The sequence below is a fragment of the Lathyrus oleraceus genome, chromosome 7 (genome assembly GCF_024323335.1).
Source record: "Lathyrus oleraceus cultivar Zhongwan6 chromosome 7, CAAS_Psat_ZW6_1.0, whole genome shotgun sequence".
In the NCBI taxonomy this organism is placed as follows: domain Eukaryota; kingdom Viridiplantae; phylum Streptophyta; class Magnoliopsida; order Fabales; family Fabaceae; genus Lathyrus; species Lathyrus oleraceus.
In genome coordinates, this window is record NC_066585.1 from 143,556,809 (window position 1) to 143,628,897 (window position 72,089).

The following is a 72,089-nucleotide window of genomic DNA, read 5'->3' on the forward strand; positions in this document are numbered from 1 at the left end:
TTCTCCAGGGTGCTGATGAAGGTTTGGTATATGACTCCTTTACATGATATTTTTACTTTGATTATTTATTTATTTCAACTTTGCCATGCTGGTCCTTTCATCTTTCATTTTGTTCCCAAGCATTGGTATTTTGAGGACTTTGTTTGAGCATCTGCCTATTGGCTGAAATTATCTGCAATCACTATCTTGATTCTCTAGAAAATGGAAATCAGCCACATGGCAATGGCTAACATGATTCTCCAGAAAGTGGAAGTCAGCTGCTTTAAGGTGATGTTTGGTAACACTGCAGCAGCACGATTAAAGTTATTTTCAATGTGATTTTGAGAAGCTATTATGTGTAGCTTCTGTCACACCGTAATTTTTTACCATGATTTTCAAGTTTTCCAAATATGTTGACTAACTTCATTCTTGTCACATTTTGCAAATATGAGACAAAAGGTGGGATCTGGTATGTTCACTTCCTTTTAGAATGACCATTGGATGAAACCCATCCCTATATGAGTTTCTTTTGATAGGTTATTCTCGATCTCTGATCAGAAAATAGGTAAGGTGGGTGATATCGATGTCTATGTAGATGTAGTCATGGTTTGAAATTTTCTCTGGATAAGACCTCTATTTGACTACGAGCAAGATTCAATGGATGACCTTAGTAACATCATTCAGAGTGTTATTCTCTCGCTAGAAAGCAATCTTTGTTGTTGGTCGTCGGGAGATAATAGTATTTAAATTGTTGCCTCTGCCTATTGCAATATGTCTGAGTCTCATGCTTTCTCTTCTTCCTTATCACTTATCATAGGTTGTTCTTTAACTTTTATTTGAGGTAGTTGAGCTCCCTCAAAAGTGGTGGTCTTTTCTTGATAAAATCTTTAGATTAAAATCCCGACTAGGGAGAATTTTCATATAAGGCGGACTATTTTTTATAGAATTTGTAATTGCATTATTCATTTAAGTTATAATTTTTTCATTTATTGAATTTTTGTTAGTTACATGGAGTGAGCAATTGGTTGCATTTATAGAGACAACCAATTTACTTGTTATAGTAGGTTAGATACATCCCAAGTTGACAACCCTAAGTTTGTGCATTAGTTAGAGAAATTTAGCGGATGCTAGGGGCTTAGTATGCACATCTGCCAGTTTACTAGTGTCGGGAATGTGCATAACTTGGAGTTGCTTTACCATGACCTTCTCTATGACAAAGAACAAATCAATCTCCACGTGTTTTGTTCTTGAGTGCATAATAGGGTTGTGAGCAAACATTACAATTGACTTATTGTCACAGAGGATGATAGACAACTTAGTGACAATGTCAACTCTTCACGGAAAGTTTGAACCCAAAGTAAATTAGCAATCGCCTAAGCCAAACTCTTGTACTCTGTTTCAGTATTAGACATGGCTACAACAACCTACTTTTTGGACAACCATGAGATGAGTTTGGTGCCAAAATAAATGGTTGTCCCATATATACTTCTGTCATCTAGACCAGAAGCCCAATTTGCATCACTAAAGACTTGCAATGATGGAGAGGAAGTAGGTGAAAAAGGGGAGAGATGCAAGTCGTGCCCAATGGTACCTTTGAGGTACCGTAGAATTCTCTTCACTGCAACCCAATGAGTTTCAAGAGGATATGAGATGACTTGGCACGCCTTGTTGACTGCACATGCAGTGTTAGGTCTAGTAATAGTTGTGTATTGTAAGGCACTTACAACTGACGTGTAAAGAAAAGGATTAGGTAAAGCAATAGAGTGTGTTTTAGTTAACTTGCAAGTGGATTGCATAGGAGTGTTAACAAGACAAGATTTTGTCATGTTAATTTTTCGAATAAAGTCCCTGATATATTTGGGTTTACTAAGGAGAGAGAAATGAGAAGCTTGTTTGACCTCAATACTTAAAAAATAGTCAAGATCACCAAGATATTTGAGTGAGAAAGCAAGATTCAGCTTAGTCATATTATCTTTGAGCAGGGCCTTGGAACTACCATTGAGGATTATGCCATTCACATAAACTATGAGATATATGGTGTGACCATTGGAGAAGTATGTGAAGAGAGATGAATCTCACTTGATTTCCTTGAACTGAAGATTGAGTAAGGAAATTTGATGTCTCTCAAACCATTTCCTAGGGGCTTGTTTGAGGCCATAATGAGGCTTGTGCAATTTGTACACAGGTGAAGGATTGGAACTTACAAACCTTTGAGGTTGTTCCATATAAACTTTTTCATCAAGGATCCCATTTAAGAAAGAATTATTAACATCAAGGTTGTTAGATTGGCCATTGATGAGTAATAGCAACAATGAGAATGACACTAATAGTGATAGATTTAACAACTAGAAAAAAGGTCTCTGTAAATTCAAAATAATGTCTCTAGTGAAAACCTTTTACAATCAATATGGCCTTAAATTTGTTAATTGTACCATCAGGGTTTTCCTTGACCCTAAAAATCCATTTACAGTTAATAACTTGCCTAGTATGGGGTAAGGGAACCAAGTACCATGTTTTGTTATGGATCAAGGCATCATATTCATCTTGTAAAGCTGACTTCCAATACAAGTCAGTAAAGGCTTACTTAGCAGACTTTCGCTCAGAGTGTGTTAGTAGTGACCTTGTTTCAAGCCTTGGTTGAGCAAATCCAGACTTGGCTCGGGTTTGCATATTGTGAAGGTTTATAGGTATGAAAGGTACATGAATGACCAAGGGATGTATAGAAACATTATCAGGTGACGAAGAGGAACTGGTGAGACTGGATTGAGTAGAGGGACTTGATTAATTTGAATGACTAGATTGAGAAATTACATTAGGGAGAGATGAGAGAGATGCGATTCCTGGTGTGAGATTACAGGGGATGGGAGAGAGCACAGACACTAAAGTGTACTCGTTGGTGTAGACATCAAAGTGGACTAACTAATGGGAGCTTCTTCAGAATTTGTGGAGACATTGGTAGGATTAGGAAGCTCAAGTGACTGAGGTAGTTTAGGCTTGGAGGAATAGGGCTCTAAAGGAGAAGAGTAAGTAAGACTTGAGGATGAAGAAGTAGGGTTAAAACCTAAAAGGGTTAGAGTGACAACTTTGTTGGATGAGAGATTAGTGTTGGGCTTAGGAAAGAGATCAAGGTGGTATGGAAAGTGTGTCACCGACTTTGGCTCAAAATAATTCTATAACAATGATACAATTTGATAATTAGCGGATTTCCGATCATCTTTTCTGGCTGTATCAATTTCTAAAACTTTCTTAGTAAGATGGTATGATAGACGTTGCCACAAAAATCATAACTTAACTGAAGCATACCAATTCAAATAATTCTTATTACCATTTAGTTTTTCGGTTGTAATAACAGGTATTCCTTGAAAAGCAAACAAAATTAGACTCTTTTTAGGAGGGATTGTCCTTAAAAAAACCTCCCTTGACTGAGAATTTTCAGTCATGATGCTTCAGCGGGATAACAAATTGTCAATAACACAAAATAACAATGAATAAATATGACGAAGGAAAATAAAGGGCCAGGACATGTAACACCCTTCTACCCAATCGACATATTTAAATAAGTTATCAGAGTACAACATGTAGAAGAGTTTACATTTCTTACAACATACACTTATCGCATCACAACATATAACACATTATTTATTATATTTCAAACTTCGCAGCGGACAACAACATAATTATTATTTTTCATCATATAATAATTCATAAAAATGTTTCAACATTATCTCAACAAAACATCTCAACATTTTAATCCTCATGAACAACGTAAATAAAATATAATTATCTATCGAATCCCATAACCCCGGTGTCACATGACCAGAGCATTTGACTCGACTCCGTAGAATAACTCTACACTTATTCTTCAAACCTCAACGAAAGCTACTCCTCTTTATCTGCACATTGCTCATCATAGATGAACATAAACACATGCAGAAGGGGTGAGAATTACATTATTAAATAATAATATAACGACAGAATTATAGACATAATATATTTCACACATGCCAACGCAGCTCATCATAATCATCATAATCAACATACTTATGAACACCAACAAAACAATATATCAAATGCAATGCACACACCCATGCATGACTCAACACGACTCGGTATACCCATTTTGTGACCACTACAGGATCACCACTCCCAGATTCATCACCATAGAATCCGGGTTCCCCATAAGGAACCAAGCCTCTCAACAAGCCCGGAGTCAACAACATCATTGGAACTCAGTCCGTTCATCACTAGGCATCGGCCTTTCATGAATGCATGCACACCAAACATGCATCATAATCAACATCGCAACAACAACATCATATGATCATGTTATCTTTATCATTAATAGCATGACATACAACTCAACGAAACAACAACAACATTACATCTTAACACATGGATTCATCACAATCAACCACAATAGGCCAAATCACAATTTCAACATAAAAATTAGTCATTTTTCAATACTGGAACAGTGTTAACCGGTTAACGCCACAGGTTAACCGGTTAACGCAGGCAAAACTCACTTCTTGGCAAAACGCAACAGTGTTAACCGGTTAACGCTATAGGTTAACCGGTTAACGCAGGCAAAACTCAACATTTTTACAAAATATAACAGTGTTAACCGGTTAACGCCCTGGGTTAACCGGTTAACGCAGACAAAACAGCAGTCCCTGCGCTAACACAAGGCAGAATGCAGAGTTCCCCGCATTTTCCGCCGTTGGAGGACTTCCGGGCCTCCGATTCAACTTCCGTAAAAGGCTACGCGTTCGGGAAAACGCGACTCACACAACTACGGATTCAATTTCAGCTTAATTCGACTTATTCATCATAGTACTAAACGACGGTAAACCCCAACTTCCCCAATCTTCCTAAATCCCCAAAATCCATCAACAATCCTACATAAATCATGAAAATGCTCGCATATTATCATTTAATAAGGTTCAGACCCCTTACCTGAGATAATTCGGCAACTCAACGCTTCCGCTTTTCCGCTCTTCAGCCTTTGCTCTACAGCTTCTCAACTTCCACGTAGAACCCTTCTGTTCCAAAATGAGACACTTTTTCTCTTATCCCAACTTATATATTTTCCAATTATTATTATTCCAAATAATAATAATAATAATAATAATACTAATAATAATCCAATTTATTTAATTAAATTAATAAAATAATATTATCAACTTAATTAAATAATTCTTTTACTTTATTTGGGGTGTTACAACTCTCCCCCACTTTAGAAGTTTTCGTCCTCGAAAACATACCTCAAGTAAATAGAGCCAGATACGACTCCTTCATCTGATCTTCACGCTCCCAAGTCAAGCTCTCACCAGCTGGACCTCCCCAAACAACTTTCACCAGAGCAATCTTCTTACCTCTCAGGGTCTTCTCTTCTCGGCCATCTATCCGAATTGGCAACACCTCAACGGTCAAATTATCCCTCACCTGGATATCATCTAACTGAGCAACATGCGAAGGATCCGCAATATATTTTCTCAACTGAGATGCATGAAACACATCATGCAGATTAGAAAGCGACGGCGGTAAAGCTATCCGATACGCCACTTCCCCAACCCTCTTCAAAATCTGATACGGACCCACAAACCTCGGAGTAAGCTTTTTAGATTTTAAAGCTCTACCTACACCTGTCGTCGGAGTAACTCTCAAGAACACATGATCTCCCTCTTGGAACTCAAGTGCCTTTCTCCTGTTATCATGATAACTCTTCTGACGACTCTGAGAAATCTTCATTTTCTCCTGAATCATCTTAACCTTTTCAGTCGTCTGCTGCACAATCTCAGGTCCGAGTACCACACTCTCACCTGACTCATACCAACACAATGGAGTTCTACACCTCCTACCATACAATGCTTCATATGGAGCCATACCGATACTAGCATGAAAACTATTATTATAAGTAAACTCCACTAACGGCAAATGACTATCCCAAGAACCACTCTGCTCCAACACACAAGCTCTCAACAAATCCTCCAAGGATTGGATAGTTCTTTCAGTCTGACCATCAGTCTGAGGATGATAAGCTGAACTCAACCTCAACTTAGTCCCCAACGCTTTCTGCAAACTTTCCCAAAATCTAGAAGTAAATCTGGGATCTCTATCAGACACAATACTGGATGGAATACCATGCAGCCTCACTATCTCCTCAATATACAACTCTGCCAACTTCTCTAAAGAGTGATTAATCTTCATCGGCAAGAAATGCGCCGACTTAGTCAATCGATCCACAATCACCCAAATAGAATCATTACCTTTCACCGTCTTCGGCAATCCCGTCACAAAATCCATGGAAATGCTATCCCACTTCCATTCAGGAATCTTCAAAGGTTGCATCATACCTGCCGGTTTCTGATGTTCAATCTTTGACTTCTGACAAGTCAAACAGGCATACACAAACTTAGCAACATCTCTTTTCATACCAGCCCACCAAAACAACTTCTTCAAATCTTGATACATTTTAGTTGCACCTGGATGGATACTCAATCCACTCCTATGGCCCTCTTCAAGAATACTCTTTCTCAATTCAGACACCTCAGGAACACAAACTCTACCTTTAAATCGCAGGATGCCATTCTCATCAATCTCAAAATTACCACCATTACCCTGGTTAACCATAGTAATATGATCAACTAGAGCGACATCAACTTGCTGACCATTCCGAATATCTTCCAGAATTCCACTAGTCAACTTCAGCATACCCAACTTTACACTATCAGCGGAAACTTCACAACCCAAACTCATATCACGGAACTGTTCAATTAACTCAAGCTCCCGAACCATCATCATAGACATATGTAGAGACTTTCTACTCAGCGCATCTGCAACTACATTAGCCTTACCGGGATGATAACTCAATTCAAAGTCAAAATCCTTCAGTAATTCTAACCACCTTCTCTGCCTCATATTTAACTCTTTCTGATCAAACAGATACTTCAGACTCTTGTGATCACTGAACACTTCGAATCTGGAACCATACAGATAATGCCTCCACATTTTCAACACAAATACAACAGCTGCAAGTTCTAGATCATGCGTAGGATAATTTCTCTCATGAACTCTCAACTGTCTAGAAGCATAAGCTACAACTTTACCATTCTGCATCAAAACACCACCAAGACCCATCAAAGAAGCATCACAATAAACAACGAAGGACTCACCAGGATTAGGCAAGATCAACACTGGAGCACTGGTCAACCGCCTCTTCAACTCAACAAAACTCGCTTCACAAGCTGCATCCCACACATACACTTGACCCTTCTTAGTCAACTGCGTCAACGGCAATGCCAACTTAGAGAAGCCTTCAATAAATCTGCGATAATAACCAGCTAACCCCAGAAAACTGCGTATCTCAGTAGCAGACTTCGGAGTCTCCCACTGTAATACAGCATCAACTTTAGCAGGATCAACAGAAATTCCACCACTCGAAATCACATGGCCAAGGAAACTCACTTCCTTCAACCAGAACTCACATTTAGATAACTTTGCATATAATTTCTTTTCTCTTAACACCTGCAAAACAATTCTCAGATGTCCTGCATGCTCTTCTTCCGTCTTAGAATATATCAATATATCATCTATGAACACCACAACAAAATTATCAAGGTACGGATGAAATATACGATTCATATATTCCATAAACACACCTGGAGCATTAGACACACCGAACGGCATCACAGTGTATTCATAATGACCATACCTCGTACGGAAAGCAGTCTTCGCAATATCATCTGACTTCACTCGGATCTGATGATAACCCGATCGCAAATCAATCTTACTGAAAACATGAGCTCCAATCAACTGGTCCATCAAATCATCAATCCTCGGCAATGGATACCGATTCTTGATAGTCACCTTATTCAACTGCCGATAATCGACACACAACCTCATCGTACCTTCTTTCTTCTTCACTAACAATACTGGTGCACCCCAAGGAGAAACACTTGGACGCACAAACTTCTTCTCAAGCAATTCTTCAAGTTGCTTCTTCAATTCAACTAATTCAGTTGCCGACATTCTATAAGGAGACATCGACACTGGACTCGTACCTGGTACTAAGTCAATGGCAAATTCGACTTCACGTTCTGGAGGTAAATCACTTACATCCTCCGGAAACACATCCTGAAATTCACAAACGACAGGCAAATCTACACTCACCACTTTCTTATCCGCTTGCAGAGACGCAAATAAAGCGAATATCTGAGCTTCATCTTTCACAAAATCCCCCACCTGCCTAGCAGATAGAAATCTTGCCTCATCATTCTCACCAACTTCAGAAAACCGTACCGTCTTCCTATAGCAGTTGATAAACACGCCATAGAATTCTAGCCAATTCATTCCCAGAATAATATCAATTTGGTGCAAGGGTAAGCACACCAAATCCACCACGAACTCTTTCTCGAAGATCGTCAATTGACAACCTCGACAGACAACAGAAGTTTTCACAGAACCATTAGCAGGGGTATCTATCACCATACTTCCGCCTAGGGACGACATAATCATACCAATCCTGGTCGCACACTCATACGAAATAAACGAATGAGTAGCACCAGTGTCAACAATAGCAAGCAATTCAACATTATTAATCAAGCAAGTACCTTTAATCAGATTATCTTCCTTAGGAGCTTCAGCCCCACTCAGAGCAAACACCCTACCAGTAGTATGAGCTGCAGTAGCCGCCTTCTTCGGTTTCGAGCACTGCGAACTGATATGGCCTTTCTCGCCACAATTAAAACATGTCGGACCAGCATCCTTACATTCAGTAACTCTATGACCAGCCTGACCGCATCGGAAACATCTCAGCACTTTCTTGGTACAGCTATCAGCACGGTGGCCTGGCTCGCCACACTTGAAACATTTACCAGCTATGGAAGATCCTCCCCCACTTGGCTTCTTCTCATCTACCATTTTCTGCTTACCTTTACCATTCGGAGATACATAAGGACTACCACGATCCTTATTCTTCTTCTCACTAAGACTCTTGTAATGAGCAGTCCTAGCCTTGCTATCTTCATCAAATATCCTGCACTTGTTAACCAATGTAGGAAACCTACGAATCTCCTGGTAACCAATGCCTTGTTTGATCTCGGGACGCAACCCGTTCTCAAACTTGACACACTTGGATCCCTCAGCATCAGCATTATTATAGTGAGGACAATACTGCACCAGCTCTTCAAACTTCGAAGCGTAATCAGCAACAGACATGTTACCCTGCTTCAGTTCTAGAAATTCCATCTCCTTCTTACATCGCACATCAGCAGGAAAATATTTTTCCAGAAAGGCCGTCTTGAACCTTTCCCAAGTCATCTCAGCACCTGGTACTTCAATTCTCTGGCGAGTGTTATCCCACCAGTTTTCAGCCTCTTCAGATAACATATGCGTACCAAACTGCACCTTCTGTGCTTCAGTACACGTCATCACCCGGAAAATCTTCTCAATCTCCTTCAGCCAAATCTGAGCACCATCTGGATCATAGCGCCCTTTGAATGTAGGAGGGTTATTCTTCAGGAACCTTCCCAAATTCTTAAACTCGTCGACCGGCGGATTCTGCTGCGCCTGCATAGCCTGCGCCATAGCAGCCAAAGCCTCAGCAATCGCACGGTCATTTTCTCCAGCCATACTCTGCACAACACAACTACAACCGTTAAATATCGACAGTGTCATTTACACTAATGACTAACAGGGAAAACATCACATTATGACTCGACTGGACTGACCATGCTCTGATACCACTAATGTAACACCCTTCTACCCAATCGACATATTTAAATAAGTTATCAGAGTACAACATGTAGAAGAGTTTACATTTCTTACAACATACACTTATCGCATCACAACATATAACACATTATTTATTATATTTCAAACTTCGCAGCGGACAACAACATAATTATTATTTTTCATCATATAATAATTCATAAAAATGTTTCAACATTATCTCAACAAAACATCTCAACATTTTAATCCTCATGAACAACGTAAATAAAATATAATTATCTATCGAATCCCATAACCCCGGTGTCACATGACCAGAGCATTTGACTCGACTCCGTAGAATAACTCTACACTTATTCTTCAAACCTCAACGAAAGCTACTCCTCTTTATCTGCACATTGCTCATCATAGATGAACATAAACACATGCAGAAGGGGTGAGAATTACATTATTAAATAATAATATAACGACAGAATTATAGACATAATATATTTCACACATGCCAACGCAGCTCATCATAATCATCATAATCAACATACTTATGAACACCAACAAAACAATATATCAAATGCAATGCACACACCCATGCATGACTCAACACGACTCGGTATACCCATTTTGTGACCACTACAGGATCACCACTCCCAGATTCATCACCATAGAATCCGGGTTCCCCATAAGGAACCAAGCCTCTCAACAAGCCCGGAGTCAACAACATCATTGGAACTCAGTCCGTTCATCACTAGGCATCGGCCTTTCATGAATGCATGCACACCAAACATGCATCATAATCAACATCGCAACAACAACATCATATGATCATGTTATCTTTATCATTAATAGCATGACATACAACTCAACGAAACAACAACAACATTACATCTTAACACATGGATTCATCACAATCAACCACAATAGGCCAAATCACAATTTCAACATAAAAATTAGTCATTTTTCAATACTGGAACAGTGTTAACCGGTTAACGCCACAGGTTAACCGGTTAACGCAGGCAAAACTCACTTCTTGGCAAAACGCAACAGTGTTAACCGGTTAACGCTATAGGTTAACCGGTTAACGCAGGCAAAACTCAACATTTTTACAAAATATAACAGTGTTAACCGGTTAACGCCCTGGGTTAACCGGTTAACGCAGACAAAACAGCAGTCCCTGCGCTAACACAAGGCAGAATGCAGAGTTCCCCGCATTTTCCGCCGTTGGAGGACTTCCGGGCCTCCGATTCAACTTCCGTAAAAGGCTACGCGTTCGGGAAAACGCGACTCACACAACTACGGATTCAATTTCAGCTTAATTCGACTTATTCATCATAGTACTAAACGACGGTAAACCCCAACTTCCCCAATCTTCCTAAATCCCCAAAATCCATCAACAATCCTACATAAATCATGAAAATGCTCGCATATTATCATTTAATAAGGTTCAGACCCCTTACCTGAGATAATTCGGCAACTCAACGCTTCCGCTTTTCCGCTCTTCAGCCTTTGCTCTACAGCTTCTCAACTTCCACGTAGAACCCTTCTGTTCCAAAATGAGACACTTTTTCTCTTATCCCAACTTATATATTTTCCAATTATTATTATTCCAAATAATAATAATAATAATAATAATAATAATACTAATAATAATCCAATTTATTTAATTAAATTAATAAAATAATATTATCAACTTAATTAAATAATTCTTTTACTTTATTTGGGGTGTTATATCAGAGCCAAACCTCTCCCAGTACGATGTGGTTCGGGGACGAACCAAGCGGAAGTTGGTGGGCATGTAACACCCGATGTCGGAGAGACCGAAGAGTTGTTACATGTAACATCCGAGGGCGGTGGAGTGGTTGTCGATGCATGATGCATGACAATGAGACACTCCTAGCAGCTTCGAGGGAAAACCGAATTCACATCGGAATGAGAGGGATCGTGAGGCTATGCAGGTATGGAACTGCATGGTTGAATGAAGGCTTATAAGGATTAATTGGTACTACCTATACCAACAAGATGCATCTTCTTTTCGGTAGCCTAACCAATAAGAACTCCATAGTTAAGCGTGCTTGACTTGGAGTAGTATTGGGATGGGTGACCTTCTGGGAAGTTTCTCGGAAAGTGTGTGAGTGAGGTCAAAACATGCTGAAAAGACTCGTGTTGGTTTGTGGGGTCAGTCGGTAATCCTAAAAGCAGTTTGGGGTGTTACAGGACATGCCTTCAACGTGAAACCAGCATGCTAAAAGTGGTCCCAATGGAATCAGATTGAAAAGTCAATCTTGTAGCAACAATCGTCATCGAAAATGGATGGCTAGAAGGCGACATGTGGCCTTCACGCGTCAGTGTGTGGGCGAGAATGAGGGTGTGTGGGAGATACTAATGGCAACGCGTGATGGGTCAGTTAGCGGTGCGGCTTTGTTAGGTGGTAGATTGGTGACTTCTGACCAATGTAGAAGATTGCACGATACTGTTACAAGTGACGACATATTTGAATAAAATAAACTCGAACTACCAAGAGAGAAAAAACATAAAAATTAGGATTTTAAACTAAGAAAAAACATAGAAAAAATTAGGATTTAAAATCATGCTCTGATACCAACTTGAATGTGAATTTCTTATTATATTATGTAGAGAGAAAAAAAGTGTGTGCGCGCATATATATATATATATATATATATATATATATATATATATATATATATTAGATTTCATAGACTTTTAATTTATTTAATCAAGTAGACTTTTAAAAAAGTATAAATTTAGTCTATTTATTAAATAATTTTACTTTGATTTCACTTTAAATAAATTAGACTATAAACCTTGTAGACGAGTCTCACCTATTCTCGTATCTAAACATCTTAATTAGTTCCACTAATTTAATTTCACTTACTAGAGAAAAAATGTATAAGTCTCTTTACCAGTCCTATTAATTAAGAAAAAGATAATACTAAGAATAAAAATAATAAAACAATAAATATTAATAATAAAAACAATAAAATAATAAATACTAATAATAAAACAATATCATATATCTCAACATTTTTAACACTATATTTTTGGTTTGAGGCATGCCTTATACCTTTGTGTAATTAATTATTAAATTTCTTTTGCTTATAAAAAAAACAAAAATATGGAGTATCTCATAATTCAAGTATCAATACAATTAATAATGAATTATTTTGGCTTGAGGCATGCTTTATGCCTGTGTTTAATTAATTAATTAAATTCCTTTTGTTTGTTAAAATAAACAAAAATATGGAATATCTCATGATTCAAGTATCAATATACAAAGCATGACACTTACCGATGCAAACAGAGAAAGTTTTAAAAGGGAATTTTTCAACTATGCCTAAATTATGAAATCCAGACAATCTAGTACAAGAACTTTTATTATTGTTTGGATTATAAAATCCAGACAAATCCCGACTGGATTTCAAAATCGCAATGACAGTGAAATTGAATTTAAAAAAAAGGAGTTTTAGGAACTTTTGAGAATGTAAGGGAGGAAGAAGAATTGCAAGTCTGATTTTTCCGTGCTTCAATATTCTATTTTGGGAGTTTTTTTCTTGTCTTCAAAAGGTAAAACTTGGAAACAAAATATACTTCAATCATCAAACTTATGAACCCATCCCTCGTCGAATTTCTCATGAACATTGATAATCTAACCCATCAAACCTTGCTTCTTATTTTCAGAAATATATTGATGCCACACCTACACCGTATATAATATATTTTTAATTTTTTATCATTAAATTATCACTCTTGTTTTAAAATCAAAGTCAAATTTATTTGAATAAATATATATATTATAATAATATTTACTTTATATTTAAATGAATATATATTAATAGTTAGAGCTACATAAATTTATTTGATATATTATACTAATAAATATTCATTATTTAAAAATATAAAAATTATTATTATTATTATTATTATTATCATTTTTAAACTAAGAGTATCAATATTAAAATTGTGAACTTTATTTGTTAATATTTATATTTTATTAACCAATATTTACTGTTAAAAAATATTTTTAATATATATGAATATTTATTAATCAACTTTATCAATTTATTAACTAATTTTATTTTATTATTAAAAAATAATTTTAATATTTATTAACCAACTTATTATTTTATTAATCAATTTTTTATATTTTATTAACAAGCTTTATTCATGAATATATTTTATTAACTAAGGTCTGTTTTTATTAAATAAGTACATTTTTTTATTAAAAAATTGAGTTAGAAATAGAGATGGCAATTTTACTCATCCCCAATGGAACCCGCAAATTTATCCACAACGGGTAGGATAAAAACCCGCAAAAATGGATACGGACATGGACTCGGGTAATTAACCATAAAAAAAGCGGGTATGGGTGCGGGTATGGGCACTTTGGTACCCAACCCGCCTCATACCCGCACATTATATATTTATGTAATTTTATTTTTATTTATATATTTTAATTTATATTATTATATAAAAGTATATGTTTATCAATTATAAAACGTATATCAATGTTAAACCATTACATATTTAATATAAGTGTTTATTTATTTCAACAATAAATTGTTTAAATTTTTTTTAATATTTTAAAAAACTTAAAATTATATGATACTTTATAATTGATCTCTTTATTTTTAAAAGGAATATGAGTCACGAGTACGAGGATGAGTATTTACATACCCATAGGACACGGATACGGGTGTTAACTTTGACACCCAAACGAAAATAGACTCGGACACGGGAATGTGTTAACTTTGACACCCAAACGAAAATAGGCTCGGACACAGGAATTTTTTTAAATCACGGGTATGGAGATGGATATTATAGCACCTGTTCATTGCCATCCCTCGGTAGAAATTGGTTGAAAGAATAACAATGCTCTTTTATTTTACTTCTAAAATCCTTTATAGTAAATCATTAAAAATGTGAAGTGAGTAATAACAATAATTAGCAAATTAAAAGTATATGTTATAGGTAAATCATACTCCCTGGTTCTTTTTAAATTATCATATTTGTATGAAAAATATTGATTTGTCAATAATATTTTTAATTATTTATCTAAAAAGATAAATAAACATGACAAAATAATAAACTACTATTAGAGCAATAAAAAAAAGTTTCCAAAAATCGGTCAAATCAGAAATTGGTGAGTTTGTCTTTTTATGACCTTAAATAAAAGAGAAATTTCTATTAAAAAAATATAGTTTTTTTGGTCTATAAAATTTCTAATGTTGAGATTAGAGACTTCTCCTTTTTCTCGACAACAACATCAAGACTCCTCTTAAACAAGTTTGTCACAAAACAAACAAATATAATGGATGAAGCTACTGCACCAGACACTAATACCACTGTGAGTGGATTATAGAAATAGTAACTATATAAATTCTATTATTATAAGATGCATATTAGCCAATCCTATACACGGAGTTTCATGTCATAAAAAATGTTCTAGAAAAGCTATACAAGATAAAAAGATATAGATGAGGAAAACTGAACCATCTAGGTGTGAGAGACATCAACAAAAAGATATCCACTACACTTCTTGATTCACACCATAAAAAACTGGGGACCTTCATTCAGACCTGGGTTAATGTTGTTGAGCCAGAAGATTCTATCTTGAAAACTTCCAAGTTAGCAGTAGCAGCAGCAGATAAGTTATAAATCTCTAGAGATCGATACTCTTCGCAGTTTGTGGAGCCATTTTTGCTGAAAAATGCAACAAGGGTATTCATCATCCTACTCACAGTTGACTGAAATTCTTTTTGGTTCTTGGCAGAAGCATTAATACTACGAGTATTATGTAAAACTGATCCAACTGGTCCCCCCTCAGCATATGACCTACATGCTTTCAGTATGTCCACGCCCCTTTGACGGAAATGCCCCGCAACGAAGTCCTCAAAGTGCTGCTTATGAAGGAAATGTTTAGATATTTATAAATACATATAACATATAAAGTTAAGACATTTCTTTGCGATCAGAAAACATGAAACCTAGGTTCACAAACCAAAGTCAAGAGAGTAAACGATTAACTGTATTTGAGAGAATTAATGGAATGAATTTCACATTAATTTGATCACTTTGATAAAAATGTGAGCGTACTGGTACAATGGTACCTTAATAATTTTTTATAGTTGTAAAATAGTCCATAGTGTCATTTTAATTAATAATAATTGAAGCAATTCTGGCAACAGTACAAACTTCACAGTAAGATCATATAGGGTCACAGTAGACAGATGTTACACAAGTCCAAACAAGAGAAAGGGACAAAATGGCAAAGCCATCTGTCATCTAACCAAACTATGAAATTCAGTCAGGGACTATGATTTATACTGCCGCTGTCCCTTTTATAATCTGATAGGACCCATTCAGAGAAAGGCCCAAATGGAGAGGCGAGTGCTGGCTGACCGGTTAGTTAGAGAGTGAGAGAAATGTGAGAGAGGGAGTATACGAGGTGTGTCAGAGGGAAAAAGGGAGTCAGTTAATCTTTGATATAGTTTTCGGCTTTGAGCTTGGGCAGAGAGTATCCTAAATTCCTGAGGAGCATTACTTTGGGGTTGCGGGAGATATCTCTTGTAATACTTTTCATTATCATTCAATCAATAATACAGTATTTCCTTGCTTTGAGTTTGGGTTCCTATCAATTGGTCCAACCTGTTGAGTTCGAGAGGAGAAATCAGTGTTACCGGAGATGGAGGAGATGCAGGCTAAGGTAGAGGTAGCAGATTTTACTGAGACAGATCCTGGTGTATTGTCCTTTAAGGAGAGTGAAATTCACCTATGTCATAATCTGCAGTGGGCTTTCATAAGCATGGAGGGTCAAGAAGCAATGGTTTAGTTTCATTCATGGAGCGAAGAAGAACTTGATGCAGTCTAGCACTCATTCATGTTGGTTTTGGTAGGATCGTACGATCTTTGTTATGATCCTATGTTTTACGATCTTGTTACCCCCTCCCGTCTTTTGTTATGATCTTATGTTTTACGATATTGTTACACCCCCTCCCAATGTTATGCAAAATTTTGATCATGAAAACCTTTCCATATGTGGTGGTTATGGAGTCACCAGGGGTATCACGAAGAACAACCACATCGTTCTTGCAAAGCTTACTTGCGGGCATGGAAGAAAGGCACAGTGGAAATTTGAAGAGGTTGGTGCACATTTAAACCTGATGGGCCAGACCCATGTTGATGTTGGTTTGTTCTGAGATATTTACCATTCGGGTTTGGATTAGAACAAATAGACTGGGCCCAAGTCACCAATAACATCTGGGTTGAGGACAAAGGTAACTCAAATTTACTAATTCAAGGACTCACTATAGAACCTGAATCAAGAGACAACTGGGGTCGAATCAGACCAGAGTCTGTGTATGACGGGTTCTTCGTTGCAGCCGTGAACTACAAACACATCGCTCCCGCTGCCACAGTCTTCCTTTCGTGCACCGTCATTACTGCAAACTCCTCCAGTCCATTCACTGATCTCACCACGAGCCCCTGTGGTGTTTGTCCTCCGCAAGCTCTTTTGCTGTGAGTCACCTGCTACGAGCCCATCCAGTGTACGCATCGTTTGCTCTGCAAACGTTGTTTGATGATCTCACCACGAGCCCCTGTGGTGTTTGTCCTCCGCAAGCTCTTTGGATGTGTGAGTCGCCTGCTGTGAGCCCATCCAGTGTACGCATCATTTGTTCTGCAAACCCTGTTTGATGATCTCGACCCTGTGGTGTTTGTCCTCCATAAGCTCTTTTGTTGTGTGAGTCGCCTGCTGCGAGCCCATCCAGTGTACGCGAAGTTTGTTCTGTAAACTGTTTGATGATCTCGAGGATAGAGAAGAGTCTATCAACAACTTCCTTCCCATTCATTGCCACTCCCTTTGTGTATTCAGATCCTCGAGTAATAACACTTGCGAACGTTATTGGGGATATCGGGAGTGAATCTCAGCTAGGTGAAGTAAATCATTGGGCTCAATCCAACACAAGGAAAAAAGTGTTTGAATCTCAAGGGTGGAGTCACATGATTTGCTGCTTACACAATGATTTAATAATTCCAAAGAAAGCAATGATTTGTTATGAGTTGTTTCAAGGTTAATTGGGGTGGATTAGAAGTTTCTAAAATATACTCTGAGCATCCAAGTGCAATTCATCACATTGTCCTTCTAAAGGGTTCTGTAGGAGATCCTAATGGGATTGAAAGAAAACTCCGATGAAGATTTTTTACATAACTCGAGAAAATATTTCCGGTGTTGGCTATGTAAATAAATAGAGAAGTTGTATTTGTGTTGTTGGAGTTTGTTTGGAGTCCCACATTGCATAGGTGTCCGGGCTGTTGAATGCATAAATGTACAAGGGCAACTTCACCCATTGAACTACCTTTTGAGATGAGATACAAGCACATTTAACAATAGAAACTTGGCCTTCATATCATTACTGCTAGCGTATCTTGAGACGTATGCTCATGACCAGGGATTGGTAAAAAGTATAAAATCGGTTACATGTTCTTATTCTGGTAAGACACACGCTATGGAGGGAATTGGCTATGACAGGGTCTTCATCGCTTCTTGTTTTGAGGGGCTGTTTGATTTAACCAATGTGAAAAGGATGTCATTGTATTCATCATACAATGGGACCCAAGGAAATCCAATATTTCTATAGTAGTTTACTGATTATGAATACAGCTGGAGATTTCCCAACACTACAGCTTGCTTAATTTTGTATATGACAGGACCATTGTAAGTCAGCAAGTTAAGTTTATTTTGCAATCGGCAAATTGCAAATGGAGTTTGGTTCCTAAGCATATGGACATGACTGATGTTCATTGTCAGTTCCCTAGACATGTACAATCCTATTTCGTTCTCTAACAAACTAATGTTTCTCCTAGCTACAAGAACGCCAATAGAAACCACTCCCAACCTTGAGGACAAGGTCGTTTATAAGAGGGTGACATTGATAGGGCCAATTAAAAGAAAGGCCTGAATGGAGATAGGGGTGCTGAGCTGGCAAGTTAGTTAGAAAGAATGAGAGAAGACACGCGTGAGAGTGTATGAGGTATGTTTGAGAAAAAGGGCAGAGAGAATTTGTTATGGGATTGGAGAAGATAACCTCGTGTAATACTTTTAATTATCTTTCAATCAATAATACAGTATTTCCTTTCTTCTAATTTGGATTTCTATTCTAAGCACACTTTGGGGGGCAAAAAACTGTCCCTGAATATAAAGCCCTCTTTCGAATTATTAGATGCATCTATTACCTTTTCCCCTAAATATCTCCCTAAATAATACTACTAATATGTCTCAGAAGATAAAAAGTCAACAATTAATACATCTATACACAAACCGCAATTTAGTAATACTCATGAAAAAAATGGACATATTAATCAAACCACCATTTATCATGAACTTATAAAAAAGGATGGAGAGTAATTTTGAAGAAATGATAGTAAAACTATTAAAAGAAAACTCTCCGCAGATATAGATATTGTTTTAAGGGACAAACCTTTGGCGGTTTACGCAGGGTATACATCATTGTCTTCAAAGATAAAATAAATGTATTATCATTGTAATCCTTAGATCTCCTTTGCCCCTCCTCACTAGGATATGCATCAGAATATCCAGGCTCATTAAAAAAAGGTTTCTCATTCAGAATAAGAGCTTGTATAGAAACCAAGACTTGTAGCATGGTTGATTTATCTGGAATCCAGTTTTCGCTATTCTTACCATGCCAAGTACCCAAGAGACTAAGGCACACTTTTCCACATTGATACAGATTTGGATTTAGCCTTAGGCCACCTGAGTGATAGTGAACTTGCTGCAGAAAATAAGTTGAGTTTATATTATACACAGCACAATACACATCTGAAAACACATGGAATATTAATGATACATACCGGTGGACCTGCGGGGTATGAAGAAGGAAATAAACAATCGAAAAAGAATAGGCCATCATGGTATGGAGTGCCTTGAGGTCCAATGATGACAGCCCTAAGAAGCTCCATTTTAGATTCACAAACTCTCACAAAGATTGTTTCTGTAAAACAAAAAGTAAATCATGAGATACATATTCCAGTGAAGATAATAGAAAAATGAAACTAAATTACCATAAGGTTGAATAACATGTTTCACTACAGACAATGGTAAACGCTTGGATCATAAAAAAAAACATGTTGGATGATGATTTAATTTAACTTCTCCCAAAAAGATTTCAAAGAAATATAAGGCAGAGGAGAAGACACTTCCAAAGTATATCTAGAAAAAACCATGGCAGTTACACTTCTAGATTAGTTATAATCATGAATATCTCTTGGGGGAGGGAGAGAGAAGATATACTTTACCTGGCAAATTTTCCTCCAAAATTTTCCATTCCTCCTGAATTTTTTTGGCCCAATTCTTTGGTCGCTGCAAGTAACATATAATAGGATCAAGATTCTGCTAAATCAAAGGCTTGAAAATATGTGTTGCAGATGCAACTCAGAAAAACTCTTTCAACATATATGTATATCACCTGCGCCTCTAAGACTGAAGCACCTTCCTTATCATAGTGATGATCAGGAAAAGAATCAACAGTATCAAATGGCTTAAATTGACGAAACTTTTGCATGACGGCATCCGTGGCCTCATCTACTTTTTCTTTCGAACTGGACTCAGACTGGGCATGAACAACAGCCGGCTTGCATTCGCTAGAAGCAATATCCTTCAACCACGGTAGTGATGCTTCTACCCCAGTAGGTAAATCCACATTGTCAAATTGATCCTGCATAAGTGAATAGTCATCTTCATAGACGTCATCATCGTCATAAAAATCAGATGCATAATCAGGATCTTCAAGTGCGTCATCATCATCATCAATCACATCCTCATCATCGTCATGACATGAAATATCAGAATCGGAACCATTTGAATTCTTTGAACTCAATGATATAGAGGTCAAACTCTTGCAGGGGTCACCACTACCAGATGATTCTCCAACACTCATGGAATTTCCATGATCACTGACCAAAGCATCCTGGCAAAAGAAGAAAACAGATAAAAGTCAAGACCCTCGTAAAGCTTTTAAGATCATGTTAAGCATGTGAAATTCATCCTGCATAGAAAAATCATAATAATTTAATAGTTTTACTTCTAAACTCCGACCTTATATAAACTTATTCATTGAATGTCACCCTTTTTTCCCCAATATATTATTCTCTATATCCAACCTAAATTATGCCAAAATCCAGCATCTAATAGAATAAAATGCAGGATTAACACAGGAAATGACTTTGGCAGCAATGTGATAATTAGTTAATTCTGTTCCCATGAGATTTACCACTTTCAAACTAAGCTCCCAATTTAGAAAATAATAGTTACTCATAACCTATAGGCTATAGCCTATAGGCATGTTGTCACACAAACCCAATGAACATAGTAAGCCATATAGTGACACTTTTGATTGTCTACTTAGTGTGTATTTGGAACTGTGTCAGCACGACCAAGCAAAGCTACTATTTGTAGCTACTTCAATTGTCTACTTAGACAGGCATGCGAAAGGCGAATCCAAACAATGGCTTACTAAATTTGATGTTTTGTGACATTGGAAATTATACTATCACAAATAACATTCAGTAACAGGCATGGATTGATAAATTAAAAAACAGACATCGTTTGATAAGTTAAAGAAAATTAAAGCGCAGCGGCGGCGGCGAAGTGACGAACCCTATTGCTTGAACTAACTGTAAGCTGAATTAATGTACAGTACCAATTTCCACTATTTTGATAACAAAAATTATGTTTCTAATTTTTATCAAAAAATGGCAAGATAAAACATGAATGACATTATAAGAATTGTTCAAACCCTAATTTCAATAACCTAACCTAACCCTAAAACACGAAAACAAAATCATTAGAATCAAACCAATAAAACAAGCGAATTCTTCATCATGGAAGAAGAAAACACACAAGTTAACAAAATTCAAACGATCAAAAATGAAGATCAAGATATCAAAACACAAAGAGATGAAAATCAAACAAACAAAGCATCAAAGCAGGGAAGTTGACCGATTGCAAAACCCTGAAAAATCGTGATTAAGAGAAAAGCAGTTACGAAATCAGAAAAATAAAAACGAAAGGAAAGGAAGGGTTACCTGTTCGTCTTGTTTTCGTTTCTTTATCCCGGAATTGGGAGAGTCGGCATGAAGATCCATAGGAAGGAAGCGAAGAAAGAACCCCAACACACACACAGACTCTTCCACTCCCAATTCAGAGCTTAATAAATCACTTGTTATAACTTATTACTATTTATATATAACACCTTTAAATACAACTTTTTTTAACCTCAAATAATTCAATTGTGATTAATTAATTATATAAATTGAGTATAAAAAAGAGTCTAGATAAAGTATTTTTTAAATAAAAATAAGTGTAATTAAATGTACATATAGACATATATAAAATTAATTTAACAAATATTTTCGATATTTAGTGAATATACATTTGTAAATTTTTAAGATCCAACAATATTTGAATGAGATGATAAATGATTTTTTTTTATCATTATCCTATGCAGAGAGTATATTCAGTTTCTATAAAAACTACATATCTTTAAAATATCTAATGTCTCTTTTTTGGTTAAAATAAAAAATATTTCTATTATAACAGCATGACTAAAAAAATATTAGTTGAACCGAAACATACGCACAATGGAAACTTTACTTGCTTTTGATTGGGCTATTGGCGTGCCACCCAAGAAATAATGTTTAACGATTTGTCTTCTTTTTTTAACGTTTTTACTTTGTTTGGAGTTTTATTTAGTGTATTTTTATTCTACTTGTTGAGAGAGAGAGAGAGACAAAAATGATTATAGAGGTAAGTAATATTGATTTTGATGCTTAGTTTTTAAAATAAAAATAATTTTATTTTTAAAATTAATTACATTAAAATTTATTATTCAATCACTTTTATATAAATATATTCAAATATAAATTATCTTCAAACTTAATTAGAGATTTTGAATTCGAATTCAATTCCGAATATATAATATTGATAAATTCTTTTGAAATAGAATTTTGTTACTCATTACGCTGTTATTTAATTTGAGAGATTAATCTCTCCAATTACACATAAGAGATATCAAATTTTTACAAAATATATATAATTCTTAAATGTATTTATTTTTAGTTTGTTTTATATTTCCTTTATTTTAGGTAGTTAATTTTATTCTTTAATTTTCGATAGAATTCGGCTATTTATAATGACTAAACGGTTTTTTATGTGTAGGATTTATTTTTCTAATTCAATGAAAACTTATTTTCCTTTTATTCCGCCTTTTTTTAAATGTAGAATTTGGCTATTTATAATGACTAGATTGGTCTTTTATATGTAGGATTTATTTTTCTAATTGAATGAAAACTTATTTTCTTTTTATTCTGCCTTTTTTTATACCTAACAGTATGCTTCCTTGTCACGTGTTAACATGATATAAGTAGGGATACTCTAATATTATATCTTTCTTTTTACATTTATGTCACCTAATTTCTTCCACGCGTGTTCCAACCACGTTACGTGCATCGAGTCTTTTTTGGTTGCCAACACAAATTGCTCATTCAGATTTTTTTCATTCATGTGTCTTCCTCCCATTAGTTTTACGAATTCTCCATTATCTTTTTTTTAAAGAACTCATCTAACAAACCCTAAATCGCCTTTATCACATTCATATTTTCTTTCTAGAAACCCAACAAATCTTTACAGAGACCCAGAGACACATCAATACCTTCATAGATTCTTCACCAACACCTAGCAAATCACCCATCTTGTTCATCTGTTCTTCGTCAAAACTCATCGATCATTCTTTCATTCTTTATGTTCTTTATCAAACCCTAGATAATCACCAACAACAACATCAGTTATTCCAAAAATCTTCAACCAACCATAATATTTAGCCCACCGTATTCAGCAGATCTTCCAATGCCTGAAGAAACCCTAATTTTTTTCGAACCCAAACCCATAAACCATCTTGCATGTTCATGACTCAAACACCTCAACTTCATCACATAACTTCATTTGTATACATAGATTTATTGCATTCATCTGAAACCCATAATTTAACTATTTTAAAGCTTAATCCTCATCAATGACGAAACCAATTGACGAATCAATAAAATCCTCCTAAAATGAACCCTAACCTACCTTTGTTCCCTCTACCACAAAACCTTAACCCATCGTCACATCTCAAACCACCACAAAAAATTACCAAACTAACATGTTTAATCTATTTTACATGCATCCCCTTGACAACACTAACTTTCACTCTTGTTCTAGATCTCTTCAAGTGGCCCTCTGTTCCAAGAATAAATTAGGGTTCATCAATGAAACCCTAACTCACTAGATTCCTCTGTTCCTACCTTTATCACTTGGGACAGATGTAATATAATGGTAATGTCATGGATTACTAATTCTATTACTCTTGAAATTGCAGAAAATGTCTTATTGATAGATTCAGCAAAACAATTATGGGATGAGCTCCGTGAGCGCTACCACCAAGGCGATGCTTTTCGAATTTCCGACCTCTAAGAAGGAATATATTCTCTCAAACAAGACGATCATAACATCACCCAGTACATCACTATGTTGAAGAAGTTATGGCAAGAAATATATAAAAAAATGCCTTATTCCTATGTGTACTTGTGCTCCTGCATGTCACTATTAACTCACTCCCACATTAATAAAACTTGGGTTAAATACACTTTTCCCCCTGTAATGTTAGCGAGTTTAGGATTACCCCCTGTAAAAATATTTTTTGTAAACCCCCCTTATGTTATGTAGATTCCTTCATAGAATCCCCTAATATCCAGGTGGCATGAAATCTAATAAGAGGTCCTACACCTGACATATTTTTAATTTTGTTAAAGTGATTATGTGTCATTTTACACTTTTTAATTTCAAATACCCCTTTAGAAAATTAGGGTTCTGAACATAGCAGGGAAGACGAAGACGAAATTTCCAGGGGAAGACGAAGACGAAGAAGAAGAATGCAGGGAACGAAGCAAACGAGAAAGACGACCGCAGTGAAGACGAAGATGAAGACAACCTCAGCGAATACGAAGAAGCGATCCAGCTCAGTGAAGACGAGCTCAGTGAAGTGTCCAAAGTCCGAGATAAAGTTCCGGCTGACATGAGAGTTGCAGCTTTGAAAACATCGACATTGAGATTGGAACAAAGCTCGTTAACCGGAGAAGCAATGCCTGTTCTGAAAGGCACAAATCCTATTTTCATGGATGATTGTGAATTGCAGGCCAAAGAGAATATGGTATTTGCTGGCACAACTGTTGTCAACGGAAGCTGTCTTTGCATTGTTATTACCACAGCAATGAAAACTGAAATCGGAAAGATACAGAAACAAATACACGAGGCTTCGTTGGAGGAGAGTGATACTCCGTTGAAAAAGAAATTGGACGAATTTGGTAGCAGGCTAACAACTTCAATCGGAATAGTTTGTCTCGTTGTGTGGATTATAAACTACAAAAATTTCATTTCTTGGGATATTGTCGATGGATGGCCTTCGAACATTCAATTTTCGTTTCAGAAATGCATTTACTATTTCAAAATTGCTGTTGCTCTTGCTGTGGCTGCAATACCAGAAGGTCTTCCAGCTGTTATCACAACATGTTTAGCGCTCGGTACAAGGAAAATGGCGCAAAAGAATGCGATTGTGAGAAAGCTTCCAAGTGTTGAAACTTTGGGATGCACCACTGTGATTTGTTCCGATAAAACTGGCACGCTGACTACAAATCAAATGTCTGTGATGAAGTTCTTTACTTTAGGAGGGAAAACCACTGCTTCTAGAGTCCTTAGAGTTGAAGGGACAACTTATGATCCGAAAGACAGAGGCATTGTTGATTGGACTTGCTATAACATGGATGTGAATTTGTTAGCCATGGCAGAAATATGTGCTGTTTGTAATGATGCTGGTGTTTATTTCGACGGTCGCTTATTTCGAGCCACGGGTTTGCCAACTGAAGCTGCTCTCAAAGTTTTGGTTGAAAAGATGGGATTTCCAGATATCAAGTCAAGGAACAAAACTCGCGACATCCAAGGTTCATCAAACAACACGATGGATTGCGACACCTTGAAGCTAGGTTGGTAAATGGACTAATTTATGAAAGATCCGATAACTGTCAAAATACTATTGTATTAGGAATAACAAAGTACTTTGGTTTTTATTGCGCAGGATGTAGTGAGTGGTGGAATAGAAGATCCAAACGGGTAGCTACGTTGGAGTTTGACCGTGTTAGGAAGTCGATGAGCGTTATTGTTCGCGAACCGGATGGTCAAAATCGGCTTCTTGTAAAGGTACATGCATCAGTACAAGTTTCCAAATAAAAATGTGAACTCTTTCTATGCCTGATTTCATTCTGGTGCTACATTTTCGAGTTCTAAAGATAATTGAATCGCAGGGTGCTGTTGAGAGTTTATTGGAGCGAAGTTCGTTTGTGCAACTTGCGGATGGATCTCTTGTTCCAATAGATGATCAATGTAGGGAACTACTTCTTCAAAGACTCCATGAGATGAGTTCAAAGGGGTTGCGCTGCTTGGGTTTGGCATGTAAAGACGAGTTAGGAGAATTTTCAGACTATTACGCAGACACTCATCCTGCACACAAGAAATTGCTTGATCCAACATACTATTCATCCATTGAAAGTGATTTAGTTTTTGTCGGCGTTGTTGGTTTAAGAGTAAGTTTGCATTATACCGTTATCAATCTTCTTGCGATGCAGCTTATTGAGGATATTAACTAATTTAGCTTATAATCGAACTGATTAGGACCCTCCTAGAGAGGAAGTTCATAAAGCAATTGAGGATTGCAAGCAAGCTGGTATTAGAGTTATGGTAATAACCGGAGATAACAAGTCAACAGCAGAGGCTATTTGTAAGGAAATCGGACTTTTCTCTAGAGATGAAGATCTTACAGGTCAAAGTTTGACAGGTAAGGAGTTCATGTCTCTCTCTCATTCAGAACAAGTTAAATTGCTGTTGAGAAATGGAGGCAAGGTTTTCTCGCGAGCCGAGCCAAGACACAAGCAAGAAATTGTGAGACTGTTGAAGGAAATGGGAGAGATTGTTGCAATGACCGGAGATGGCGTGAATGATGCACCTGCACTTAAGCTTGCTGACATAGGGATTGCTATGGGAATAACTGGAACTGAGGTAATATAACTTTCGCTATATTGTGGTTACAATGCGAACTTATATAAACTTATATATTACGATAATAAAGGTTAAAACAATATTTCACCATCTTATCATGATACCAACCACAGGTTGCAAAAGAAGCTTCAGATATGGTGCTTGCAGATGACAATTTTAGTACTATTGTTTCAGCTATCGCTGAGGGTCGAGCTATTTACAATAACATGAAAGCATTTATAAGGTATGTTGTCTCTTAGTTTATTTTCTTTTCCTTCCACATTCTACATTTGGTTGATCTATATAGAAATTTACTCAATCTTCTTCAGGTACATGATATCGTCAAATGTCGGGGAAGTGATATCGATATTCTTGGCAGCAGCTTTAGGGATCCCAGAATGCATGATACCAGTACAACTTCTGTGGGTGAATTTGGTCACTGATGGTCCACCTGCAACAGCTCTTGGTTTCAACCCTGCTGATGTTGATATCATGCAGAAGCCACCACGAAAAAGCGATGATGCCCTTATAAGTACTTGGGTTCTTTTTCGTTACCTAGTAAGTTTAGCTCAAAATCTCTTCAATTTCATCAACTCATATATAGAGACATCACAAAGTCTGTCATAAATTCATTAAGTTAATTTAACCTTATACTAATGCTCATCATGGCAGATAATTGGTTCCTATGTCGGAATCGCAACAGTTGGCATTTTTGTCTTGTGGTACACTCAAGCATCTCTTTTTGGCATCAATCTTGTCAGTGATGGACACACAATTATAGAATTGTCACAGCTTCTCAACTGGAGGGAATGTCCTTCATGGTCTAATTTCACCGTTTCTTCATTTGACACAATTATAGCAAAGTTGAGTTGGTTTAAAAGACCCATAACAGGTGAAGGAATATCTAGTGACAAACCAATTACCCTACCAGAAAATGAAGACATACCCACTTCAAAATGAGGGACTGATTATTATGTTTCTGCTATGTATTTTGTAATCCTTTTGGAAAACTCTTTTGTAATGCCAACTGATCTTTGAAGACATGTATTTTGTAATCCTTTTGTAACAAACATATGCAGTTACTGTGATGATCAATTCTAATGTATCAGTTTAACATTATTGGTGTGTATTGTCTATAAAACACAATGGCTAGTCTGTCACATTTTTTTCTTGTTTTTCATAAACCATGAATTCTGCAGAGAGCCATGGCTAGTCTGTGCACTAATCTTACAACAAAACCATGAATTCTGCAAGACCTAAAGAAAAAGCCAAAGTATTTAATTACATTCACCTTGAATTCTGCACTGAAAAAGTTTAAGAGATAGACTACATTAATATATTTCAATTTATTTATATGTTTACTATGTCATAACAGTTTAAGATTGATGAACAGATTACATTTCATTGATGAACACATTACAAGTTCAACATTACATTGCTGAAAAACACTAATGACATAACAATTACATGACAGACTCATTAGACTAACTTAACCATAGCTGCTATCAACATCCATGACAGACCAATTACAAACATTAACCATAAATTTTTCCTCTTTTCCATTGCAATCTTTTTCTTCAGTTTTTCTAACTTGTTAAGCTTTCCGACTCTGCAATCTATCTCCTCAACAATCTCTTTAGCAAATTCAATCAAATAAGCCTTGTTGACTTCACATTGGCGGCATCCGGACGGATTGGTTTCTTTCACTGCAAACTCACTGACCAAATCATCCCACAAAAATAAACCGCACCCATTCTGCAATTTGAGACAAACACCACCAACAATTAATTTCGAAATCAAACTCAAAATAATAAAATGCTTCAAAATTGCTCACCATATTATTCCTGCATTTCCAAAATTTGCGACCGGGGTTTTCAATTGACTTGGAGACCAACAACTTCATGGTTTCATTGCATCCACATCTTGGTAAGCCGTTTCCAACTTCACTCGTGGAAGATGCCTTGCTGCCACCCATAACCCAGATGAAGGGGACACGGACGAAGATGAAGAGAGGGATGGATTTGGGGTAGGGATGGATTTCACGAAGAGAGAGAGGGATGGATTTGGGATAGGGATGGATTTCACGAAGAGAGAGAGGGATGGATTTGGAACCCTAATTTCTAGTTTATGCCATGCTGGAGACCTAATGAAGATTCACATGTGAAAATAAAAAAATTAAAAAGCCACGTCTGAAATAAAAAACCAAGATTCCATGCCACCTGGATATTAGGGGGTTCTATGAAGGAATCTACATAACATAAGGGGGGTATTGAAAAAATAACTTTACCAGGGGGGTAACCCTAAACTCGCTAACATTACAGGGGGGGTAAAGTGTATTTAACCCATAAAACTTTATAAAACTTTTCCTTTAAATGACTTTTCTAAAAATGTTCATCCTAGTGTCCACATGGATATTTTGGATCCCTTTTCAACCCCTTTTATGTTAGGTGTATAACCTACAAAAACATATTTGATCCCACTATGATCCTGTTAGAGGATAGGTCTAGATCTATAAGGGGTGAATAGATCCCAAGTTAAAAACTTGTGCGAAAATTTACTTAGACAAATTTATGGCATGGAAGCAAATTTCAAATATTTTCCGGATCAAAAATCGTCTAACCAAACCTAACATTGAGTAGCCCGGATATTCGTAAAGGTGTCAATGTTATGATAATAATCCACAAATCAATCGATAACAATTAAGCATAACTAATTGAATACCCCCACAGTTGTAAAAGTCTATCTCCAATAATATTCACACACAAAAACTAAGTCAATCAATATGTCGAACATTTGGTGTGCGAAAAATAAAGTTTGGAATTTTATATGGTGTTTGTTGTTCTAAGAAATTCAATCACAACCAAATGGTTAGTGATCAATACAACAAACACAAGATTCAGAATGTAATCAAAATTATGATCCAAACTTTGTTGACCAGGTGGTCAAAGCAATCAACAATTTGTGAATCAAAAAATAAAGGAGAGAGAGTGCAAAAGGATTTGTTTTATCAACTCCCCAATCAACCTCTTTATGGGTATATCTACCCTGAATACGAATTCAGATTGAGATATTATTATAATAAATCTTATTTTGCAAATGCATGTATACAAGAGATGAGAGATTAAATCCCACAAACCCTAAGTGTATTCTTGACTCTGACACCTCTAAAAACCTTGATCAAAGATTGATCAAGACACCAACAATGTCACTTCAATTCACTTGTTGTTGCTACTTCCTTGCATGACCTCCTTGTCTCAAGGATTTCAATCGGATGAATTAATCCCAAGCGCACACTTGTTGAACCCAAGATTTGTCAACATGATCCACTGTTTCACGCTACTCCCTTGCACGACACACCTAATCCCAAGGCTTTCACTCGATCGGATCCGAATTAGACAATCTTGTTTAAAACCTTCAAACCCTAAATATCTTGAAGGAAAACTCCACCTCGATTTTCTGATTTGAATCCCTCAAAGATCCCAACCAAATATTCTCGATACAACAAACCTAATTGGGCGTTATCAATCCTAATCTAGATGACACCCAATCAAAAAATGATTATGTGTAGTTTGATTATGTATATGCATAGATTTAATTAAAGATGATGAGATGCCTTGAAATCTGGATTCACGTAGGTTTTGCTCACTCTAGAAACCTTACTAGAGAATGATGCATGTATATGGTATTTGTATGTATGTGACCAATAAAGAGAAAAAGGAATGCACAAGGAATGAAAGTTAGAGTGATTTTTCAACATTTTTTGTTCAATAGGTCGACCTGTACGAGCCATGTGTCAACCTATTGAAGCAATGTGATGGCTTGTCAGAGGTCATGTGTCGACCTACCAAAGTAATGTGCTTCCTATAGGTCGACCTGTTTAGTCAGCACATAAAATGGAACCTTGCAGGCTTTAATATTGCAGTGTATGTGTAGACTTGTTCCTACAATGTGTCGACCTATGCATATGCAGACGAGCTATGTGTTGACCTATTTCACACATGTGTCGACCTGTAATGTGGATTTTTTTTACCTAAAACTAGTTTTTCATGAATGACACGATATTTTGATGCACAATCTTTTTCCAAACCATTTCCCTAATGCAAGAACGCTAAAATTCACATCTAGACTCGGGTGATACCGTCCAATATACATAAACACTAATTCCTAGTTTTGACATCATACAAAAATCTATCTAAACCGAAAGATGTACTCACATACTCCCCTCTTTTCATGATGGAATTGAGACAGTGTGTTGTTGTTCATGGAAAGCTCCCCCTGAATGCATCATACTTCTTCCCCTTTGACAACATCAAAAAGAGACCAAGCATACGATTAGAAATATCACATATTCACTATACAGAGGTAATTTGCAAAGGTAAGGTATATGCTCAACATATACTAGAACATACAACAATTAATAAACAGCACAACAATTACAATAACCATAAGTTTTTAGCATAACAACCATTGTCTAAATCCAAACAGTTAAAGAGCCATTATAAATACATAAACCAACATCAAACAAACCATTGTCCATAAAGGCAAATGCATGATGAATCGAAATATGAAGTAGTAAAATGTAGAAAGACTAAAGATACCAAACAAAACTGGATACCACCAAATCAAACTCACAACACATCAATCGAGCACCAAGTTATCTTCTTCCACGTCCTCTTGGTGCACCTATGTACTTACCTGGTCCTTCATTATGGTATTGAGAATCAATAACCTCACACATTTCCCTGTAGAAACTTTCATAACGATGGGAGTCATCCTCGTGTGTAGAAATAAGGTGATTAATTTTGGCCATAATGGCTTCATGATTCACATTCATATCTATGCGTAAGGACATTAATGCCTCAATCACATATGAAGCAAAGGCCTCAAAGTTGTCATATCGAGTAGACAAGTGTTGTTGCATCAAGTTGTATTGCTCTATCTGTGCAGCCTCAAATGCAATTCACCTTCTACACTCGTCAACATAGTGCTCATCTTGTTGTACCTGCATGTTTTGAAGCATATTAATAATGGTGACAGTGTCAGCCGAATTAGCACCAAAACTTGCACTATTGTGATCTCCGAAAGGTGCATCATGCATCATAGCATATTATTCATGGAGATTTTAGTGATCCCTAATATGATGCTTATCCTCCATATGAACACCTTCTTCTTCACGTTCATCCTTAAAAGCAGCAGGATCATCAAAGTTATAAATTCTTCTGGAATTCTTACTGGCAAGGAAGTAATATGCCCTACACTGGACATCCTAGAAGTATCCCAAATTTGTAAGAGTCCTTTGAGAAAACTCTTTTTCAAACCCAAAAGATTTGTAGGACAGGTTAGGCAGGGCAATGTTTAAGAACTTCAAAATCTTTGAAATCATAGAGACATAGCTAAAAGAAGTAACTTTGTTGCACTTATTTATAGCAAACATCCTTAACATAATGTAATGGGGAAAATTAGTATTAACCTTGTTTAGCATAATGTATATCAGATGAAGTTTGGAATAGTCAATTCTTAAGAAACCACAACTCTTTGGATGGATCGCGTAAGAAACAAGCCACAACAAAATTCTTAGAACCATCTTTAGATGACCAGTAGTAATAGGTTTAAAGCTACCTTCAGGACAAGAAAATCTAAGCATTTTGTTCACAACAGTATTTCCTTTATAATAGATATGAGTATGAACATCTGTCACCAACGGATCCGGTTCATCTCCCACATCAGGATCAATAATAGTTATTCCAAATAGAAACCTCCACAAATCATCAGTAAACTCATAAACAACATTTCCAATAGTGAATTTAAAATAGGAATCATCTTTGTCACGTAGTCCAGAATAAAACACGCGAATAAGGTCCTCATTATAGTCTTGTGAGAGTTGCAAGAAGTAGTCGATCTTCTGATGGGATACAAAATCAACAACTTCAGGAAGAGCCAACTTAGCAGCCTCAGTGTCTTTCCACACATATTGCATGACAACGAGCCTATCCTTGTATTTCTCTTCAAATTCCTTATACACCTTCGAGATACCAATGAAAAGGTAGTTTCTCTCCAAATCGAACCAAAAACTAAAAAAAATACTAAAGCTCTAAAACCAAAATTAAATCACTATGGAGGGGAATCAAAGCAAGGGACTTTGGGGATTTGATTCCACCTCAGTGTCCTCTACATGATGGTAATGAGTTTAAAGCGGAAAAGAGTAAGGTGGAGAGGACCCCCACCTGCAAGGCCATGGTGTGCCTTAGTAGTTGTTGAAGATGAAGATGGAGATGCTAAAGCATATAGAAGACCAGAAGAAGAATCGGGTAATCAATTTGAACTCTTCAGATTTTTGCTTGCGATAAATTCTTCTCTTTCTTCTTTTGAGTAGTCCGTAGGGATCAAAATTATGGAGTTGTTTTGTGTTATTTTTGTTGTGGTGTGTATGATTGGGGGGTAAAGGAAGAGATTGCAGATAGGTTGAAAATGCTTGCAAAGTGAAAACATAGAGAATTGAGATTGTGTTTGTGAGTGCAGAGCGAATGAAATGATTATTGATGATCTTCCATTAATTATGAGTGAGACAAATTATATAGATGTTGAGGTTCTAACAAAATTGGGCAAGGATTTGCGCAGACAGTTATCCTGTTAGGGCATGGTTAAGTTTTAGTTAAATGGGGAGGAAAGTTAGTTGGAACTGTTAACGCTATTAAATGTTTCTGTTAAAATCAGTTAGTTCAATTAGTTATTGGAGGGAATTATAAGTTAGTTTGAACTTTTAACAGAGTTAGAAGTTCTGTTAGTTGTTAGTTCGAAACTGAATTAGAGTTGAATCAGTTGGTTACAGTTGAGTTTGATGAATAAGAATATTAGTTAATCAGTTGAATGACCATGGCCATGTGTTAGCTTGAATTCAAAATTAGTTAGCCGTGTAGTTTGAGTTTGAGTTAGTTAGTTTAGACTTGACAATTAGGTTAGTTTGATTAGTGGATTTAGAAACTAGTTAGTGAAATGTTAATAGGAGTAGAAGTTAGTGTTAGGATGAATTGTTACTGTTGTTAGTGAAATGGGATTTTTGAACTCAATTAGTGATGGATTTGAAATTGTGTTAACTGATTATGTTGAAATGTCATGGGACTTCTGAACTGTGATTATTAACAGATATGTTAGTGAACCATACCAATTAAAATATGATCAAATTGGTGGTATGGAACTGTTAGTAGGAAGTTGGTTTGGTTGTATGTTGAATTTCCATGCTAATAGATGCTTGAACTATGTTAGTTAGCTCAAATGTGTTGGAAATGTAATGGAATAGTTAACTGTTTGTGCCTTGATTCAATTAGAAATGCCCTACTAGCGGTATTGATGTTAATAGGTCAATGGTGTTTTAATTTGGTGATTGTAATTGCTAGGTATAAATTATTGATGATTGTTAGCAATGTTAATTAGGATGTGGTGTTGTTTACATTTAGACCTTGGAAAAGAGTTTAAAACAATTGGGATTTGGATGTGTTTAAAGGATGGTGGGCATGCTAAACTTTGTATGAATTGTGATGATGTTTGGACTTGAATTAGATGCACTGTCTAGGCTTGGTTATGTTGCTAACATGCTTTGATTTTGTATGGCTAATGTGAATTGGAATTGGTGGCACATGGTACTGCTATGAGGTTTTGGATTGACTGAGTATGGCATAGTGTAAATGGCTAACCACTTTGGTTAACCAGTTACTAACACGACATTGGTTGGTTAATTTATGTGCAATAGCATGAAGTATTAGTTAGAGATTAGAATGTTAGAAGGATTATGCAGGTTATTAGTGTTAAATGTTGCTAATTCAACAAAATTGGTTAGGTTGAGCTATAAAACACTAGGGCAATGTGTGTTACTGAACTTTCATGATAATTAGTCAATTTGTGGCAAAAAGAAGTGATGATTGGATGCTAACTAGCAGCTAAGATAATTGGATAAAGTTGTGATTTGTTTTAGTTTCCATGGAATCAATTGGAATCATTATGGTATGTTTTATGTTATGGTTGGATTGGCCATAAATCCTATTTTTTTTATTGAGATCTGTTGACTTTGTATACCATTCCGCTGTAGATAAAGGATCTTACCTATAGGTCATGTGTTAATGTATGGTCTGAGTTCTGATTGTGTGTGTATTTGGTTTTGTTGATGCATGGATGGCATGCCTATGATGGAGTGGACATTGCATTGGCATGATGGTGGCAAGGTTTGATCATGGTTTATGAGGGTTTGATCAAGGCATGAAAAACTTGAATGCTTTGGAGTAAGAAAATAGAATTAGGGTTTTGGGATTCGAAAGTAGACTTTGGTCAATTATTGACCAAGAAGTCAATAATTGACTAAAGTCAACCCTATGTCAAAATGGGTACTTTGTATCATGTTTGAAATTTTGGATTTTTGTCATGTACTTTGGTGTTTTGAACATTAACTACCCTTGTATGGTTGTATCTTATTTTCCAAGCAATACAAAATGTCTTTCCCTCCAATTTTATGAGTTTTGAATAAGCTTGAATGACCTTGAATTTGAATCTTGCCTTTCCCTCCAAAATCCAAGCTTTGAATATTTTAAACTTTGAACTGCATTTGAAAGCTTTGATCGTGAATCTTGCAATTGGACTATGAATCTTGATGCCTTATCTTGAATCCACACCACTCATAATGAACAAGTGTAATGAACAAATGTAATGAACAAGTGTAATGACCAAGCCTATAAAGAAACTTAATCAATCAAATTAATCTCCCATGGTTGACCAATGTGATATCTGTAATCCCTGATTAAATCCAAAACCTAGATTCCACCCACATGATCCATAAGTGCCAAAGATAAAGGATTAGGGTTTCATGGCCTTGAATTCAAGAGAATTGTCAACTAGTCAATGTATCATGGTATGCCCTGGATTTGAATTTCAAGGAAACCCTAGCTCCATGTTGATCATAAACATCAAAATCCTTTAAATCTGTGATGTTTAATTTTAAAATGCAAATGGTAGAATGAATTGAAGGAGAATTGCGGTCCAAAACGCAACGGAAATTAAAATTTTCTCCTTTAGAGATCCTTACGAATGGTCATGATCAGTGATAGAATATTTACCTCTTGTGACGATTGAAACCTTTGGTGCAGATCTCTTGTGACGATCAAAGTCTTTGATGCAGATCCACGGAGCGATCACGAACGTTGAATGATGACAACGTCTCTACTCAGTCCACACGAACGGATTCCTTCAATCTCAGTGCTAGCTGGTACGAATGAAAGCTTTGAGTGAGTGAGTGAGTGAGAGAGAGAGAGAAAGAGAAAACAAAAATAATGCAACCGCTACTAATGCTTCTGCACAAGAGTTCTATTTATAGAACCACTTGTGTGGGCTTCAAGCTAAAAGCCACTTAAGTGTATTTTGGCCCATATCTTATAATATACCCAAAATCACTTAAGCCCATGGTACCTTACCATATTTCGTATTCTACTTAAGTACATCGTACCTTACGATGTTCCACAACTCACTTAAGTGCACCGTACCTTACGGTGTTCCTTAGTTACTCTATCTCTCATCAATCAGTCTTTTGTATGTGACCCTGTAGGTTTTTGCGACGTTGGCAATTATATTAAATCACGCATTTAACATAATAAACAGTGAGCGGTATCTAGCAACACATCGCTGCTATCCAAGACACGAAAATGTCATGTGATCTGACAAATCCTTCTGTGATAATACTTATGTGCATAATTACCCTTTTGCCCTTATGTTTATATTGAACACAAGGCATAGACCGTGTCATCCTTGTCCAGTTCAATATTTGGCCCATAGACATTTATCCTGTTATGCAGGATGGGCAAATTCCATCTAGGTCACTCATGTCCCTCAGCATGCTTCGTGGAGTACCCATCAACTGTCTTTATGGTTATCCAGTTACGGACAACGTTTGATCAGCAATAAAGCACTCGACTCTACATCTAGGGTCCATAGTGGTTTCAGGTCGAAGAGTGGAATACACCATTATCACCATGAAAATAACTTATGACACTTTGCATAACTTTCTATATAGTATTCTCATAGCGGGTCAATCCGGTATAAATATTACTCTTAATATCCATACCTATGTTTAAGACTTGATAACTCCTTATCCATGATCCGTGAGATGTGATCATCAGTCTATATACATAATAGTCTTAATGCTTTAATGTTATCCCACTTCATAATAAAGCTCGACTACGAATACTTTAAGAATAGTGTCCTTATGTTTAATGTGATCTCATGATTAAGTCATACTTGATACATTAAACGGACTAGATATTCTAGGGACTTTATTAAACAAACATAAAAAGGAAAAAGCCTTTTATTGTTAATAAATAATTTGATACAAGTACCAAAAGTATTGGCCTCTAGGGCTTACACCAACATGAATGTGTTATGATGCTAATGAATATTCAGATGAACCATAGACCAAAAGTCAGATGAAAGTGCAAAAGGTGAGGTAAAATTTTGAGGTATGATAATGTGGAAGTTTAAAAAGTTCATGGAGATTCTCACATTGTTACAAGTGAATATTATGTTTTGTGATGCTCTAGAACAAATGCCCGTGTATGAAAAATTCATGAAAGAGCTTCTAAATGGTAAACACAAATTTAAGGATGGTGAAAATGTTACTTTAGCTTAAGAATGTAGCGCAATCATTCAACATAAACTGCCACCCAATCTAATAGATCCAGGTAGATTTACTATTCCTTACTCTATAGGTTCATTAAAAATTAGCCAGACACAATGTGACTTAGAGGCGAGCATCAACTTGATGCCATTATCCATGATTAAGAAGTTAAATTGTGGAGAGCCAAAACCTACAAAAATGACTTTGACTTTGGCCGAAAGATCAGTCACATACCCCTATGGAGTACTAGAGGACATGTTGGTAAGGGTTGATGATTTAATTTTTCCTACTGACTTTGTCATATTGGATATGTCTGAAGATGCCAAAACACCATTATTGTTAGGTAAACCCTTCCTTGATACGGGAAGAGCTTTGATTGATGTAGAAATAGGAGAATTGATTCTCAGGTTTAATAAAGAGCATGTAGTATTTAATGTGTTTGAAGCCATACAACACAATCATGAAGATTTGTAATGTTACCAAATTGATTTGATTGACAAATTGATAGACAATATCTCAAAAGGAGATGTTACATCCTCTCAAATTTGAGAAATTATTAGTACATTTATTAAAACACCAGGTAAAGATGAAGATAATGTCAAGGTAAATGAGTTGGTGCTACAATTGCAAGCAGCACAACTAGAGCGTGCTAATAAAAGATTTGAAGAATTATGAGGCATTAGTGAGGAGAAACTAACGGATCCTGAATTAAAATAGCTTCCTGAACATTTAAAATATGTCTTTGTAAGTTAGGGAAATAAGGATCCAACAATAATCAATAACACATTATCACATATCGAAGAAGATGAGTTGTTACGAGTGCTAAGAGAAAATAAAGAAGCATTGGGATGAAAGGTATCAAACCTGAAAGGGATTAGTCTAACATATTGCATGCATAAAATCAAGCTAGAGGAAGAATTCAAGTCGGTCGTGCAATGTCAACGGTGATTAAATCCAACAATGAAAGAAGTGGTAAGAAAATAAGTCCTTAAATTGCTTGAAGCAGGTATGGTTTATCCTATTTATGATAGTTCTTGGGTAAGCAAATTCCATGTGGTTCCAAAAAAAAGAGGAGGTAACACTGTTATACATAATGAAAAAAATGAACTAATCCTAACTCGTACTATTACGAGAGAGAATATGTATTTATTATCGCAGGTTAAACCTCGTTACACGTAAGGATCACTTTCCCTTGCCATTCATGGATCAAGTGATTGAAAGACTAGCATGCCAAACCTATTATTGTTTTTATATGTATACTTAAGGTACAATCAAATTTCCATAGATCTATGTAAGACCCCAATTTTGACCCTAAGATCCCTCATGCTATCTCATCATTTGCATTGGCTTTGGGATCACACCTTGACATCCTCCTTACCTCTCATTCATTGGGTTTGCATTGGGAGAGATCACCAAGAACATTTGATTGTATCATACTTTATTTTTCTTTGTTTACTAACCAAAATACAAAAAATATGTCCATGTATAACTTTGTTTCTTTTGTAGGTAGTGTGTACATCCACTTTTGCCCTATCAAGCTCACAACTAGGGTTTGAGACCCTCATGACAAGAGATCAATCCAAAATTGGTCCACATTGGTTCTAAACATCATATATGGATCCCCGTGATCTTCATTTATCATTTTGATCAAGAATTCATCAAGAGTATGAAGCTTGTTTGCCTTGGAAGCCCTAATTCATTTGGGTATCTTGTGTGACTTCCTCAGCAAGTTTCTTCAACAAATGGTCAAATATATCAATGGATACTTCATTATACATAATCTTATGCATATATGATCCTCCATGAGTCCCAAAGATCAAGATAACTTCAAGTTTGCAAGTTGGTTTAAAGAGGTTGACCAGAGAAAATCAACTAGTTAAAACTGGGGCTCCCTAGACCCTATCTCCTACATTTTTTGTCATATGAAAATTATTCCAATATTAAAGTTACTCTTTATTACATTCCAAATAACTTTCATGTTGACATCACGAGCTATTTTTTATTGGAAAGTTGTTTTTTATGGTGAAAGATTATAGGTCATTTTGTTTGTGCCCTAGTTAGGAGGTCAACTTCCAAGAACCATAACTTGCTCAATTTTTATGAGATGAAGGTCATACATTGTATATGCCTTCATCTGGCGCAAGACCCTGGATCTCTTTGATTCATCTACTACTCTATCTTTGTACTTAATTGTTTATTTTGTTATTATTGTTTATGTTTGATGTTTTGTTCCGAGTTGATCAAGGAATATTTTGCATGCTACATTGGAAGATATTGAAGAATGCTAGCTATTGGAATGCTTGCTTGTATATTATGGCTATCTTTATTTGATGCCTTGATCTTCACATGATGTTTTGTATATTGCTTATAGCTTGTCAAAGTCCAAAGGAAAATGGGTTTTTATATGACATTCTTGTCTATTGGATTGCATCCCATTGGTCAAATCTTTTCAACTCTTAACTTTTAATTTTTGCTTAGGGTAATCTCTTCATATCCTCTCACTTCTCTAATTTAAAAATCTCTCCCTCTTTTCAAAAACTTTCTTTTTTTGTGATTTCAAACTTAAACATGTTTTAATGATTAGAAACCTTGGCCTTATGCCATTGAATTTTTTTAAACTTTTTCTTAAATGAAACTTGTAAATAAACTTAACCACATTGACTTCAAATTTCAAAAAGACAAAAAGAACTAACAACCCCACTTAAACCTTTGGCCTCTTGTTCCCTTTTCTTGTTAAACTTTTTGTTAAAATCAATTCACCAATCTTCTTTTAAATTTTTACCACGAACTACGAGGTTTTGATCCCTCATTTTTATGTTGGTACGTAGGCATAAGATCGAAGGTCTTGTCAAACACAAAAATATAATCCATTAATTCTTTTCTCATCCTCAAACTCTATGTTTTATCAAACATCATTTATACCAAAAACATATGCACACAAAAAGGGCTCCCTATGAGTATCTAGGACACTTTGGATGCTGACACCTTCCCTCTGTGTAACCAACCCCCTTACCTGTAATCTTTGACATTTTATTAGTTTTGATTTGAAAACTTCTTACATTTTGGGTTTTGTTCGTACTTTTCCATTTTCCTTTGGAAACAATAAAAGCACGGTGGCGACTCTGGTTTTACTGACGTAAAGTTTATCCATAGCTTGGTGGTCATGAATTTACTGCTACAATCCAGTTGATCAGGAGAAAACAACATTCACATACTCATTCAGAGTCTTTGCGTATCGAAGGATGCCTTTCGGATTATATAATGCTCCGGCAATGTTCAAAAGGTGCATGCTTTCTATTTTCTCTAACATGATTGAGAACTCAATAGAGATATTTATGGATGACTTTTCTGTGTTCGGTTCTTCGTTTGACTGTCATCTTGATCGATTAAATAATGTCCTAAAATGATGTACCGAGACAAACCTAGTTTTGAATTGGAAAAATGTTATTTTATGGTGGCTGAAGGCATTATTTTCGACCACAAAATATGTACTAAAGGAATAGAAGTCTATCAAGCCAAAATTAAGGTGATAAAAAACTCCCCCCTCCTGTAAATGTTAAAGGAGTCAGGAGTTTCCTAGGTCATGTAGGTTTTTACAGGCGATTCATTAAAGATTTTTTCAAAAATTGCAAAACTTATATGTAACCTATTGATTAAAAAAGAATTTAAATTCGATAAAGATTGTCTACACTCTTTTTTTGTCATAAAAAATAAATTGATAACTGCCCCAATAATTGTGTCACCCAATTGGGAATTACCATTATGTGTGATGCAAGCGATTATGCTGTTGGCACACTACTACTGAAAAAGAATTGCTAGCAGTAGTATTTGGTTTGGAAAATTTTCGCCCATATTTAATAGGTTCAAAGGTTATTATTTATACAGATCATGCAACTTTGAAGTATCTATTCAATAAAAGTGACTCAAAGCCTAGATTGCTACGATGGATGCTCTTGCTGCAAGAATTTGATCTAGAAATTAAAGATAAGAAAGGGGTAGAAAAATGTTGTTGCATATCACCTCTCCAGGTTAGAGAATGTTGAAGTGACTAAAAATAAATAAAGCATTACAAAGACATTTACCGACGAGAAGTTAATGGCAATAAGTGAAAGACCTCAGTTTGCGGCTATGGCAAATTATAAGGCTACAAAGATTGTACCAAAAGAATACACTTGGCAAAAAAGGAAACACTTATATAAAGAAGAAAACTTTTATTTGTGGGATGATCCATACTTGTTTAAAAGAAGTCCTGATAGGTTACTTCATAGGTGTGTTGCAGGTAAAGAAGTAGACAACATTATTTGGCATTGTCATAACTCGGCATATAGAGGATACCGTAATGGCGAAAGAACTGTAACCAAAATAATTCACAGTGGCTTTTAGTGGCCAACTATATTTAAAGACTGTAAGTTATATGTATCTACATGCCCCGGGTGCAACAAAACTGGTAATATCTCAAAACGAGACGAGATGCCTTTGAAATATTATGCTTGAGGTTGAACCATTTGATTGTTGGGGAATCAATTTCATGGGTTCATTTCCCTAATGAAATTCGTATCTTTATATTCTTATATGTGTTTATTATGTTACTAAGTGGGTTGAGGCAATTGCTTGTAGTGTTAATGGCGCCCGCACTTTTACTGACTTTTTGAAAAATAATATTTTTGCCAGGTTCGATGTACCTAGAGTGTTGATCAGTGATGGAAGGACACATTTTTCCAACAAATATTTGAAAAGAACGCTAGAAAAATATAATGTTAAACATAAAGTATCAACTTCATATCACCCTTAAACATGTGGCCAAGTCGAAGTGTAGAACCGAAAACTGAAACAAATTTTGGGGAAAACAGTTATAACATCATGAAAAGATTGATCGAAAATTTTTGATGACGCTCTTTGTAGAACAGCCTTCAAGACACATTTAGGCTTCTATCCGTATTAACTTGTTTATGGTAAGACATGTCATCTCCCTGTAGAACTGGAGCATAAAGCTTATTGGGCGGTAAACTTCCTGAACTTTAACGAAAAGTTGGATGTGAGGAAGAGATTACTGAAATTAGATGAATTGGAGGAGACGTTATTATCTGCTTATGCGAATGCGTTAATTTACAAGGAAAGGATGAAAAGATATCATGATAAAAAAGTTGGCAAGACAAATTTTTGAAGTAGGATAACAAGTCTTACTGTTTAATTCAAGACTGCGACCTTTTCCAGGAAAACTGAAATCAAAGTGGTCAGGACCGTTTGTAGTCACAAAAGTTTATCAAAGTGGTGCAATTAAAATTCAAGATCCAGGTTATATGAGGAGATTTAAAGTAAATGGAAAAAGATTAAAGCATTATTATGGAGGGTAAGTTCCAAGTGAAAAAGTTTCCCTAATACTTTCGGAACCTTGAATCCAGTAGTCAAGCTAATGACATAAAAATAGCCATTCATGGGAGGCAACCCATCTTTTCTAACAAGTTTCTTTGTTTTTGCAGAATTTAATTTGTGTTGGTAGTTAAATTCAATAAGAGGAATTAGTCACTCTTGCTAGTTTCTCAAACACTATCTATGTTGTATATAATGAATGAGTTTGCTACTGTTGTTTCTTTCAGACTTACAAAAATCGCAACGTTAGCATTGAACAAATGAACCAAAAGCACCATCAGATGAAACTTGATCATCAGGAAAGTGACTTATGAATTGAAAGCAAAAGATGAAAAATGAATCAACAGACTCATACTCAACCTTGATATACCTCAACTAGTAAGGTTTGAGCCAAATAACTTCCATTGTTTATTATTCCCTTCACTGAGTGTATCCATGCGTTATTGCTTTATCAATTTTGAACTATTTCTGATTCAATTTGTCTGATTTGATTTACACACACAAAGACAATTTTTTGCTATGAACTCTGAGCCTTTTTAAAACCACCATGTTGTAATAGGTAAAGTCCTTTGTGAACCACTTTGAGCTTAGCCCTTCTTTCGGTGACTTAGCCTTATTCATTAGCCATATGACTTGAAAAATTACATCTTTCCACACTCTCTTTGGAGTTAGGTAAAACAATTGTTCTAAAGTTGTATGAAAAAGAGTAAGTTTGGGGTTGCTCTTGGAAGTGATCAAGGGTTAAATTTGGGGTTGGGGTACTAAAGAAAAAAAAGGTAAAAAAATTCAAAGATTTTGAAAAAAATAAGAAGTTAAAAATAACTTCTTCAAAAAAAGAGAGAAAAGAATGCAAAATGAATATTGAGGACCACAAAGCGATATCTCTAGTACCGTTATTCAGGAAAAGAGTTGGTAGGATAACAATAGATGAATTAGGTACCTAACTCCAAAGGTTTAAACATACTTTTCCAAAAATGTCCTACCCGAACACAAGCCACATTACAACCGAAAAAGCCCTCAAGTGTGTGTGTTTTGATTTCTTTAATCAAACTCATTATAAACTGTTTTGTATGTTGATTGAGAGATTATCCTATCAATTGAGTGATTCATGGTGAGATGAGAGACAGGTTGAGTACTTATCAAATATTAAGGATTTTTTTTAATTTTCCGGATTGCAGTTGAAATCTAGAATGGTGGTTAGTTAAAACAAATTTCATATGGTGATGTTCACTTGTTATTGTTGCAACTTGTTTTTCTGTTTAGAATTTGTAGTGCATGCAAGTTATTTGAGGACAAGCAACAATTCAAGTTTGGGGTTGTGATGACACCCTGTCATTGCATGTCTTATGTGGAAGAAACAAAGAAAAACAAGTCGAAGATGATAAAATTTGATGAATAATGGCCAAAGAATAGAGCAAAAATGACCAAGTATGAAGAATTGGGGACTTGGAGAAATTTGGCTGAAAAATGAGCAAAAGAGAGAAAATCATTGGAATAATTACACGTTGCATCACACGATATCGGGCGTGCGATAGAAAAGAAAAAAGTGGTATCGCGCGTCATCGCACGAGTGTAAGAGCAACCAACGGAATATCGTGCATTTGATGCAGTCAATGGACGCGTTCTAGTACGATCTGATGGCTATAAAAAGGCAGGCTTTGTACTTTTTTAGGGATACTGCGATTGGAGACTGGAGAATACGGTTTACAACACCAGAATTGAGTTTTGGAGCGCACTCGAAGCCAAATCTTCAAGGAATTGTTATGCAATATTATTCTTATCAATTGGTATTGTAATTTTATCAATATGAGTAGCTAGACACTTTTAGGTTAGGTTTTGTATGATGGACCTATTTCGAACATGTTGGGACATATGCTTAATTTGATGTTGCATGAATTATCCTAGTTATATTTTTATTTAATTGCATATTTACTTAACGTGTATTATTTGAGATACTTTGTTTGTGATTATGGACGTATAAGGAATACTAACCCTTAGCCTATGCGTCTGATATATGATAATTATCGTACTTCTGCTAGTTGAATAGGGATATGATACCTTGAGTAGTGGTGTCATACGGTGAACTGACTTGGGGTGTTTTGCTTTTTATCGCAATGTCGCGGATAGCAAGAGTCGCCACCGACTTTTCTTTTATCCAATAAGGAAAGGTGGAAAAGAACAGGAAAGACCTCAATAGATTTTGGGTTCGGGAGGTACATTATACAAAGGGAAGGTGTTAGCACCCTTTGTATCCATGGTTATCCATGGGCTCTTAATTACTGGATCACTTATATTCTTGTCTGAAAAGTGTCGGTGAATTGCTTAAAAATGTTTGAAAGAGAGTTTAACTTTGTAATGATTCTCATATGAATGTATACAAAGTATTTATCTCATTTGATTTTGAAAATGGTTTAGAAAAATATAACTCGGTAATGATTCTAGTATGAATGTATACCAAGTGGTGATTTTCTAGGACTTGTAAAGTGTAAAGTGTGAGGGGTGAAAAATGTTTTAGGTTATGATCCAGTAATTGAGAGTTATACCTTCCTAAGGTCGTTATGAACGTTTCCTATCCTTATGAGGGTAAAACTGTCCTTACTATTGAGAAGTAAGTAATTTTACCCTTTGGATGTTTAAGGGTCATCGTAGGGTCATCGATAGGTCATTGAAGGCAACAGTTGTGAGGATACCTTAGCATTCGAAGGGACTATCATCATTTAACCGTAGGCTACACCGAAGGGTCATCGAGGGACAAAATCGTATTTCCGAAGGCAACATCCGAGGGACCATGATTTATTTTATGATGATTTAATCGAAGGGCCGCTGCTAAGTGTATCCCTACATTCGCGGGACATGACCGTATCACATAGTCGTGGGGTAATAAAGAGAGGTCCGATATCATTTATTTAAAGTCCGGGTTTTAACAATTAATTAAATAGCCGTAATCAGTTAGGCAATTAGGTCCACAGGAAATCAATGAAATCAATACATTAAAAATCAAGCTTGGTGGTTCAAAATGAATCTCCATATTAAACTTAGGTCATCCAAAAACCATCTCCTCAAGAACGTCCACACCTAAAGCGGCATGCCTAGCCGGTTATTTCTTTGGAAGTATGCTAGCCTTTACATCATGCAACACACGGATTAGAGCATTGAGGCAAAATACAATTGGAAATTGCCCTATAAAATAAATATAACAGTCAGAAATTTAAGCCAAATAATGCAGAATCATGATTAGATGAACATAAAATGGACAATAAAGAGACAGAACAGCCACTGTCCCGTTCGCCTCTGCTTCGCCCAGCGAAGGCTTAGCGAATATTCGCTCCAGGCTCGCTTAGCGATGTGCTAGCGAGCGGCCACAGATTTTGAATTTTGGCAATCGTACCGTCTCCGGAACCTTGAATTATGACATTAAATTACAGGCACAACATGGATAGCATTCATGATGTTCAAGCATACTTAAATTTGCATGTGAAATCAGGTTACATATCAAAATTTAATCATGATGCATTATGTAGGTAACGGTTATCAATTGGAAGCATATAACAGCGATAATACGCAAACCTGTTTGCAATTGCTATGTTGAACTGATCACTCTAGGTATCGGATTGAGCTGGGCGGTGGTAGCTTCGAGGCGGGTGAGCGGCTTCAGGGTTTCCGTCTTCCGAATTCTCTGGATCAGCAGGGTTTCTGTGTTTCTCCCTCTGGGTCTGTCTGTTATTTTCGTGGCTGAGGAGCTGGTATTTATAGTAGTAGTGGTGGTGACCTAATGGGCTTAAAATGAGGTCCAAAACTTCAGATTTTCGCAAGCTTCGCTAGGCGAAGGAATTGCTCGCCTAGCGAGCAAGCTAGTTCTGGGCTTTTTCCTGGATCTGATGCTTCGCTAGGCGAGTGTCATGATGAAATGTTCGCTAGGCGAAGGGACTGCTCGCCTAGCGAGCAAGCCATTTTGGGCCGCCTTTGGATTGGGCCTGTTGTGAGCTGGGCTTTTGTCCATTTGATATCAGTGCCTTGTAGAGCAAGTCAGAGGGTCTTGAGGAATACTTTGAAATATCGACGGGCAAATTTTGGGGTATGACAGCTGCCCCTGTTCAATATTCTCGAACCGAGAGAGTAGAATGGCATGTGCCGTTCGTGGTCTGGAGGTGAAAGATTATTGAACACTAGAATGCCCCGAAAATTTGCGCTTGTCCATCAGTCTTGACAGAGATGGGCTTAAAGATGCCATCCAAGAACTTGCTGAGGAGATTTCCAGGTTGTGTCGTACGTTAGACGATATCTAGAGACATGGGTGTCACACCGGGTCATACATCAGACCGTATAGTGAGTCATCCATTATGCCGTCGCCTTCGCTGGGGAATCAGAGTATGCTATATACTGCTGGGGATATGGGATCAGCATGGATCGTATGTTAGACCGTGTCTGAATACCGGAGTGAGTTGTTTGTTAGGCGGATGACTTTGCTGGGGATGAAAGATCAGAATGGATCGTACGCTAGATCGCATCTGGGTTGCAGAATGGGCCGTCCGTTAGGCTGAATCTGCTGAAAAGGGAGTAGCCGCGTACCAGACCACCATTCAGAAATGTACCTGTCTGAAGGTAGCATCTGAGTAGGGGAGTAGCCATATACTAGACTACCATTCAGGAATGTACCTGTCCGAAGGTAGCACCTGAATAAGGGAGTAGCCATATCCTAGACTACCATTCAGGAATGTACCTGTCCGAAGGTAGCACCTGAGAAAGGGAGTAGCCGTATACTAGACTACCATTCAGGAATGTACCTGTCCGAAGGTAGCACCTGAGCAAGGGAGTAGCCGTATACCAGACTACCATTCAGGAATGTACCTGTCCGAAGGTAGCACCTGAGAAAGGGAGTAGCCGTATACCAGACTACCATTCAGGAATGTACCTGTCCGAAGGTAGCACCTGAGAAAGGGAGTAGCCGTATACTAGACTACCATTCAGGAATGTACCTGTCCGAAGGTAGCACCTGAGCAAGGGAGTAGCCGTATACCAGACTACCATTCAGGAATGTACCTGTCCGAAGGTAGCACCTGAGCAAAGGAGTAGCCGTATTCCAGACTACCATTCAGGAATGTACCTGTCCGAAGGTAGCACCTGAGCAAGGGAGTAGCCGTATACCAGACTACCATTCAGGAATGTACCTGTCCGAAGGTAGCACCTGAGCAAAGGAGTAGCCGTATTCCAGACTACCATTCAGGAATGTACCTGTCCGAAGGTAGCACCTGAGCAAGGGAGTAGCCGTATACCAAACTACCATTCAGGAATGTACCTGTCCGAAGGTAGCACCTGAGCAAAGGAGTAGCCGTATACCAGACTACCATTCAGGAATGTACCTGTCCGAAGGTAGCACCTGAGAAGATGAAGGTCTAACTTGGTCGTACATTAAACCTTACTTGAGTTGTTGAAGATCAGAATGGATCGTACGTTAGATCATATCTGAGCTGAAAGTCCAAATGGGTCGTACGTTAGACCGTATGGGAGTTGCTGGGAGTGAGCCGTACGTTAGGCTATATCTGAGGATTTGAGTATCCAAATGGGTCGTACGTTAGACCGTATTGGAGTTGCTGGGAGTCAGAATGGATCGTACGTTAGACCGTATCTGAGCTGAAAGAGTCATATGTTGGGCTGAATCAGAATGAACCGTACGTTAGGCTGTATCTGATAATCTTTGTTGTATTTGCAATGAATATCTGGGGTGGGCTTAGAGACGCCACCATTGGGAGGATGTCAGAACGTTCGTCAGATGGATTATATCTGAGAGCTGTATTCGAACCTTGAATGTGATCAGAAGGACAATCAGCCTGAAAAATAAAGTTAGTTTCATGCGATGTCATGATGCATGAGATGCAAATGTTGTATGCATGCGTGTGCTGTGAAATGATGTGATGGGTGAATTATGCATCTGGAATAAATGCGAGCATTGTGTGCATGTATATGAAATGATGTAATGTATATGATGCGGAATGAAAATTGTATATAGGTATGTGATGTGAAATGATGTAATGAATGCATTAGGCGTCTGAAACATTCTTCCAGGGGACACTACTGGGGAGATAGATCTCAGTCTGCTGGTCGGAGACATTGGTATTGATGACCCTGTCTCGGCTGGGGGATACTTGATTTCTGTCTGATGGTGGAAACACTCAACAGAGCCGGGTTGGGGTAGAAGAGATGACCAGTCTAGTGATGCCAAGTTCTTCTGGGGCATAACTGGCTTAGCCGGGGAATAGAATTGGCAACAGATTCATTGGAAAGCCTGGTTAGACCTTTTCCTTGGTCCTGAAGTCTCGTAGTAATTGCAATTTCCATTTTAGGCATGTATTTTTGATAAACATTGATCATGTTCAAATGCACATATCAATTCAAATTAAATCAATGGACGTTTACGCAAACAAAACAGAGAAATAAAACCACAACATTTTTCGAAATGAAATTGCATTGATTCTGAAAGAGGGCCTATAAATAGGCAAGTGAGTACAAGGAGACAGAAATCCTAGTAAGAGGAAATTGTCAAGAAAGCAAAGAGAAAACTATGCAGAAAAAGTCCTATTGATTTTAATTCCACTACTGTCATCATGTCTTCAAGCATCTCATCTTCTGCTGTCGGATAGAGGTGATTGGCTTGTTCAGTCCCTTGAACTTGGTTGAAGCTGACAGAGAACGGGACATAGTCATACGCTTGAATCCCTAATTTTTGCCTGGACCGCCTTTTCAGGTTTTCAGTCCACCAGGATACCCGTTTTGCCCAAGCCGCCTTTTCAGGTTTTCGACTTGCCGGGTGTACATTTTTATATGTTTATCCCTAATTTTTGCCCGAACCCTTTTGGTTCGCCGGGATGCCCTTACTTTTGCCTAGGTACGTCGACCTAGCGGGTCTCTGTTATGCGTAGTATTTTTTAACTATGTCTGCGTTCACAGGATGCGGGAAGTCTTCGCCATCCATTGTAGCAAGTATCATGGCTCCACCAGAGAATACCTTCTTAACCACAAATGACCCTTCGTATGTGGGAGTCCACTTGCCTCTGGGATCCCCTTGTGGTAGAATGATACGCTTGATCACCAAGTCACCAACTTGATACACCTGTCTCTTGACTCTTTTGTTAAATGCCTGGGTCATGCGCTTCTGATATATCTGCCCGTGACAAACAGCCGCAAGTCTCTTCTCATCAATCAAGTTTATCTGATCGAGTCGAGTCTGAATCCATTCATCTTCATCTAAGCCCGCCTCTTTCATGATTCTTAGAGAGGGAATCTGAACTTCCACCGGTAAAACGGCCTCCGTTCCGTAGACTAAAGAGAAAGGAGTTGCCCCCGTCGAAGTGCTTACTGAAGTGCGATAACCATGGAGAGCAAATGGTAACATCTCGTGCCAGTCTTTGTACGTTACTGTCATCTTTTGTATGATCTTCTTAATGTTCTTATTAGAAGCCTCCACGGCGCCATTCATCTTTGGCCGGTACGGAGAAGAGTTATGGTGCTTAATTTTGAACTGCGTGCAGAGTTCAGTAATCATCTTGTTGTTCAAATTAGTACCATTGTCAGTGATAATCCTTTCAGGGATGCCGTATCGACAAATAAGGTTATTCTTGACGAACCGTGCCACCACATTCTTGGTGACAGAAGCGAATGAGGCTGCCTCTACCCACTTGGTGAAGTAATCAATAGCGACGAGAATGAAGCGATGTCCATTAGAAGCCGTAGGTTTAATCTCCCCGATCATATCGATGCCCCACATTGCAAAGGGCCAAGGAGCTGTCAACACGTTCAATGGAGCAGGAGGCACATGTACTTTGTCCGCATAGATCTGACACTTGTGACAGGTTCTGGAGTGATGGTGGCAATCAGCTTCCATGGTAGACCAATAATACCCTGACCTCAGAATCTTCTTGGCCATTGTATGTCCATTAGAATGAGTCCCAAAAATACCGTCATGCAGGTCTTCCATAATCTTTTCTGCTTCCTTTTTATCCACACAGCGAAGTAGAGTCAAGTCATGATTACGTTTGTATAACACTCCATTACTCAGAAAGAATTTAGCGGAGAACTTCCTCAGGAATTTTCTGTCATTGATGGATGCCCCTTCAGGGTATTCCTTAGCTTCTAAGTATCTTTTTACGTCGTGGAACCAAGGTTTTTCCCGTACTCCCTCAGTGTTAAGTTCATAACAGTATGCCGGTTCATCTAGTCGCTCAATGGTAATCCTGGGAGCTTCACCGTCCCATCTGACTCTGAACATAGATGACATGGTAGCTAATGCGTCTGCCAACTGATTCTCTTCTCGTGGAATATGTTCAAATGTAATCTCTTCAAAGTATGGAAGTAATGTCATTACCTGCTCTCGATAAGGGATGAGATTTGGATGTTTAGTATCCCATTCTCCTTTGATCTGACTGATTACCAAGGCCGAATCTCCGTACACACTCAAAAACTTGATTCGCCAATCTATAGCAGCTTTGAGTCCAAAAATACATGCTTCATACTCAGCCATATTATTGGTACAATGAAAACATAGTCTAGCTGTGAAAGGCGTATGGTAACCCTCGGGAGAAATGAGTACAACCCCAACACCATGGCCCAATGCATTAGAAGATCCATCAAAGACCATAGTCCATCGAGATCCCCATTCGGATCCCTCATCTGGTTTAGGTTTTTCGTAATCCGTAACAAGCATGATATCCTCATCTGGGAACTCAAAATTCATAGATTGGTAATCGTCCACCGCTTGATGAGCCAAATGATCAGCTAGCACGCTTCCTTTGATTGCTTTCTGGGTAGTATACTGGATATCGTACTCTGTTAAGATCATCTGCCATCTCGCTATTCTTCCGGAGAGGGCAGGCTTCTCGAACATGTATTTGATGGGATCCATCCTAGAAATCAACAAAGTGGTATGATTCAACATATACTGTCTTAGTCGGCGAGCAGCCCAGGCCAAAGCACAGCAAGTTCTCTCGAGCAGTGAGTATCTTGTTTCACAGTCGGTAAACTTTTTGCTCAGGTAGTATATGGCATGCTCTTTTCGACCAGACTCGTCATGTTGCCCCAATACGCACCCCATTGAATTTTCTAACACGGTCAAATACATGATTAGAGGTCTTCCTTCGACTGGTGGTATCAGAATTGGAGGTTCCTGGAGATATTTCTTGATTTTGTCAAAGGCTTCTTGGCATTCGTCATTCCATATCATCTCTTGATTCTTCCTCAGTAATTTGAAGATGGGTTTGCAAGTGGCGGTCAAGTGGGAGATAAATCGGGCAATGTAGTTCAAGCGTCCCAAGAAACCTCTGACCTCCCTCTCCGTACGGGGAACTGGCATTTCTTGAATAGCTCTTACTTTAGCTGGGTCAACCTCAATTCCTTTACCACTGACAATAAAGCCCAAGAGTTTACCGGATCTTACCCCAAAGGTGCATTTGTTCGGATTCAATCTCAACTTGTACTTCTTCAACCTCTCGAACAGTTTGTATAAATGATCGAGATGTTCCTCTTCAGTATGAGATCTGGCTATCATGTCATCCACATATACTTCTATCTCATGATGAATCATGTCATGGAACAAAACCACCATAGCACGCTGGTACGTTGCCCCGGCGTTCTTTAGACCGAATGGCATTACTTTGTAACAGAAAGTGCCTCATTGCGTCACAAACGTAGTTTTCTCCATGTCCTCAGGTGCCATCTTAATCTGATTATAACCCGAGAATCCATCCATGAATGAGAATACTTTATGTTGAGCGGTGTTATCTACCAGAACATCAATGTGCGGGAGTGGAAAGTCATCTTTGGGACTCGCTTTATTCAAATCTCTGTAATCTATGCACATTCGCACCTTACCATCCTTCTTTGGCACTGGCACCACATTAGCAACCCATTGAGGATAAGAAGTAACGGCTAGGAAACCGGCATTGAATTGTTTCATAACCTCGGCTTTGATTTTCTCAGACATTTCAGGACGCATGCGGCGAACCTTTTGCTTGACGGGACGACAGTCTTCCTTCATGGGCAGACGATGCACTACTATGTCAGTATCCAATCCGGGCATGTCTTCATAAGACCAGGCGAAAACCTCTACATAGTCATGTAACATCCGAATCAATCTTTCTTTGACACTGTTTTCCAATCCTGCTCCTATTCTGACTTCTTTTCTTTCCACTTCAGTACCTAGATTTACGACTTCGAGTGACTCTTCATGCGGCTGTATAGTCCTTTCCTCTGGCAGTAATAGTCTGGCAAGCTCTCCAGGGACTTCACAATCTTCCTCACTTCCATCTTCGGCTTGGTAGATCGGATTTTCAAAGTCATAATGAACAGTAGCGGAATTATTGTCAATAGGATCCAGAGTGGATACGGATCTGCGATTTGTGACGTGAGTGTGTGTAAGAATGCATAGCTTGTTTGAAAGACGACAGGAAAAATAAAGAGCGCAATATTTGAATGCGAAAAAGTCCATTGATTTATTGAATATGAATATGCTTATGAAATGACAAAACCCTTAACAAATTAGCTATTGTGCCCCGGGCGTAGACACAATGCTTTAAGAAGTTCAATTGAAAAATTAAAATTTGCAATACTAAATGGATAATAACAATTACTCCTGACTAAAGGAGATCGGGATAGTGTCTTCAGCCCTCCAATTATTGAGTCCGTCGCCAATTGTTGGGTAGATCCAGCTATCCAGGTCGCAATCACCGTCAGCATCCTCTACAGCATTGATTTGATCTTTGACCATCTTTTCAGAGCTAAATCCCAGACCAGATTTATCAGACTTGTAGGGTATGTTGATCAGTTGACCCCAGCCAGTACAGCCACCATCTTCAACCACAGCTTGAGCGTCCTTCAGGGAAACCATGGCAGGAGAAGCTCGAATAACCTCAGGCACAAGGGGAGTCGGCTTAAGGACAGGATTGGGCGGAGGAACCACTTCAAATGACTGAGACGGAGTCTCGAAGAATTCACCATCCATCTCGACATATCTGAAGGTATGCACACTACTGACAATGTATTCTTCTTCCCCACACACAGTGACAATCTTTCCCTCTATCGGATATCTCAGCTTTTGATGGAGAGACGAAGCTACAGCACCTGCCCCATGAATCCAAGGGCGTCCCAGCAAGCAGGAATAGGTGGGGCGAATGTTCATTACATGAAAGGTAGTATTGAAGACTTGAGGCCCTATCTTGATAGGGAGAACCACTTCACCGTGGACAACACTCTTTGCACCATCGTAAGCACGCACCACAATGTCACTAGGCTTCAGTTCAATGCTCTTGCAGTCAAGTTTATCGAGCACGGCTTTCGGTAGCACATTCAAGGAAGAGCCATTATCGATCAACACATGAGACAGGGTGATCCCCTTACACTCAATGGAGATATGCAGAGCTTTATTGTGGTTCTTTCCTGCTGAAGTCAGGTCAGTATTGGAAAAACCTAGGCCATCATCAACAGTCAGGTTAGCAACATAGTTTTCGAACTGATCGACGGAGGTCTCTTGAGGTACATGAGCAGTCTTCAAGAATCTTATCAAGGCATGGGCATGAGATTCAGAGGATAACAACAAGGACAACATCGAGATTTTAGACGGGGTATGCCCCAACTGTTCTACCACATCAAAATCACTCTTGCGGATGATTTTCAGCACTTCTTCCATTTCTCGTTTGGCAACGTCTTCAGTAGTAGCTTCGATCGGTGTCTCTGACTGAGAAGGGTTGACTGGTTCCTTTCCTCGGTTTTCGGGAACCGGAGGTGAGATCTCTGGAGAGAAGATCCTTCCGCTTCGAGTAACTTTACTAGTCCCAACAATGTCATTAGGATTAGCAGGATCACCAACTTGCTTTACGCCATGGACATAAACATCACCTCCATAATTCCACGGAATAGCTTTGCTTGAGGAATACGGGATCGGGCCAGGTGCAGTAATGATCAGGGGAGCTACTCTGGGCTCAGCAATAATCTTCACAGGTATTCTGGGAGCAGTAATCTTCACTGGAACCTTGGACCTTGCAATCACAGATACTTCTTCAACAGGGTTTTCCGTCTTAGAAACCCTTTCAAAGAGAATTGTACGATCGTCCATCAGCTGTTGAATACCATTCCTCAACTTCAGACAGTCCTCGGGCCGGAGTATGCAGAGATTGCAATCTTCGGTACAACCTGGAAATAAACCAGCTCGCAATAAATTCCTCTTTATGATCGGGAGAGGAGATGTTAAGTCCGCTATAGTAGTGATGAGAGAATCGTCATCGAGAGCATTAACAGCCTTGTCATGATTAGGCATAGGAGCAGTGATGACATTAGGAGTCTCCGGAGGCTCGAACTCAATTTCCCCAGCGTCGATCATGTCCTGAATTTTATTCTTTAACAGCCAACAATCGTTTGTATCATGCCCGGGGCTATCGGAGTGATATGCACACCTGGCATTGGGATTATAACGAGGCGAAGCAGTGTTGACATTTGCAGGAGGACCTCTGAGAGTGATTAAATTTACCTTCAGCATGCTTTGCAGTGCTTGTGCTAAAGTCATATTGAGCTTGGTAAACTGCCTTCTTGGTCTGTCTTGTCTTTGCTGGAAGTTTTGAGCTGGCGGGGCTGCGATTGTCACTGCTCCAACGACATGGTCACCATTTTTCTTACTATGATTCTTTTGACCATACACAGCGTTCGATTCATTCTTCCCATGGTAGGACTTTTTACCGCTTATAGAAGTAGCCGCCTGTAACTTTCCACTTCGAATGCCGCTCTCCACCCGTTCACCTGTCAATATAAGTTCAGTGAAACCTGATGAAGAACTCCCCAGTAGGTGGCTGTAGAATGGGCCAGTCAGGGTACCCATGAACAGGTCTACTAATTCTCGGTCAGTCATAGGGGGTTTGACTCTGCCAGCCAAATCTCTCCATTTCTGAGCATACTCTTTGAAGCTTTCTTTAGATCCCATAGCCATATTCTGCAACTGTAGCCGAGTAGGCGCTAATTCAGAATTGTACTGGTACTGCTTATAGAAAGCTGTTGCTAAATCAGTCCAGGTGCGGATGTCAGAGCTCTCGAGCTGATAATACCATTCCAACTGGGTGCCAGACAGACTTTCTTGGAAGAAATGGATCCACAGTTTCTTATCAGTGGTATGCGGCTGAATCTTTCTCACATAAGCCCTTAGATGCATCTGAGGACAAGACGCACCATCGTACTTAGTGAAAGTGGGGATTTTGAATTTGCGGGGAATGGTCACATCGGAGACCAGACCCAGACTTTCGAAATCCAGACCAGGTGTCTTCTGACCCTCCATGGCTAGCATGCGTTCTTCCAGCAATTTATACTTATCATCTCTTGGAGAGTATTGCTCATTCTCATACTCTCCATCATCATCCTCAGGGTTAGAGAAATCAGCATTCTCCTCCTCTGAATCATTCTCCGCCCCCTCTTCTGGACCATTCGGGATTCCAAATTTGATTCCCGTAGCCTGTCCTTTACGCCTTCTGCCCGGGTTAATGAAGCTCACAGCTTTCTTGTCCTTCTTCTTTTCGGCCAAAAGAGCCTTCAGTTCCTCCTGCCCCTTGGATAAGCTTAGCATCATCTCCTTGAATTGAGCATTCTGAGTCTGGAGATCCTTGACAGTTTGTTCGAGATCCATTTTTCTGTTTAAGAGGCAGACCGTGAGAATATGGTCCTTTGGAATACCTGTTATGCGATGTTATGTTATGCGATGCAATGCATGAAATGTTTTCAAGGACTTTTGGAATTTAACTTTGCGTAAGTTGCCAACAAGAGAGAAATGTTTATTGCTAATTTTTCAATGTTCATTACAAAAGGAATAATAATAAAATACAATGAAAGCTCAAGTCTCCCAGGGGCGACTTCTTTTTGGGCGAAGATATGCATTGAGTCTTCGTTCCTCATTAAGCTGACTGGTGAGCTCTAGTACTTTCTTCCTTTCTGCATTGAACTGAGCTTCGAAAGTATCTCTCTCCTCTCTCAGCTGGGTCCAGGATCTTTTCAATTCCTCAACATCAGTAGGTATATCTAGATAAGGAATGATCTGGGAAGTACCTCCTTCGACCTCTGATTCAACGATCAATGGTCCGACTGCAAGATATGGCATGACAAGTTCACGAGCTCTGGCGCGTACCCATCTGAGATAAGGCTCCATAGGACTAGAATTTTTCTTTCCTAAATTGCTTCTTTTCACCATGCCCCAAGCTCGTACAAACCTTTGGCGGAGACCTTGAGAGTCATTGTCATAGTCAAACACTATACCTTGTATAATCATTTCATGCGGACCATCCCTTCGGGCATACCCAAACTGACGTAGGGCTAAGGCAGGATTATAAGTAATACCTCCTCTTATCCCCATGAGTGGTACATTAGGGAATTCTCCACAACGGTCGATGATGATAACATTTTCTCTGAGGTTAGAACACCACCGGATGTCTGAATGGGAGAGTGCCATTATCCTTTGAGACCATTTCAGATGTTGATCATTCTTCAAGATTGATTGAGGAAGGTGCGAAATAAACCACCTAGACAACAAAGGTACGCAACACATGAGGGTCCCTTGTCTCTTCATAGTACGAGTGTGAAGGGAATGCAAGACATCTCCCAGCAAGGTAGGCACAGGGTTATGAGTGAGGAATATCTTAATAGCATTCACATCTATGAATTGGTCCAGATTAGGGAATAGCACCAAACCATAGATTAGCAATGCTAGAACATCTTCAAAAGCATGGACATTCATAACTTTTAGGAATTCTCGGGCCTTACTTATCAGAAATTTGGCAAGTAAACCTTTAATTCCACTTCTTGTTACCCAATTAGTTTCAATGTCGGACTTTGTCATGTGTAAAGCTGCGGCAACTTCTTCGGCCTTTGGCATCTTTTCTAAACCGCTGAAGGGTACTTGATCGAGGATAGGTATCCCAAGCAGCTTGGAAAACTCTTCCAATGTGGGTACCAACTGATAATCTGGGAAAGTGAAGCAATGATGCTTAGGATCGAAGAACTGGAATAGGACTCTCATCATATCTTCTTTGAAACCAGTGGTAACTAAGTTGAGAAGATGACCATGTTTCTTGTTGAACTGAGCATGATCGGGGAGTTCTGACACCAAATCCTTGAGTTGAGGAGAGATTGCTACAAGATTGATCCGGATAGTCTTCCTGGAAGCCATAACCTGTTCAACAGAGCAAAGCTAAATTCCTAAGTCCTTGAAATGGTTAGTATGATGATGTTATGATGTTATGATGTTATGATGTTATGATGTTATGCAAGCACAAGCATGTCACACAACAATTATTCCTAGGTTTTAAGGCTTGCATGAGTTCCATAGGTAAGTACCCTCCCCACTGAAGTTTGGTTGGTTCAACCTGTCCTAGAATAGTAACCGGGTTCTAGAAGGATCTCAGATCATCGACCTTTCTTTAGGTCCACTTCAGTGCAACACCAGGTGGTTGACCGAAGCTTCCCTAAAGTCCAATCTCAAAGAGTGTAGTATCGAGTATCAACCAACCTCAGTCGGAACCGAAGCCAGTTATCTCACTACTTTCTAATGGCTAGGATGAGTCGATTAGGGTTCTAAAGGTCTGGTTAATGCTTTGATGACACCACGCGGAAGCCAAATTTTTCCTCAAATAACATGAGGACCATCAGGACAACCAAAGTGTCACATTAACCGTAGCCATCATTTTAACCATTCCAGTATACGCCGGATAGTCGCGATGATCTATTGCTACTTACCTAAGGTACACTAGATCCGGGTGTAGGATCTTTCACTCAAGCATAGGATACCCAAGCAATCCCTTAAAAGTAAATCAAACAATTCAAATAAGTGATCTTGTTTTTTAAGGTAACCTCTCTTTGTTAGTCCCCAGCAGAGTCGCCAGTTCTGTCATACGGTGAACTGACTTGGGGTGTTTTGCTTTTTATCGCAATGTCGCGGATAGCAAGAGTCGCCACCGACTTTTCTTTTATCCAATAAGGAAAGGTGGAAAAGAACAGGAAAGACCTCAATAGATTTTGGGTTCGGGAGGTACATTATACAAAGGGAAGGTGTTAGCACCCTTTGTATCCATGGTTATCCATGGGCTCTTAATTACTGGATCACTTATATTCTTGTCTGAAAAGTGTCGGTGAATTGCTTAAAAATGTTTGAAAGAGAGTTTAACTTTGTAATGATTCTCATATGAATGTATACAAAGTATTTATCTCATTTGATTTTGAAAATGGTTTAGAAAAATATAACTCGGTAATGATTCTAGTATGAATGTATACCAAGTGGTGATTTTCTAGGACTTGTAAAGTGTAAAGTGTGAGGGGTGAAAAATGTTTTAGGTTATGATCCAGTAATTGAGAGTTATACCTTCCTAAGGTCGTTATGAACGTTTCCTATCCTTATGAGGGTAAAACTGTCCTTACTATTGAGAAGTAAGTAATTTTACCCTTTGGATGTTTAAGGGTCATCGTAGGGTCATCGATAGGTCATTGAAGGCAACAGTTGTGAGGATACCTTAGCATTCGAAGGGACTATCATCATTTAACCGTAGGCTACACCGAAGGGTCATCGAGGGACAAAATCGTATTTCCGAAGGCAACATCCGAGGGACCATGATTTATTTTATGATGATTTAATCGAAGGGCCGCTGCTAAGTGTATCCCTACATTCGCGGGACATGACCGTATCACATAGTCGTGGGGTAATAAAGAGAGGTCCGATATCATTTATTTAAAGTCCGGGTTTTAACAATTAATTAAATAGCCGTAATCAGTTAGGCAATTAGGTCCACAGGAAATCAATGAAATCAATACATTAAAAATCAAGCTTGGTGGTTCAAAATGAATCTCCATATTAAACTTAGGTCATCCAAAAACCATCTCCTCAAGAACGTCCACACCTAAAGCGGCATGCCTAGCCGGTTATTTCTTTGGAAGTATGCTAGCCTTTACATCATGCAACACACGGATTAGAGCATTGAGGCAAAATACAATTGGAAATTGCCCTATAAAATAAATATAACAGTCAGAAATTTAAGCCAAATAATGCAGAATCATGATTAGATGAACATAAAATGGACAATAAAGAGACAGAACAGCCACTGTCCCGTTCGCCTCTGCTTCGCCCAGCGAAGGCTTAGCGAATATTCGCTCCAGGCTCGCTTAGCGATGTGCTAGCGAGCGGCCACAGATTTTGAATTTTGGCAATCGTACCGTCTCCGGAACCTTGAATTATGACATTAAATTACAGGCACAACATGGATAGCATTCATGATGTTCAAGCATACTTAAATTTGCATGTGAAATCAGGTTACATATCAAAATTTAATCATGATGCATTATGTAGGTAACGGTTATCAATTGGAAGCATATAACAGCGATAATACGCAAACCTGTTTGCAATTGCTATGTTGAACTGATCACTCTAGGTATCGGATTGAGCTGGGCGGTGGTAGCTTCGAGGCGGGTGAGCGGCCTTCAGGGTTTCCGTCTTCCGAATTCTCTGGATCAGCAGGGTTTCTGTGTTTCTCCCTCTGGGTCTGTCTGTTATTTTCGTGGCTGAGGAGCTGGTATTTATAGTAGTAGTGGTGGTGACCTAATGGGCTTAAAATGAGGTCCAAAACTTCAGATTTTCGCAAGCTTCGCTAGGCGAAGGAATTGCTCGCCTAGCGAGCAAGCTAGTTCTGGGCTTTTTCCTGGATCTGATGCTTCGCTGGGCGAGTGTCATGATGAAATGTTCGCTAGGCGAAGGGACTGCTCGCCTAGCGAGCAAGCCATTTTGGGCCGCCTTTGGATTGGGCCTGTTGTGAGCTGGGCTTTTGTCCATTTGATATCAGTGCCTTGCAGAGCAAGTCAGAGGGTCTTGAGGAATACTTTGAAATATCGACGGGCAAATTTTGGGGTATGACAAGTGGCCTTAGAGTTAACGTACTATATCATCGCCTAATTTCATTTATGCCGGTTGAATAGGGATAAGATACCTCTAGTAGAATTCAATGGGCTACACACCAAAGGATTGGGTATAATGGTCTTGTTAACTCACCTTGGAAATATAACGACGCTTGATTTATGTAATGCATTAGACATCAACATGGGAGAAATAAGAGATTAACACTTCTTTTATTTTCAACTATAAACTTGACACCCCCTCAAAATTATTGATTTTTATATTTTCATAAATATTACTTTGTTAAATAGCAATCCTTATGGATTCGATACTCTTTTTATTACTGCGACAATATCGGTACACTTGCCGAGAAGTCATCACCATAAATATACTCACACATAAAAATTAACTAAATATTTAATATGTTCAACTAATGGCATAAACTATCTCAAGATACCTGGTGCATCATCAATATCAAGTCTTTGGACAATAATATTGAATGCTAGTGGTACTCTTGTTGTAATGGTCAAACATTGATAATAAAACATGTCAAATAATAATCTCATATTTTGATTAATTTATCATTCACATGTGAAATCTTATAATTATCACATATTTACCATCACCGGTGTGTATGAAAACTGGTTGAACATCAATTCTCATTTGGATCGATTGATACTCACATGAATAAATACACACACACACAAAAGAAAAATATGTAACATTTTTTATAAGTAATATCCCAAAAAGAGGTTACTTTGGTGACTTTTCATTTTAATTAACTCAATAGAAATGTTAAACTATTGTATAAAATACAAACTATAGCTAAACTTGAGCAAAAATACCAAAATTAACGGATGAAACAATTAAATGACATGACCATGTAAACCAATATGACATACCCTTGTTCTAGTCTATGTCTGCTTTGTTTATGCGAAGCACAACACAATAATATATTTATGAAAAGGAAGACCCTCATTGTTTCTTTTTTTAATATCTTCTTCATTAAAGATGATAAAGCCATTCACTAAAATCAAGAAAACCAAAGTCCCTACACCTGCTATGAACCGAAGTGTACAAAAATACAACTAACAATAAAAATACATAAAAATACATTATACTAAGCAAACATCATTTTTTAAAGAATGCTACTTATCAGTATATAGTATACACCAACGAAAGTTAATTTTATCATAACTAGAGAAAACATAATGTGGCAAAGAATTTGTCTTTAGATGAGATGAGATAACAATTATTGTAGACATATTTTTATACTATGTAGAAACAAACTGAACTCACTAGTACAAAAATACCTTTTTAGCAGAGGCTATTAAGTCAGTTCACCGTCCATCTGACTTAAGAAGTGACACGGTGACACTTCCGTAAATACTTGTAACTTAGTTAGGTCGGATATATTTAAAACCGACTTAAGAAAGATCAAATAAAAGAATGTAATTCACATTAAATTTCTTAAATCGCTTGTATTTATTAATTGATTCAAAAAGTTTATTTATTAAGTCGGATGTAGTTCATCTCACGTAAGAAGTTTTATATATTTAATATATTATTTTGGTTTTAGAAATACTGTCTAGTAAGTCCATGATAAAAAAAATTAGCAAAATATTTTTCCTCTTTTATTTAGACATTTTTTTACAAAGCATTTCCCCCTACTTATTTTTTTCTTCTAAACAAATTTTTCAACTAAAACTAAGTTTCTTCTACCCTGTGACTTAGGTGCTGCTGATTCATCATGACCCACCTTTCGCTCACAACGATCTACGGTCCATCCCATTCATTGTTCTAGGCGACTAGCTTGTTCCTACTAGGATGTACAAAATCAAAGTCACCTATTTTACATTTTATTTAGTGGGTTTTAATAAAAGTGGGTTTTAATAAACTATTATAAACAAATGACAAAATAATAGTAATTTCTTAAGATAGTAGAAACGACTCAAGTGTTTTTTTTAAAGCCAAGACTTATTAAGTCGGATAAATTTTAACAAATTTAATAACTTTTCTTAAGTCAGGTATAAATCAGACTTAAGAAGTCAAAATTTCTTATGTTGGCAATTCTTAGGTCAGGTTCGGAACCGTCTTAAAAAGTCATTTTTACGACTTAACAAACTGTTTTTCTACTATTGACCGTAATCCAAATGTTTATACCAAAAAAAAAATTAAAATTAAAATTGAATAAGATTCAACCACATTAAAATAGTGTAACACAAGAAGTAATTGACAGCCTAATAAGAACATAAACCTTATCTAAAATGGAAGATCAAAAGGATCCAAATTTTGGAACCCTTATTTCAAAAAAAATATCAAAATTCAAATTGAATCAGATATAGGTAACTTTAATACCACTTGTTGAATTTTTATGTCAATTGGATCTATTCATAACCTTATGATTTCTATCAATATAAAAATCAAGAACAAAACTCTAAACAAATCCCTATGAGTTAGATATGTGATCGACTGATATTCCTTATACTCACACTGAATACAATTATGAGAATGAATATTCCTTATACCCACACCTGAATACAATTATGAGAATCAAAGCGGAAACGTACATGAGTTTGCCATTGGAAACAGTTGAAGGTAATTGAATATGTGATCTTCTAATTGTAAAGTTCCTTATGCCTCCTTAAATCTCTTCTAATGGAGATGAAGAGAAAAATTTTCTGATGAGTCGTGAACCCATAACCCCTATAAATAACCTTAGGGTTTTTTTTTAGAATTCAATATTCTAATTTGACTCCTCATCAAATTAGATATTAACTTATGACATCTACACAATAATCTTATCTTTCATGATAGTTATGCTTTTAGCCGCAAATTTATTATTAATTAGACCACTATAGCTTTAACTAATTACATAATGACCCTAACACATGTAATATTACAATTGTGATTCAAAAATTCTATCAGATCATTGTTATGTACACATATGATCCAGAATTAGAGAGAGAAAAAAGACACCAACCTTATCACAATTTTCTAGCATTCATAAAAAAAAATGTCACTAAGTACACAACTATTACTAACTAAGAAAAATAAATCAAGAATAAATCAAGTTGAAATGTTCCAAATACTCCCTATAAATAAAAAAAGTAAACTCAACTTAAAAACAACCCCATTTGTTGTTATCAAATGGAACAGCAATCCTTCAAATGACTATTAAATTTAGAGCAACCAAAGATAATAGATATCTTAAGATATCATGATGCACGAGAATTTGTTGCAGTTAACTTCTTATTAAAAAAATATTCAAATTAATGCCTATGTTTCTCCGCTTAATGGGTAGGATCCTCCCTCCACCGGCTATTATGCGAATTTTTCAATGCCACCAGGACCTCTCCATTTTCCTCATGTTTTCTCTTTGTTTTTGCAGTTGTGCATATAATTTATTGTCAAAGAGATAGAAATTCACAGAAAGGCTTAAGAATAATATTTGATCTTGTTTTAGAGAAATCCTAGACGTGTAAAGTGTTCAAATAATTCCTAAAGAAACACATAATTTAAAATAATAAAAATATATTAAAAGCTATTTAGAAGGAAAAAAACGGCTACACAAAAGTTAGATAACTCTTGATAACTAAATAGTAACTTCCAAAAACTTACACAAACATAAAAATGGCTCTCAAATCGTTACTCTATCAAAATTTTAAACAACCACATCCGCAAGTCCCTGTACTAGAGGTGTTTCAAAGTCTTCATTAGCTCCAAACCAATCTAGGTATGCAAGGGGTGAATGAACTGCTTACCAACATCCACAATTTTGTACAACAGTGTAAATTGCATCTCTTAACTGAAAGACTCCTCAAAGTATAAGAGAACTTACAATATGTTCTACCTCATGATCACTCTTCACGCGAAGTGGCACCATGCACTAATCTAGAACCTCATCTCAGGTGATCCTCGTCGACACCATCTCTTCGTATCAAGTTGTACTTAGATCGTCATATCATTCATTACTTATACCATACATACAACTCTCTTCTACGTGACTCTAGGGGCAGAGGTAACAGTTATACTCCCCCGAAAAGATGTCATCCTTGAAGAACTCCATTACACCATCCTTAGAGAGGGGATAAGTAGGACATCAATATATAAATTCCTGATTGAAGAAGAAACTCGCTCTCTAAGAGCATCCTTAATAATTGGATCCCTAAATCCATCTAAGTTTCACTAAAGTCGGATATTTATGATATGACTAGAGATCAATATGAACATATTGAATACATGGACATTATGTTTGATTATCACCACACCAGGAGCGCAGTGAGATGTAAATTGTTTGTCTTGACTCTCAAAGGAGCAATCATAACATGGTTCAAAACCTTGCTTGATGGATGTATTGACTCCTGGAATAAGTTATGTGATTCCTTTGTTGCTAAATTTATAGCCCAAAAATAATGGCCCAACACTATCTTTGTCTTCGATGATATTCAACAGAAGAAAACAAAAATCACGCAGGAAAACATTGATAGATTTCCCAAGGTAGCCATCGAATTAGGTATATCGAATGACAAAGTGAAATATTGGATATTCGTAAAAAAGATTAAGAGTTAGCTATATGTTTTGCGAGAAGTTAGGACTAAGAGGTGCCTGAGTCATGAGTGACCTCCTCACTAGGGTCCAGATGTACATCAATTATGAAGAAAAACATATATTAGAACATAGGGGTGTACATTTGGGGGGAGGAAGGATGGGCGTTATCCTCACGGACGTCTAATAAAGCTTCTATGCACGACCCCACGAAATTTGTCGGAGCCCAAAAAAGCTAAATGTTGGGCATCGGCAATAATCTTCTATGGTAAATACCACAATAATAAAGCAAGATAATAATATTTCACATCTAAATAAATTCAAGAACAATGTACTTTCACAAAAAACATAGTTGATTCTTAACACAGAAAGTAGTACCCTTACAAAGATTTTTTATCACACCTAAAATAGTATAATAATGACAAGTTTTCTAGTAAGGACGTTCATTTAGTGGAATAAATTACGGAAAACAAAGTTCATTGGTTTAGATTTTCTATCACACTCTAGAAATGTTTCATTATGACTTCTTTGATCGAAATTTTTGAATATGTGTTTGGTGCAAAAGAGTAATAATCGACTACTTTCCTAGTAAAGATGTCTGCTTAGTGGAATAAGTTACAAGAGTCAAATTTCGATGATTTATATTCACCATCACATCGTTGAATTGTTTCTTTATGACGTCTATGATTTTTTAGAGTTGAAATTTCTCTAATCGTAATTTTTTGAGTATGTGTTTGGTCTGAAAGATTACAAAAATCGACTAATTTTCTAATAAGGAAAAAGTTTAGAGGGATAAGTTACGAGAATCAAAGTTAGGTGGTTTAAATTCTCTATCACACCATTTAAATGTTTTCTTAGGATATATGTGGTTGTCTAGAATTTGATTTTTTTTCCTCAGAATTTTCAAGTATGTGTTTGGTATAAAATAGAACAATTATAGACTAGTTGGACTTTCAAGTATGTGTTTGATATAAAATAGAACAATTATAGACTAGTTTCCAAGTAAGGATTCCAAATTTGTAGAATTAGATTCTCTATCTCATTATTGAAATGTTTATTTATGATGTATGAGGTTTGATTTCGAACTTCTTCAATAATTTTTTTTGTTTAATATGAGTTTGATCCAAAAGAGTACTATAATCTTTTTTGTTTAATATGAGTTTGATCCAAAAGAGTACTATAATCGACGTTTATTTAGTGGAATATACTATAATCGACATCTATTTAGTAGATTTATAACTTCTTTGATTTAGATTATCAATCATACCCTTGGATTGCTTTTTATGACATAGTTATTTAGAATTGGAATTTCAGAGAATGGGGCTATTTGGATTCGCTAATATGAGTGTATCTTATGCTATAAGTTTTGTGACACTATTTAGAGGAGCTTATTAAAATAGCTTATAACATTATTCATAAACACTTTTGAGAATATTTTTATAAGTTATCAAACCAGATTATTCCATTAAGTGGTTTCACCTCCCTCCCCATTACAATTGTAGGTGACAAGGCGAAAATGTAAAGTCTATCAGCTATTGTCTATGATTCTACAATTGATGAAATTAATTGGTTGCTAATAGTCAAGATGTATTGGTGGGTAAGCAATTTGCATATATCATAAAAGTACAAAAGAAAACTTCTTGATAAATAAGCTTTTATACAATGACTCATAAATAGAAACTTCACAGCAACAACAACTACATTATAATCTTGCATTGATCTCCATGAATAATACAGCAAACTACTCAACATGATGGAAGCCATAAATTAATGATTTTACATAAATGATTTGATTTTTTAGAGGAACAAGTTATAAGTTACTTAACTTTAAATTTATGAAATAGAATGGAATATACATGCTTTGAGCGGAACTCAAGTCAACATGATTTAATAATAGTCGGACTGGGACATAATTATTGAAAACATAAATTTGAACAAAAAATTAACAAAAGCAAAAAAGATGAGCACTTACAGGAATGGCGCAGAGAAAGTATCCCAATTGAATCAGTTAAGTTTTCTCAAACCAAACAAAAACAATCCTAATTGCAAACTTACTGGTTGTTAAGGATACATGAAAAACAAAAAACCTTATGCAAAATGATAATACTCACAAACATAAAGTAAAAACCTTACTCTATGAAATTTTGGCGTGGTGTGAGAAAGACATATAGAGAATAGAGGGACCATGCCGGTTCATTTGAAAATACGAGCGAGTTGACAGCAAAAAAATTGGTATCTAACGAACGAAGAGGGTAGAGTTGAAATTAGTGTTTTAGGTTGGGAAATTACTTGGTGGAGTGGTGGGAGTGTGTAACTGAATAGGCTTACACTTACTGAAAGTGTGATGGCACAACCATTGTTGCCCCTTCCCTGCATTGATGAATGATCTTAGACTCCTGGGCTCTGAATGACACTGCTACTACTACTTTATAAATAAATAAGTTACAAATGTTTTACAATTTCTAAAGTTCAACCACTTTCATCAAAGTATAAACTATTTTGCATGTTTCATAAGGATCTAACAATTGAGAAACTTAAAACGTAGAAAGTAATGACAGGGAAAGGTGATTTTCAAAATCTTGTCAATTGTCATTGCAAAACAAAAAAGACCACAAAAAAATAAATTAAAAAAATCCCAAAACTTGGCATCTCAAACACCTGCAGGAAAATAAAAATCAAACAAAGTTAAAATACATAGATAGCTTCAGAAAGTTATGAGATTATGTTAATGAATTGTTGAGAAACACTACCTTATAGTTGCCTTTAGCTTTCATTTATTAAAGAACCTAATTCTTGTCGAAATGCTGGAATTTTGTCTGCCTCAACAGCCATGATTAATCCCATTGATCTGTAACTCTTTAGCTGTAATAGAAAGAAACTGTGTGGTTCAGAATCATTGGTGATGAGAGATTATTTACTCTTCTATCAAAAATGAGCAAATTTCAGCAGGTTAACAAAAACTTCACGATAATGGTATATTGATATGTAAGACTCATATAACTTGCCTCGTGAGGTGCAGGCTGCTGGGTGCGTAAAGGAAAACAGAAGGACCACGAGCTTAACTGGAAGTTTTTTTAGACAACAATCAGTAATCGGAGACAAAATAATTCAAAATGATGGCAGCAAGATATTCATACCTTGTGAAAAATTTCATCCTCAGGCTTAACATATATTATCGCCTCATCGCTATCATCGCTCTGTTTTCTTTTTTGTTCTGCATTCTTGTGCTATATTTTTACAACAAGGAATGAAGTAAAACATCACAAAACACAAAAGTGGAGCAGAAGAAAATGATCTTAACCATAAAAGCTAGGAATATAATTAAAGAGGATAGTAAATAGGAATGAGATACTGCAGAAGCATAATACCTTGTAAATTTTGCTTAGTATTACATAATGCTTAAACCGGAAGGAATTTCGGAGGTCCTCTGTTGGCTGTTAAGTGTACATCGTGACAATGTAAGTTCTAAATAGAGAATTAGTCCAAAAGAGTCGAAGAAAAACATTTTAACATCCTCACTCATCTGATATTATCAACAACTAACCTCATCTTCCGTGGCCCATGACACTTCATTAAAAAGAGAATCATAGAGATGTGGTAAAAGCTGAGGAGGAAGGTTCACCACACGCTGTGATACAAGGAGACCCACATTATGTGCTTGTTCTCCCAAAAGTAATCTCAACTGATCAGCAATGTGCTTCTCTTGGCATACTTTATGGAGGAGAAATTCCTTGAGTTGGATAATACATCTATGCTCCTAGCAAAATTATTAGGCTCAATTTAGATAAGCTTCTAGGAGTTTCTCAAATAAAGCGTGTATTTGGATCCAAAGTTACCACAGAAAAAAAACTTCATAAATTTAAATGTGTTTGTAGATCATTTAGATAAAGATGCTTCTAAAATAATTGAAGGGTAGATGTTAATTTCAACTTATGGAGGAAACAACAAACTAGGTCTCAGTTAAGTTCTTATGACTGTCAAGATGTTAAACCAGTCATAAACAAAATTCTCAAATTGTGAGGTGCTACCAATTAATGAACCAAAAACTAAAGCAAAAAATTAGACATTGAAATAAGAACGAGTTGATTAAGGTTCATTGTACAAAATTTAATATATATATATATATATATATATATATATATATATATATAGAGAGAGAGAGAGAGAGAGTAAAATTGCATAACGGGGAAATATATATATAAAACTAAAAAAATCAATTTTCTTTGTATTTAAAATGAGATGCCCATCAAAGAACGAGAGGAACAAATACAAAGAAGAAAAGTAAATCAGTGATATCAAGGTTACCACACAATCACAGAGTGTGTGTGTGTGTGTGTGTGTGTTTGGCAATGCGGTGAGTTACCACTACCTTATGATTAGTGCTCTTTACACTGTTTTTCTGAAGCTGCTAGTGCTAGCTTCTACCTACCGCACAGTCACACCGTGACTTTTGGCTAATACCAAACATATGCAGTAAAAAAGTAAGAGAAAAAGGAAAACAGATCATGAAAAATATGATATGTGATGGCATGTGACTTACCCTATATCTCCATAGATTAAGAGCGGTAGCAAGGGCGAAAACCCCTTCATCCTCATCATCCTCTACCTTCACAACAGTCCCTACAGTGGTCTGTTCCAAAATCAAATCTACAAATCCACTCAAATCCCATTCTTCAACATCCAGGTAAGTTTGCAGCAAGGTCTTAACTCCATGGAAATCATTGGATTTAGGATCAAAAAACGCAAAATCCGCTTGGACAACTCCCTTAAACAATAAAGACCTCATATTACTCAATTTTACCATACAATTTTGAAATTTAAACAATTCAAAACATAATACCACTAGTGATCATGAAAATCATTATCAAATCATATCATAAGAGATTTTACATCAAACTCCCCATCAGACGACTCGGATCCTTCCACTTCCAATCTCTCTTCTAAAGGATGCTTAGTGGATCCATTACCTATGAAGTGGATCAGAAACAAGCATTCAGAGTGGAAAACATAAAAGGCACCTAAAAACATATGATTCGTTAAGATTGAAATAATAGAAAGGAAAAAAGTGTCTTACTAGCAGAGGAAGGGGTAGGGTTCTCAACAGATTCGGAACGACGCTTCGGCATCGTATGAGCAAGAGCACGAGCAAAAGGGGAAAATGTAATCGGCCAAGATTTGAGTTGTTGATGCCTTCTAGGCTTTCGAGGCATTACTGTAACGCTGAAACCCTAAATATATAAAATTGCATCAAATCATCAAAATCAAAACCCTATATTCTTAGCAATTTAATAGAGTTTACTGAAAAACGTGATATGCATACAATAGAAGAAATAACAGAGTCTGGGGTTAGGATAAAAGTATAAAACAGAGGAAGTTAGCTAAACAAAATACCTGCGGCGGCGTTTGCAACAGTTAACTGAGGCGGCGTCTGCAACAGTTAACTGAGGCGGCGTACGGCTACAAGCGGCGGTTTGTTGGCGATGGAGCGGCGGGGTGACTGATTTTTGCGACTGAGGGAAGTGAGCGGCGGGTTTTCCGATTCCAATTGTTTTGGCTCGCACTTTTTAGAGGATGTGTAAAATAACTGGTTTTATGATTGAACCTGTATCTAATATCCATATCTAAAACCATACATTTAAAAAAGAGGGTTTGTGTAAAAATGGTTTAAAATTATGTTTCTTTACAACGTGTTGTAAAGTGGATATTTTCTATTCATGGAATCAAACATGTTAAAAAGTTAATGACTAAGTATTTGATTATCTTTCAAATCACTATTTCCTATTCTTAAAACATTCTCATCCAATTAAAATATTTTATATTGTCAAATCATAACAGTATTTTAAAAATAAAAGTGTGATGTGGCGGAATATTATATATACTAGCGTTCAGACGGACACTCCCGTGCCCATCTGTCCGCTTTCTTTAATGCGCACAGCAAAGAAAAATAAATGTATGTTTTTCTTTTTATGAGATTTCTATTGTATGTAGCATTAAAATGATATTATTACACTTTAAAAATGGTAAACAAAGATATTCAAAATTAGGGGTGTTCGCGGTGCGGTTTGGGCGATTTTTGCGATAAAAATCACCCAAACCGCAAGAGAAAAAGTTATGCGGTTCGGTTTGGTTCGGTTGACTTTTAGAAATAAAATCAAACCAAACCAAATCAATGCGGTTTGGGTTGGTTCGATTTTTTATAATATTTTTATTGAGCCATATATACTCCTATAAATAACGACATAACTTTGTGTTTGGTCATTCATACATTACTAAATAACATCAAAATTCATCATATTTAGACAAAAACGTTTCATTCAATATACAAAAAACCAGATTAGACAAAAGTGGAATAAAAGACAAATATAAATAGTAGCATAAAATAATATCAAAGACATTATAATAAAACATAAAAAAAATATATGAGATGAGAGATTAGAGAAGATGAAAAAAAGAACATAAGAGATACGAGATTGATAAGAAAAGTGCAATAAAAACGTAATTGGAAGAGAAAATAGTAACATAAAAGATAAAAAGGAAAGAATATAATAGAGGACTTATTAAAGTAGGATATGTGAGACCTACATGGAAAAGAAGATGAGAAGAATGTGTGATACTACTATGCGAGATTCAAGAAGGTTGAAATTGAAACCCTAAGTGTGATTAAGAGAAAATCGTTTGTAATTGTAAGGTTAAGGCATACTACGTTTGAGGTTTGGGTTGGATGTGGGATAAGTGAATTTGGGTTGTAACATAATGTGGTTTGGTTTTGTTTAATT

At 37.0% G+C, this 72,089-nt stretch overlaps 4 protein-coding genes across 4 annotated transcripts; 1 reads left to right on the forward strand and 3 right to left on the reverse strand.

Annotated features, from left to right (window-relative positions):
* Positions 1–15,066: 15,066 nt before the first annotated feature.
* Positions 15,067–21,983, reverse strand: LOC127100485 (putative ubiquitin-conjugating enzyme E2 38). Its single transcript, XM_051037697.1, has 6 exons — positions 21,817–21,983; positions 20,199–20,699; positions 20,029–20,092; positions 19,585–19,724; positions 19,194–19,505; positions 15,067–15,614 (listed from the first exon to the last, which is right to left on the reverse strand). Exons 1-6 carry the CDS (start codon positions 21,874–21,876, stop codon positions 15,288–15,290), a joined length of 1,404 nt encoding a protein of 467 aa, XP_050893654.1. The 5' UTR covers positions 21,877–21,983; the 3' UTR covers positions 15,067–15,287.
* Positions 21,984–24,100: 2,117 nt separating this feature from the next.
* Positions 24,101–27,829, forward strand: LOC127102484 (calcium-transporting ATPase, endoplasmic reticulum-type). Its single transcript, XM_051039851.1, has 9 exons — positions 24,101–24,194; positions 24,494–24,522; positions 24,651–25,806; positions 25,899–26,020; positions 26,125–26,403; positions 26,492–26,875; positions 26,989–27,098; positions 27,184–27,412; positions 27,527–27,829. The coding sequence occupies exons 1-9, from the start codon at positions 24,101–24,103 to the stop codon at positions 27,812–27,814; spliced, it is 2,691 nt and encodes an 896-aa protein (XP_050895808.1). The 3' UTR covers positions 27,815–27,829.
* Positions 27,830–28,299: 470 nt separating this feature from the next.
* Positions 28,300–29,058, reverse strand: LOC127100486 (uncharacterized). The gene is made up of 2 exons (XM_051037698.1): positions 28,689–29,058; positions 28,300–28,609 (listed from the first exon to the last, which is right to left on the reverse strand). Exons 1-2 carry the CDS (start codon positions 28,827–28,829, stop codon positions 28,334–28,336), a joined length of 417 nt encoding a protein of 138 aa, XP_050893655.1. The 5' UTR covers positions 28,830–29,058; the 3' UTR covers positions 28,300–28,333.
* A 38,663-nt stretch (positions 29,059–67,721) lies between these two features.
* Positions 67,722–70,962, reverse strand: LOC127100487 (protein BCCIP homolog). Its single transcript, XM_051037699.1, has 10 exons — positions 70,705–70,962; positions 70,388–70,541; positions 70,204–70,280; positions 69,854–70,078; positions 68,858–69,070; positions 68,682–68,747; positions 68,451–68,540; positions 68,319–68,375; positions 68,064–68,175; positions 67,722–67,971 (listed from the first exon to the last, which is right to left on the reverse strand). Exons 2-9 carry the CDS (start codon positions 70,521–70,523, stop codon positions 68,077–68,079), a joined length of 963 nt encoding a protein of 320 aa, XP_050893656.1. The 5' UTR covers positions 70,524–70,541; positions 70,705–70,962; the 3' UTR covers positions 67,722–67,971; positions 68,064–68,076.
* Positions 70,963–72,089: the final 1,127 nt, after the last annotated feature.

Bases quoted from the DNA above. Each gene is read 5' to 3' on its own strand.
- LOC127100485 (XM_051037697.1), bottom strand. From the start codon at position 21,876: ATGGATCTTCATGCCGACTCTCCCAATTCCGGGATAAAGAAACGAAAA. The intron at 20,700-21,816 runs GTAACCCTTCCT...TTCTTTTGCCAG, and splicing joins AACGAAAACAAGACGAACAG to GATGCTTTGGTCAGTGATCA. The intron at 15,615-19,193 runs GTTTGTCCCTTA...CTTCATAAGCAG, and splicing joins CCCTGCGTAAACCGCCAAAG to CACTTTGAGGACTTCGTTGC.
- LOC127102484 (XM_051039851.1), top strand. From the start codon at position 24,101: ATGGTAATGTCATGGATTACTAATTCTATTACTCTTGAAATTGCAGAA. The intron at 24,195-24,493 runs GTGAGCGCTACC...TATGTTATGTAG, and splicing joins ACAATTATGGGATGAGCTCC to ATTCCTTCATAGAATCCCCT. The intron at 26,876-26,988 runs GTAATATAACTT...TACCAACCACAG, and splicing joins TGGGAATAACTGGAACTGAG to GTTGCAAAAGAAGCTTCAGA.
- LOC127100486 (XM_051037698.1), bottom strand. From the start codon at position 28,829: ATGGGTGGCAGCAAGGCATCTTCCACGAGTGAAGTTGGAAACGGCTTA. The intron at 28,610-28,688 runs GTGAGCAATTTT...CTCAAATTGCAG, and splicing joins GGAAATGCAGGAATAATATG to AATGGGTGCGGTTTATTTTT.
- LOC127100487 (XM_051037699.1), bottom strand. From the start codon at position 70,523: ATGCCTCGAAAGCCTAGAAGGCATCAACAACTCAAATCTTGGCCGATT. The intron at 68,748-68,857 runs GTTAGTTGTTGA...TACACTTAACAG, and splicing joins CATGGGCCACGGAAGATGAG to CCAACAGAGGACCTCCGAAA. The intron at 68,541-68,681 runs GTATTATGCTTC...GTAAAAATATAG, and splicing joins TACTAAGCAAAATTTACAAG to CACAAGAATGCAGAACAAAA.